The 72089-nt window shown below is 35.9% G+C and overlaps 2 protein-coding genes and 2 long non-coding RNA genes across 7 annotated transcripts; all 4 read right to left on the reverse strand.

Annotated features, from left to right (window-relative positions):
* Positions 1-16601: 16601 nt before the first annotated feature.
* On the reverse strand, positions 16602-34334 carry LOC133816124 (AAA-ATPase ASD, mitochondrial-like). The gene is made up of 4 exons (XM_062248785.1): positions 33764-34334; positions 33136-33420; positions 27912-28026; positions 16602-17597 (listed from the first exon to the last, which is right to left on the reverse strand). Exons 1-4 carry the CDS (start codon positions 34318-34320, stop codon positions 16845-16847), a joined length of 1710 nt encoding a protein of 569 aa, XP_062104769.1. The 5' UTR covers positions 34321-34334; the 3' UTR covers positions 16602-16844.
* On the reverse strand, positions 30218-31153 carry LOC133816125 (uncharacterized). Its single transcript, XR_009885027.1, has 3 exons — positions 30990-31153; positions 30427-30909; positions 30218-30336 (listed from the first exon to the last, which is right to left on the reverse strand). It is a non-coding gene; the product is annotated as an uncharacterized LOC133816125 (long non-coding RNA).
* Positions 34335-41137: 6803 nt separating the features above from the next.
* LOC133814421 (uncharacterized) lies at positions 41138-41863 on the reverse strand. Its single transcript, XM_062247383.1, has one exon. It carries the CDS (start codon positions 41861-41863, stop codon positions 41138-41140), a length of 726 nt encoding a protein of 241 aa, XP_062103367.1.
* A 1799-nt stretch (positions 41864-43662) lies between these two features.
* LOC133818060 (uncharacterized) lies at positions 43663-47287 on the reverse strand. 4 transcript variants are annotated; one of them, XR_009885785.1, is made up of 6 exons: positions 47065-47287; positions 46846-46916; positions 46333-46365; positions 45361-45406; positions 45210-45245; positions 43663-43934 (listed from the first exon to the last, which is right to left on the reverse strand). It is a non-coding gene; the product is annotated as an uncharacterized LOC133818060 (long non-coding RNA). The 4 variants fall into 4 exon arrangements; XR_009885787.1 differs by having other exon boundaries at positions 43663-45406; positions 46333-46360; XR_009885786.1 differs by having other exon boundaries at positions 43663-45406.
* Between the last annotated feature and the right edge of the window lie 24802 nt (positions 47288-72089).

Below are 72089 nucleotides of genomic sequence, written 5' to 3' on the forward strand. Positions count from 1 at the left end.
TCTCGTGACATTCGTGTTACATTTGAATTTATAGAACCATGTTTAAAATAACTTGAGTTCTTGTTCTCGTGACATTCGTGTTACGTTTGAATTTATAGAACCATGTTTAAAATGATTTGAGTTCTTATTCTCGTGACATTCATGTTACGTTGAATTTGTGGAACTAAGTGTTTAAAATGGTTTGCGTGCTTGTTCGCGTGCCAGATTAGGTTACGCTGAATTCAAAGAACCAAATCAAGTGAAAGAAAAGATATGTGGTTAAATATAAAAGATACAAGAGTGCTTGGGGGCTCGAGCATTAAAATTTATGTTTGTACCCCTAAAAGTTGTGGCACGTAGGCCTAATCATACTCGGGTTACTGGGGGCCTTCGCCTGATGGCACCTTTGTCACCAACTCGACCACGGGATTGTCTTCGGGAATCCGGCCAGATGCCGAGGCCTCTATCTCTTGAGCCTTGTGGGCAGTGTCCGCCTCGAGACGCAATTTGAGTTTTGTCCTCATATCGAGATCCTCTGTGAAGGACAGGTCCATGTCTTTGTTGTTTTGCCACGCGATATAGAGCAAGTCCTCAGCCATTACATCGAGGTCCTTGGATAGGATTCTGTTGGATCTTTCCAACTCGCCAACGCAGGCTTCAAGTGTCGTCTGGCTTATTTGAAACTCCTCGGGAATTCGGGCCAGCTCCTCTTCCACACTCTATGCCCGGGTCATGGCATCTTCTAGTAGCTTGGCGGATGTCTCCTCCAAGGTGGACAGTTTTGACCTTTCCACGACCAATTGATCCTCCACCTCGAGAACGCAGCCCCTGGTGTCCTCCACCTCTTTCTGGAGCTGTGAATGTTTCTCCAGAGGGACTTCTGTCTCTTTGACTTGAGCAAGTTCCGCCTGGATGCGAGCCAGCTCCTCCCGAGTCTTCTTCAGCTCAAGAGACCACATCAGCATCAGGTCTGCGAATTGCTGGTTTGAAGTAGCAACCTATGAATTCAGAGTGATTGATCAACGAAAGTATTAAAAACAAGACATTCATCAAGATAAAAAAGAAACCAAAGACTTACCCAAGTGGCGCCGTGTCGGCTAGTTGCCACCAGTACCACCTCATTGTCACCACCGCAACGGGCGAAGATGCCTGCAGTCATTTCGCACAGGGACGTTGCTAATCCCTGCACGAGCTCTGTATTGAGTGGTATGGATCTTTCTCCAATTCTCCCCGCGAGGAGAGGTTCAAGTTCTTTGCAACGGGGAGCGGAGACAGGTTCCTTCGGCTAGTCCTCCCGCAGATACTTGATCAGCAGTTGGATGCTTTCATTGCCCTTGTCGATGCGAGCATTATAATATTCGGTGACCTCCTTGTGCAGACCAGATCCGTCGTCATCGTAGTACTCCAGAAAGATAACCAGGCGAGGATCCTTGGCTTAAGAGGGGTTGGGGAGAATCTCTTTGCCTTTCCCCGAGAACCCCTCGTCTCGGGAGAGGAGCCCTCTAGGTCTATGACCTCTCCGGCGACTACTGCGCCCGAGGTAGGGGTCATCGGAGCAGTGGCGGAGGGTGCCGGAACAGACGAAGGAGGTGGTTGTGATAACTCTACAAAATAGAGTTATTTTACCACTTTTTATGTGCTAATTGTTGCTTAATTCTTGAGTTTTTAATTGATTTATTAAGTTTTTAAGTAATTTTGAATTTATTAGGTTTATTTTGATTTTATATATTTTTATATGTTTTTATAGATATTTTATTATATTATGTTATAATTTAATTATATTAAATTTGTTTTGTTAAGCTAGAAGTTAAAAGTGTAATTCTTTTGAACTTAAATGCTATATTAAATTAAGTTATAATCAATATTTTCAAATAATTAATATGATTTATTTATAATTGAAAATATTTGATGGTTATTTAATTTATTTTCATCTTGTAGGAATTATGTTGTATGCTTGAAAAAAGAAGAGAAAAGAAAATAAAAGTGGCATTTTTGAAGAGAAAATAAGCAAATTGTGGCAAAAAGCCATCTCCTTCATTCGGCCCAAGCCTGGCCCAAGGCCCAAGCCCACGCCGGCCCAACTAGCTGCCTTCAGCAGCTCCCACGTGTCCTGGCCAGCAGCCACAAGCTCCTTCCCTCCAGCAAGTTAATTCCTTCAGCACACACCACCAACGCCTGCCATCCTCCTTGCCAGCAGCATCTTCTCATGTGCACCAATCCCTCCAGCAAGCCACTTCCCTAGCCGAGACAACTTGGGCCTGTCCTTTTGCCCAGCCAAACCGGCCCAAGTCCCCAAATCTCCCAGCCGCCTGTTACAGCTATACATGCCACATTTTGAGCCTAAATTTTCCTAAATGTACTAATTGTCCCCTATGCTCAAAATGCCACTTTTTACCCTTTTGTCTACATACTTTTACCCCAAAATCATCATCACTCCTTCAATTTACCCCTATTTACCATATTATTATTAATTTAATCAATTTACTTAATTTAAATTGATTATTTTAATAATGTCATTTTGGCTATAAATAAGGGTTTTCAAGACCATTTGGGGTGCTTAATGTTTTGGTTACCATCTTTTTCTCTCATTTTCTCTCTTCCATTCTCTCTTCCTTTTGGGTTTTTCAAGAGCATTTTGCAAGTATGTATGTCTTTTATTTTGTAATTTCTATTCTAGTTATGTGCTTCTAATCTTTTTCATAAGATTATTAAGATCATGATGAAGCAACTTGTAACTAGGTAATATTTATGTTGTATGTTGATTTCCCTTGTAATACAACAAAGTTTATGGATTTTTCTTCTACATATATTTCTTTCATCTTAAATATCTTGTATTTTAGATTGTTAGAACATATTTACACTTTGTTCTTCATTAGTGCATAAACATAATATTATTTGTGTAAGATGTGTCATTAAATTGTACACATCCATGCTTAGAACAAAAATATTATGTTTTGCCTTATAAATAATGTTCATTGATTTATTTGTTATTTCATTAGATTGATTTACACTAAATGCTTTGAAATTATAATTTTGAAAAGTGAAGAAAAATCCTATCTTTTTATAAGAAAATTGTGCTTAAAATTATAAATATTTTTGGAAAATGATAGTTTAAATTATTTTAACTATCACTAAAACTTGGGAATCAATATACTAATAAATATTATTAAACTTACATTTTGTGGATTCTAGTATCTTAATAATCTTTTCTTTTAACACTTATTTTCAACTCATTATTGGTTTATTTTCATTATCTTAAATAGCTTTATTTTTCAATCTTTTATTTTATGTTCATAATATTAAAACTTATCAATCTTTGGAACTAGGTTAGAATTTATTACTTTTGATTTAAAATAGTTTCATTTTCGATTTTAGACAACTCCTTTGGGTTCGACATCCTTGCTTACGATCACTATTCTATATGGACGATTCGTGCGCTTGCGATATATAAATTTTTAAACATACCCGTTTTGGGTCAATCAGGTTGTGTCGTTGTCGGGACCATCTAGAGATCGATCTCAGAAGGGCTCGACACCCTTTGTCGCTTCGAGCGCACCAAGTCGAAAAGGCCCATACTATCTGCAAAAGGAACACCTTGGTCAGTCACGATAAATAAAGGGAAAATCATAACAGGATAATACATGCAAAAAAGAAAGCAAAGAAACTCCTCGGGATTCCCACCGCGATCAGGCTCCTCGGAGTGAAGGAGAGTACTGGCAAAATCATGTATGAGACAACCCATCTCTTGCATCAAGTTGGTCTCGTATTGGCAAAACCAAGACGCATGCTGTTAGGAACGGGTTTCCTAATACGCAGCGGAATGGTGGTGGGTTGGGCCAGTGTACAACAAAAAATTTTGTAACGTATTTAAACTACTTTTAAATATGCGGAGCCATTAATATACATACATTAATCATAAGAAAGTTAAGAATAGAAATCATACCTCTTGAAGTCTATCAAGTGTCATTGCTATCTTTTCGTAATAAGAACGATCTTCCTATCCAAGCTGCTCCCAAGTACTCACACCAAGATCTTCCACATCGTTCTTTACACCCTAAGAAGTGTGTGGGCACTTAGAGAATAAATGATAGTTTATTTGTGATCTACTTTATGTACTCAACACATGAGATCAAGATAATATGCCTAAGAATTGGTTATTTATCTTTTCAGAGATAGATTGAAAAGTATCGTTCTATTTTTCACAAAGCGAATGACTGAGATAAAATTTTGTTTCTTGTATATTTTCTTATAAGTCTTACTTAAATAGAAAATATTTAATTTAAAAAATAAATATGTAACCAACTTATAATTTATCTTTTAATTAATTAATTATCTTATTAATAAAAATATCTAAAAATTAATTTTTTGAATTATCCATTAATTAATTAAATAAAATTATCCCTGAAATATGCAGTATACACCACACACAGTCCATGGATTGTGTGCGGTCGTGTACCACCCTAATTTCTAGGGATATTTGATTTTTCTATTTTTCTTTAATTATTTATTCAAACTACTTTGTCACATAAAAATCTAACAACCTGATAACTAATTCAAATTTAAATTAAATATCTTTTTAACTAATTATCAAATATAATTAATTATTTGAATAAATATCAATCTTTTAAATTCAAATCCAATTTGAACTTATCAGATTATTATCTCACACTCAAATAAAGATATTTAATTAATTCTACCAATTAATTAAATTGTAATTTTTGAAATTATAATAAATTAAATATTTATTTTTGAAATTATTGGATTTAATTAATTGGTAGAATTAATTAAATCCAATAATTTCAAAAATAAATATTTAATTTATTATAATTTAGAAAATTACAATTAATTAATTATTTAATTAAATTTTGAAAATTAATTTAATTATTAATATAATTTCAAAAATTATATTATAATTACATATTAATTAATTTTTTTAATTACAACTAATTTATAATTAATTAATTAATCACTATTATCATATAATTACATATTTGGCCCGAAGAACAATATGCCTTTCAACTATTTTTCATTTTATATCAACTCTTACCTTGAATAGTGTTGATAGAACCGCTGTGGGGACCTATAGACCTATAATTCCAAGCTCCAATAAATTTAAGATTATTAATTAAACTCTTTAATTAAATTATCTTAATTTATTAATCTCATGATTATTCCACTATAAATATGAGACTGTACTCTTGTAATTATAGACATTTCATTTACTGAGTACTTTATAATGATAAAGTGTCCATTGATATAATCATTGCATACAAATTAACCCTCTAATAATGGTTCATAATTAATCGGGAATAAAATTATTGTTTTACCCTTTTAATTATCTCTTGTTTCCTTAAGTACCATTGACTTTACTAGTGAAGGTTAATTCATAACTAAATTATGAATTGAGTTCAATAACATTTCAGTCCCAAAAGTCAACCCTTAAGAGCACTATTATTCAATCTCTTGCGAGAAGGCATAGATTCCATATCTGTATACTATGTCCCCAGCCATTTACATTAATGAGTTCCCAAAACAAAAGTTTATAGCCTGATCATTCTGACAGACCCTAACGAGTGAATCAAATAACTCATATAACATAAACATGAGTTCATAGTAACTTCAAGATTAAGATCTATTTGTATATGATCATCAGTTGATATATTTAATTAATACTTCGAAACAATATTTAACTAAGAATTAATAAATATATCTGGTCCAGTTTTATATATTCTCTAATATATAAAGCACATCCACTAAAGTGTCCTACTACACTAGTGATCCGGATCTGGATCACATGTATTCATAATACTAGTGGACCGTACTTGCAGTAATTAATCTAAAGATTCCATAACTTTATTTTACTGCGAACTATTCAAGTTCATTTATCTCAAACACAATCCTTCCGTACCAATACGTGTTTAAGATCACATATATGAATGTAGGAATTTTTCTGATATTTACATAATATTATCACAAAATAATATAGTCCATAAAATATATGCATAACATATTCAATTTATTTATTTATTTCATAAAACAATGTCTACTACATATGCTTTTAGGGCACAATTCCCAACACATGCATGATCGTTGATTCATCGAGAGGTATAAAGTCGGGACGGTGTACTCTCCTCTTCAGGTTGTGAAGGAATACGTCAATAAGATCCTGGTAATCTTGATACTCCTCCGCAGACCAGCGACGCTTCGAAACTTGGCCACACTCGAGAAGGGAGGGAGAGACTAAGATATGGTAGGGACTAGTTCCCTCCCCTATGCGCCTAGCATAGTGGAGAAGGATCATAGATTTACCTTGGTGGGTGGAGGAAGATTCAATCCCCGCTTCCAACTCTGCATCCTCTCGTGCCTCCTCAGTAGCTTTGATGGCAAGAACACTCTCTTTGCGCTCCTCGCAAATGCGCTGTTGGTACCACTGGAGTGCATTGGCCGCCATGAAGTCTGTGTGCAGCTTTGCCTCTATCCAAGACCTCTTCGAGTCTCGAAAAGGGGTGAGGACCATGGGATTCACACTCTGCCCCACCTACAGCAGCCCACATTGTCGGAGACAGGCGTCAGTGACAAGACGGAGAAGCTCTAACTCCTTGTTGGAAAGAGAGCCCATCGCCCGAAGCCTCTGGTTGAAAGACTCCACAAATGGAGTACGACAATGCAGACCTGATTGAGAAAATCAAGACGGATGTCATCTAAAGGCTAATGGCTCGGATTAACTAACGAAGATTCAGTACTTACCGACGGTGGTGAAGTCCAAGAGTAGGGTGGGGTTAGTCCTCATCGGAAAGTCGTCCGCCCAAAATAATTGATCTTTGTAGGCCCGAGCATGATTTTCGTTGCCGAATGGGGCTTTATACCCCTTTTTCCCGGAGCTGGTGTATTTCATCAGGGTGTAGTACCCTCCCTTCTCCCTTCTCTTCGAGCATTGCTGAAAGCTGTACATATACAGTATTTCAGCAAGAGATGGAGTAGGCCAGCCTTTGATTTTGTAGAGGACGTAGAGTCCAGCCAACACCCGATAGTCGTTCGGCGAGAGCTAGAACAGGGCTATGCCAACGTACTTGAGGAAGTCGACATAGTACTGGTGCAGTGGCAGTGCTGCTCCCACCTGGAGGTGTGAGGCACTCCAAGGCCCAGTCTGTGGACGCTTTCGTGCGCCCTCTCATCCTCCCGAGCCAGGCGCACCAGCATCTCGCTGTGGTCCACCCCGTAGTTGGCGATTATTTTATTTAGGGCCCCCCGATGTCGAAGCTTGCTCGGAACATTAGCAACCTCGAATCCGATGTCAGGATAAAGGGCATCTGACAGCATCAGACTGATGTTGGCCTTTTCTTCTGAGAGGCCAGCTCTGCGGGGCCTCTCAGCCACCGGCTCCGAATTCTCCCGAACGATGAGGACCTGGCTACTACCAGTTGCATGTTTGTCCTTCTCAGAACGTTGTTCCTCCTCCCGGGCAATGGAGGATTTTGTCGTCGAATGCATATAATCCTTGTTTTTGGAGCTAGTGAGGCTCCTCGGACATCTAAAAACAACCACCAAGTAGTTAACGCCTTGACCCGAAAGAGATTGGGTCAAAACGAGAGCCCCTAAGACAACTACTCGGGGAAGAAGAAAGGGAGAAAATGTAATCTAGTGGTTCTGGGATGTCCTCGGAGCCAAGTACTTGGAACCAGAGGTACCACCGGAAAAGATGAACACCACCAAAATCTGGAAATTTTCCAGATTCCGGCCAAGGACGCAGAGTAAAGAAAGATGTCCCAAAATACTACAGATTGGTTAAATGGGCCAGTTAGGCCATTTATGGTCATAAATAAGGCAAAGACGACCTCAGAATGGTGTAAAAATAGTTTCTAAGCATGCATCCTAAACTCAAATACCCATGAAAACAGGAAGCCATAGTTAGAGGGTACTTACTCGAAATAACACGTCAGATTGTGTTGTAGTGAGTGCAAACTTTGAAGAACAATCGACCGTTCACCCGAAAGTATGCAGCCTCACGACAATCGTCTAGAATGGTAGAAGAAGATGGAAGGAAAGTAATGCCGGAGAAGGGTTTTGGATAGATTGAAGAGTTTGAAGGCACAAAAATTTGAAATGAACTAAAGTAACGTTGGGGAGTCTGATCCTCGATCTTTTATAGATCTAGTGCTTAGAGATGAAGTAAATTAACCCTAATCATTGGATCACCTAGGACTTGGATACTTGGAACGGTGCGGATTGTGACCATTGGCATTGGAAAAGAAAGCTCTATAGTGAAAACTGAAAGGGCGCCTAGGGTACAAAAAAGATGTTTCGAGCTGTGGAATTGACGTTGCATTAATTGCACAGATAGATGGGCCCAATAATGGGGTTAAGGCACGTGGCACGAAACCTCGTGGTGACATCAGCAGAATTTCAAGCGTTTCCTCCCGAGAACCTTTTTAAGCCCTCATCAGTTTTAAGTCTCCACTGTCCAAGGACAAGTAGAGACTTGGGGGGCAAATGTTGTCTGTGTTTCCACCCAACGACTCATGCCTCTTTTCCATGAGATGATACCCAAAAAGATATGTCCTCGGGTGATCGATCCAACAGTTGGAAGTCATCCTCCTCGGGTAGAAGGAAGGCGTCGACCTCTTTCTTGGGCCATGTCCCGAGAGACATGATTGTCTTCGTAAGGTTACCTCCCGAGGATACTTGATAGTCTACGTCTTTTCCTTGCCCACAGCTATGTTCCAAGCCGAGGACCTAGTCCTCGGAATCTTAGGATAAGCCAGATGGTAGCCAATGCAGACTAGCTACCTCAGAGGAAAACTTGACAACCTTTTTGGGCGATTTGCCTACAACGTTACTGATGGTACGACTTGACAACTCGCACTCCCACTACGCTGCCTGACACGGAAATACGTACAACATGCCATGACAGTACTAGGGGCATGTTCCCCATAAAGTGATTATCTTACTGCAGTGGGCCCCGCAAATCTCGCTTGGGCCGTGATCTCTATTCAATGCGACCCAATGCATTGAAAGGTATTAATCCCCTATTTATGTGAAGAATATGTATTAAAGATTGATGATTAACATTAATGGCCCCAGCCTCTATAAATAAGGCTGGGAATCTCATTGTTAATGGTTCAGATTTTTGGTTGAGAAAAATACTTGTACTTGGAGCAATCTAAACGCTGCCTGAGAAGATACTGTAGAAGCTTGCAACCACAAGCTTACAATCTCCCTAATACAAAAGACTCGTGAACTAGGTTCTTTTATAATCTGAACCACATAAAAACATGTGTTCATATAGCTATTTCTTTAACTTCTTTTATAAATATTGATTACGAAAAAAAGCAGTCAACATCTATATATATATATTTATATATATAGTCCTATTGAAATGTGGCTAATGGGAGTAGCTAAGGGACACAACACCAAGCCGATTTTGTAAATTTCTCCGCCGGTGATCTTTGTTATTGTATATACAATTTATTTAATGGCCACTTGTAATTGTTTATATAAGAACGTGAGGAAGACGTACTGTGGATTAATATTTGACTTAAGTCGTTAACTGAATTTTATATTTTTAATGGACAACTTCATGGCTGATCTATAAAAAAAACAAATAATACAATAAAACAGACCATATGCAATCAAACAATTAGAACATATATAATGTGGGAAATTAATGGTCTTTTAAGTCCAACTTGGATGGCTTTTCTTTCTTTCTTTCTTTTTTTTTTTTTTTGAGAAAGAGGATCTTCATTAAAAGGCTAAAAAGCTAAAGCAATACAAGAAATAAAGCTCGCCAATGCACACATGAATTGCCAGGCATCAAACCATTAGCTAGCTTTGTTCAATTTAAATATATATATATATTTATATATATATATATATCCACCAAACCATTGGCTTGTTCGTATATGATGTTGGAAATTAATGGTCTTTTAAGTCCAACTTAAAGTTTTACTTGAAAAAAAAAATCCAATCTAAATATATAAGAGCTCATCTTCAACTATTATTTTATAAATACATAGTAAGCAAAAAGTCATCTTACGCTGGGATTATGAACAATTTTTTTAATTGATTCTTTAGAGATTACTTGTATGTTTTAAATTTTAATCATTATGATCCATGAAAATTGAGTACAAACACTGGTTAAATTAAGGAAACGCAAATTTAGATCGTTTGGCCCAATAAAAGTTTGAAAAACGTTATATTATTAGTAATATTATGTCCATCGATCAAAAAGAACACAAAAAAAAAAACAAAAAAAAAAATCTTTGTGGTAACATTTTTGGATGTGTTTCATAAAATTTTTATTTTTGAATTTTTTAAACACAAAAATAAAAATATTATTTTTATTTTTGTTTCTTTATTTTTTAAAATAAAAATATGTTTGGTAATTTATTTTGTTTTATGTTTTTAAAAATAAAAAATAATAAATGTGTTTGATAATTTTTATTTTTATTCTTTGTTTAACAAAACAAAATGAGATGTTGATTTGAAGAAAAAAAACACGAAAAAAAATTGAAAACGGTTTAAAAAAATTTGAAAGTTGAAAAATTCTATTTTCAAATTTAATAAATTTTAATTAAAATTTTTAAAAATAATAAATAAATAAAAAATTAACAGATACAATTTTATGTTTGATTGTTAAATTTTTAATTAATTAAATAAAAAATTATTTTTTTAAGTGTTAAGAAATAGCACCATTATTTTTCACTTTTGCTAAAAGATTTATGAGTTTCTTAATTACCTTAGTGAAAAGTTTGAGATCACTACCATCAAGGATCGGCGGCCAGCCAGAGAAATTACATTTCTCAGCTTGTATTATATTCATTGTTTTCCGTTTTTAATTTATCATTGTTTAAAAGGGAACTAGCCATGCAATAGGCACTAATATGTTATTTAAAATTGAAGGAATCGTACTACCATATATTAGAGCAGTAGAAAACAAAAATAAAGATAATAAGAACTAGAGTACTGGCATTTTGTATTTTTTCTAATATTACTTATTAAATTAAAATATGTAGAAGCTCTTATTAAATTATACTAATTACATAATGATACCTTATATAGATTTAGTGTAGATAACACAATTGATGCCCCTTAAAATTTCTTTAGGAACAAAATAAGTATAATACTAAAAGTATCTCCACTATAAAAGTGATGTATAATTATTTTTGAGAAAATTACAGATTACACCATAGAAAGAAAAAAAATTTGAAATCTACGGTTCCATAATTTTACACGGTATTTTAAATCAAATTTATGGCAATCATGGCTTATTATTTTAAAGCTATTTTAAAACAAATTTATATTAAAATACTCATAGAAGTTTCTGGTATCTATTTTGTCTTTATTTCTTTTTTTACCTTTCTGAAGTTTTTCTCCTTTTATTTTTCTCTCTTTATATATATATATATTTGAATTTCTTTTCTATCTCAACTCCTCATCTTCCATTTTTACTTTATAGAGTCTTCATCAGAAAATCTAAACCTAAGTATTTGAGTTTCTAGAGTTCTTTGAGTAAACATTTTCCATTGTCTAAAGGAAAATCTATTTTGAAGGATTCATCATATTCTTCCCTTCCTTATGCGAATGATGGTGATGTTGCTGGTTCAGATGAGTTAAGGGAGGTCGACATGCATGAGAGTGCTAAGTTTAAGGGGAAGAAGTTGAAGAGAAAATCTGCTCCATTGTCTAAGAGCAAAGATTGTGCAAAGAAACTAATGATTGGAGGCTCCAGTCGAGTAAAGTGCAAGGCTAACAATTTTTTTTTTTTTTAAGAATGTTAGTTCACTCACTAAATCTAATGTATTTTTTGTTGTTTTATTTATTTTTTCATGTTATCAGTTTTGAATATGTTAATATGTGTTATGTTTATGTAACGATATGTTACAGGGTTGCTAATGTTGTTGCCGATGTTGTAAATATGTGTTTGTTTTATGTAAATATATGTTACATGTCCTAAGTTGGTAGTTTATGGTTTTGCAGAATATAGGTTCTATCTGCTTGAAATATGCTTTCAATTTTGTTAATGTTCTTATCTGAGTTATGTACATTATGATTGTATACAATTTAGGTTCAATATGTTTTTAGAGATTTTTACATGTTTTATTGCTCTTTTAATAGCTGTTACAATTTTTTTTTAATTTAAGTTGCAAGATAATGGTTTTGTTCTATACATACTAGGTTATATTTGTTTAGATGTTGTTAACTTGTGTTATGTTTTTGTAAAGATATGTTACATGGTTGTTAATGTCCTGGTCTGATTTTAAACTACTTATATATCAATAAATATTTACAATAAAATAGAGAAATTATGAGAAAGATGATTATAATAGTGTAACATTTTTTTTTATAAAAAGATTTTATGTTTTACAATTGATACCATGTTAAGATTTGTCTATGATTCTGTGTTGATCTGTGACAAAATATATGATTTTGATAGATTGTTTTCGTGAGTTTCGAAAGTTCTAAACTAATTATCTACTTTAGATGCAAGATATACCAAGAACAAAATAGAAGAATAAGGTAACTTACCACAAAATAGATGTTTTAATTTTGTCGTGAAGTTGTTTTTGTAGACACATCATTTTTGGAAATTTCGCAGTAGGTTGCAGTAGAAAAATTCAGATTTTGCCCAGACTTCACGAATTTGTAAGCTCTTGAATTAGTTTTTTATTTTTTATGGTTTTTCGAATGCTTTTGCAAATTTTTGTAACAAGGACGAAGACAACATGTTACAGGAATGGGTGGGGTTATAATAGGTTAGGTTTGTGGGTTAGGGGTTACCGTATACATGATATTGGGTTTTGGGCTTGTGGGCTTGTGGGCTTCAGGTTTACCGTATATTTGTAAGGAAATTGAAATACCGTAAATTTTAAATTTTTTTTGTTATTTAACGTATATCATTATTTTTTAGCTTATTTTCATCAAATTAAACTTCAATGGTGATCTAAAATATGTGTTAAATTTGATATATACTAAAAATTGTGCTAAATTTGGCACAAAATATAGCATGTGCCAAATTTGAGTCACAATAAATATTATATTTTTTAATTACTTCTTTACCACTCATTAATACAAATTATTAAATTTTAATTTTTAGTTTATCATTTAATAAAAAAAATAATTATTTTTGTATATTTTCAATAAACATTTATACTTATATTAATTTGGTAGTCAAATATATCATTCACACAACAAAACCCTCGTGTCCTACACCACGTTTTCTTATATTTTGTCTATTTATGCACATGCTTTGTAATACAAAGTAAACAGCACAATAACTTAATATAATTCAACCAATAATATGACCGTGCATACTAACAAATGTAAATATTAGCGTGATATGTCTTTTTAATATAGCACTTCACTCTTAAATCAAAATAATCAAAATGGTTGAGGACTACACCTCCTCCTATTGTAATGAACCTTTTTTTTTAAATAAAATAAAATAATAGTGCCAAAAGATCACATTTATAATTCGATTATTTTGAAAGGACAACATCTAATCAATTATTTATAAATAATATATTTTTTGCTACTTGACAAGAATTATGAGGCTCCATCTAAAAATTAATTGGTGATTAGTGGAGTTACAATGTTCTTATTAATGGTTCAATATTCTTATACTTATTCCATATGAGACACAATAGTCTAATATCATCCCTCAAGATTGTGACGATTTTTCGCTCACCAATCTTGAATCACCTGATCACAAGTGGCCCATTTTTTTTTGGGAAATTTACAAAAATACATTAACATTTAAAAAAATATATGAAAAATACGGTAGATTACAAAAATACGGAATTTTTATGAAAAACACGGAGTGTCAAAAGCATAAATACAGAGTAACAGTGAAATACAATTTTTTTTGTTAATAGCCGTTACAAATTCGTAAACATGTGTTACAGATACGTAAACCAGTTACATAAGAATATTTTTGTAAACAACATTTACTAATATATAACTAAGTTTTACATATTTGTAAACAAGTTTTACATTTTTGTAGACAATATTTACAAAATAATTCGTTGCTATTTTTTTTTTTTTTTTGTAACAATGGTTTACATAATTAATTTTATAACTAAAAATTTTTATATTTGTGACTAATATTTTTAAAAGTAAGTTGTGAATTTAGTTAACATATAACATACAAAAATATATAAAACTAAGTTAAAATGTTAAATTGCATTAAACAAGTAACATATATATATTTTGTTTTAAATTGTAACTAACATTTACGAAAATATTTTATAGTTAAGAAATCATAACCAAAATATACATAAAAATATTATACTTTTCCATATTGTTACAATATTGTACCAAAAAATTACAAGAACCTTCATATTTATGCTATATAACTTAAAAATATAAATTTAAGATATTCATTATTTCTAAAAACACTTTATTAAATATATATATATATAATGGTGAAATACAATATTTTTTTAAACAAGTTTTACATTTTTATAACAACAGTTTACAAAACTAATTTCACAACCAAAAGATTTATTTTTGTACCTATCATTTACATAAATATTTATAAATTGATTTAACATGATTGTTACAAAGATTTATAAATTTAAGTTTAATTTTAATTAATTCGATATTAACTTGTATAAATATTTATTTATTTTGAGTAATTGTATAAATATTTATTTTAATATTAGTAAATATATTCATTTTAAATAAAAATAAATCAATCTACTTTATTGAAGGTAGTATTATTATATTATTTGGTACACTTGAATTCTCATTAAGAATGGAGACAAAAAAGCAACAAAAAAAAAATTAAAAAGAGATCAGTGAGAGAGAATAATTTTTATATATATTATCTCTTATAGTCAAAGCGTATGGATATAAGTACATAATTATAATTTAGTTTGAAATTATGCATCAACCACACAGAGAAAAGAAGGGTCAACATATATACGGTTGGGAGAACCGTATTTTTGTAATTACAGTGGGACATGTAATTTTTCTTTTTTTTTTTCAGCTCGCTCATTTTTTTTGGATCTCAAGTGTCTTTTTGTACTATGCGGATCTCTTGCGGCTTGACTCACTCTTTTGGATCGGTGTGGATCGAATGCCTGCTAGGGAATTGACTCTTGATACCATGACAAGAATCATGAGGCTCCATCTAAAAACCAATTGGTGATTAGTGGAGTTACACATGTTCTTAACAATGGTTCAATATTCTTACACTTATTCCATGTGGGACACAATAGTCTAATATTACTCTTATTTTCTACTTATTATTGTATCTTTTCACACCATAATTATACATATATTGATGCATTATATTTTTAAATGAGAAATGTTAAATATATTTTATTGTCATTTCTTAAATCAATGAATGACATATAGATTCCACTAATTCTCTTAATGACATGTAGATTCCACTAATTCTCTTTTGTTATCTCTTAAATCAATAAATGACATGTAGATTCCACTAATGATTTAGAAAATAGTAAAATATAAAAAATTAAATAATATTTATATGCCATGCATGAATGAAGAAGAGTGTAAAAGAGAGTACAATAAAGAGTTTCCGTAGCACTTTTCATTTTTATATAGGTTAGACGCGGTATTGTATATATTAACTTATTTGCAGAAATAATTATTAACTTATTATGTATTTTTTACTTAGCCATCTCCAACCATGCTTTTAAAACCCATTTTCCTTCATTTTAAAATATATATAAAAAAATATCTCTAGTGATCTTCAACTCTATTTTTAAAATAAACAAATATGTTATAATTTGTCTTCAATAATAAAGACACTATTATTTATTTAAAGACAAAATTAAAATTTTAAAATGCCCTTTATAATTTTCTATAAATAAGTATATAACCTCTTATATAATATTATATGTTTCAATTATATATTTTTGTAATATAATTATAATTTTTAATTTATATTTTACTAATAATTTAAATAATAAGATATACAACACAAAAAGTAAAAATACAAATTAATAATATTATCAAATTTTAAAATACTAAATGAAATCAACAACAATTAAAAAATAAAAATTTTAAATTTATAATATTTTGTATTTTTTATTAATCGAGTTCCTATCGAGTACCATTGAGAAGTAAATGTAATACCTATAATCGAGCCACTATCGAGCTCACATCTTAACCGTCTTCTACACAGTATCAAGCCCCTATCGAGCTGTTATCGAACAAAATTGTTGCAGAAAATTCAAAAAAACGCAAATCGCGAAATCTCGTACAAACCCAAAAAAACATACCAATATAGGCTTAAAACTATTCAAAATAGCAAAAAAAAAAAAAGTAAACAAACAATACCCAACAAAAAAAAAAGAACAATCTTCTTATCTATGGTTTTTCTCACCCAAAATCCCTCAAAATGGATGTTGTCTTTGATATTGAGATCTTTACAGAGACAATGAAGATGTCTAACAATGATTTCAGCAAGATATTTGACACTCACCATAGGTTTTGGTGAGGGTTTGGTGAGAGAGAAAGAGAGAGTTTTTGTATTTTTGATATAATGAGATGAATATTTTGGGTAGATAGAAAAATGCTTAGCACCAAAATAAAAATAGATAATGATAGTATTATTTTTTTTTAATAGTAGAGACTATAAAGTGTAAATATTGAAATTTACTTTTGCAAATAACATGCAATTTTTATTAAAATATGTCACACGTGTACATCTGATGAATTAAAAACATACAACACAAGACATGAAGCTATGCTCACACACCACACCACACATACTAGACAGACACGCAACCTATTTTTTTTTTAAATTTTCTTGTTCATTTTTTGAATAGACAACTGACACACAGCACTACATTCCAATTACAATCCAGATGGCCACCAATTCTAACTACAAATAATAATTAAAAAGGCATACATACAGCCTTGTTCTTCCCCAAACTTCCTTCCGCAGTGGGGGTGACTGATCCATTGGCTTCCTTAATAACTAACGCTCCACTGTATTTCGCAACACCTTTGGTGCCAGAAATTCCTGCACTCTCTTTCTCCAACTTAGCTTCTTCCTCAGCCTCCTCCTTGGCCTTCTCAAGAGCTTCAACCAAATTCTTCAAACACTTGTCTGCGTCTTCGTCTTCAGAATATGCAATCAAATTCTCAGTTACATCAGCAGGAGTCATATCAGTTTCACCCAACAAACGCTCAATCGTCGGAAACAAATCATCATGTGATTCAACATCCAAGTAGATCTTTGCAAGCAACTTAAATGCTTCAAAACCACAGTAAGAGAGCTCTATGTGCTTGTCCATTCTTCCTTTCCGAATGAGAGCTGGATCAAGTTTGTCAAAATAATTAGTACTGAACACAAAAATTCTCTCATCCCCACATGCAGACGAAAGCCCATCAGTGAAGTTCAAAAGTCCAGAGAGAGTGACCTTACTACTCTCATTTTCTGAATTGAACGTTTCAGGAACAGAGTCTGCACTCTGTTCTCCATCTTCTTTTTTCTTCTTTCGTTGACCAGTGAGATGATGCGAACAGTCGATATCTTCAACCACAATGATGGACTTACTCGAAATGGCCGTCAACAGCTTCTTCAGCTCGTTGTTATTACTAACAGCCGTGAGCTCCAAATCATAGATGTAAAAAAAATTTTTTGGCTAAACTTTAATTTAGACAAAATATTTTAATTGTTTAAAGAAAAATCAGTAGCAAATCTCCTTGTTGATATTCGGTTTTATTAGCAATATTCTCAGCTGATTTTGTAATGTGAAAAGATCTCTTAATGTAAATATATTTGTTACCTTATTTATCTCAAATAATCAATTTTTGGTAAAAATATATTGTGCAAATATCTTGAGATTATTTTCAGGGATTATATAGGATTATGGTTATCCTGGAAATAAAGAATGAGTCGAAAATGAACTTGGTCAAGAAAAATGACCATGTTCGTTCTGCCAGATCAAACAGATCACGTTGCTCACTCATCAGTTTCCTTTTCTGTCAACACAGAATCCATCTGGCTGGCTGTTTTCCTAAATCAAAGGAATTCGCAAATTGATTTCAAAGATTCCAGAAAATCATGGCCTTGGACGTTTTCCCTTCCTATAAATACCTTGCCAAGGCCTTTGGATTTTTCATCTCTTCCATTTTGAATATTTGTAATCGTTATGCTATTTTGAAGAGTGTGTTTATTTGTAGAGATTAAGTTTGTTCACCTTAATCTTTGTGAGAGTGCTGAGTGTACTTGTGATATCTATCTAGTCCATTGTAAACAGATAGTGTCTATTGTGAACGTGTTCATAAGGATCTTCGGGAGAGGATTCGATCTAAGTCTCACCTCGGGAGGAAGTGAGCACTCGCTGTTCTTTGAAGGGAGTTCAAGAGAATCAGCGTTTCATCAAACCAGATTCGTAGAGAAGAGTACAACAAGATTGCGGCAATAGTTTAAGAGGGAGTCTTACATTGTTTAAGTCAATGCTTTTGTACACTTTGTTTCTTTACTAATTGGTTTATTCTCTGGGCGTGGCCCCAAGGAGTAGGATATCCGAAAGGGTTTCTGAACCTTGTAAAAATTCGCTGTGTTCTCTAATTTTTGGCACTGTTTAATTTTTTGTGTTCAGTTCTGTCGTGACAAGTTCGGATTCTGTCTCGACATAATCACTTTCTGTGTAAACATCTAATTACCATTCCGCATTTTAATTAATACATTGTTTAATTAATCTGGTAATTATTAAAAACGGAATTTCAATTGGTATCAGAGAGGGTCACTAAATTCTTAGTGCGATCTTGTATTTTTCCGTTTGTTTTGTGCTTTGTGAAATGTCTTTCTTTGCAGAAGGTGGATCTATAACTCATCCTCCTTTGTTGAATGATTCCAACTATCCTTATTGGAAGGTCAGGATGAGAGCCTTTATTAAATCACAAGAAGAAAAGCCATGGAGATCAATCTTAACAGGTTGGACACCCCCGTCTGAATCTGATGATATCACAAAGGTAAAATCTGAAATTAACTGGACTGATGCTGAAGATAAATTATCCAGTTATAACAACAAAGCTTTGCATGCTATCTTTAATGGGGTTGGTGAAGGTTACATAAAATTAATATCTTCGTGTGAATCTGCCAAAGAGGCTTGGGAAATCCTTCAAACTCAATTTGAAGGAACTGCTGATGTAAAACGTTCTAGGCTTGTTATGTTAACTACTAGATTTGAAAATTTTCGAATGATAGAGACTGAGTCTCTCACAGAATTCTATGAAAAATTGTCTGATATAGCTAATGAATATTTTTCTTTGGGAGAAAAATTGGAAAATAATGTGTTAGTTCGAAAAATTGTTAGAGTGCTTCCTGACAGGTTTCAAACAAAGCTCACAGCAATTGAAGAAGCCAAAGATCTCGACACAATGAAAGTAGAGGAATTGATGGGTTCATTGCGAACGTTTGAACTCAATCAATAAATTCGCCAAAAGGAAAATCCAAGTGCTCCCAAAGAAAAATCAGTTGCTCTCAAATCTTCAAAAATAAAAGATTCTGAAGAAAATGATGGTGAAGACGAAATGGCTTTGTTGACCAAAAATTTTCAAAAATACATGAAAAAGATTGGTAACAAAAAATCCTCGTTCAAATCTTCCAAAGGTAATCAATTTTCTAGACCTTTTGACAATAACAATAAAAGAGGCGTGCAATGCAGGGAATGTGAAGGATTTGGTCACATTCAATCTGAATGTGCTAACACACTGAAGAAAAACAAAAAGGTAATGGCAGCTACTTGGAGTGATCAGGACTCTGAAAGTAGTGATGAGGAAGATAACGTGAATCTTGCCTTAACCTCTGTTGTTTCTGCATTAACACTGAATTTGCAGGATAATAAAAGGGTTGTTTGTCTAAACAATGCTGTTCAGGAAGATAATTCTGATTGTGAATCTAGTGAGTCTGATCTAGACGAGGATTCTCTGAAAGAATCATACAAAGATATGTATGATCAATGGTTAAGGGTTTGTTCTGATAATCGCTTAATGGCAAGCAATAATAAATTCTTACAGGAAAAGAATGATGATCTTGTAAACACTGTGAAGAATCTTGAAGAAAATATTATTGCAAAAGATTGTGAAATTAAGCGATTGGCAAATGAAATTAATCACATGATTAAAGGTGTTAAAATGCTCAATCCAAATTCCAGGATTTTGGATGATGTTATTGATGCAGGCCAAAAAGCTGGTAATTTTTCTGGATTGGGATCTGATGGTTTTAAATCAAAAGGAAAAACCATTTTTGTGAAATATGGAATTCATTCTGTTGCATCCACTAACCTTTCTGCAGGTACATCTCACACAGTTGATTTGACAAAAAGCAAATCTGTTTCTACATCTGTTAAACAGATCAATCGGTTCATTCCAATATGTCATTTCTGTGGAGTGAAATGACACATCCGGCCCAGATGTTTTACTATGATGAATGTTTTCAAAAACAATTATTTAAATCATTATAGTAAAACAAAACATGTTGTGAGAAAACCTTCAAAATATGTTTGGGTTGAAAAAGCAAGAAAAACTTGTCTTGCTGCTTTTACTTGTCATAAATCTCGTGCTTCTAATTCTTGGTATTTTGATAGTGGATGCTCTAGACATATGACAGGTGATGCAAATATACTCACCAATTTCAAATCTTTGAAATGTGGTGGAGTAACATTTGGTGATGGTATGTCAGGTAATATTCTTGGAAAAGGTACTCTGAGTCTTGATGGTTTACCAAAATTGAAAAATGTTTTACTTGTTGAAGGACTTAAGGCTAATTTAATTAGTATAAGTCAGATTTGTGATCAAGGCTTCACAGTAAATTTTTCTCGTGATGATTGCAATGTTGTTGATCAAAATGGCGTGAGTATATTGAAAGGATATAGATCCATTGATAATTGCTATACTCTTTCGCCATCTCTCACATGTCACTCGGCCATAAGTAATACCACTGATTTATGGCACGAGAAACTGGGTCATATAAATTTCAAAAATTTGAAAAAAATTGCAAGTGCAGGATTAGTTCGTGGTTTACCCAAGTTGGGTAGAGAATCTGCAGGTAAGTGTGAACCATGTCAGTTGGGGAAACAATTAAAAAACTCCCACACAACTGTCACGGGAATCAATACTTCAAAAGTTCTTGAACTTTTGCACATGGATCTTATGGGTCCCATTCAAGTTGAAAGTATCAATGGAAAAAGGTATATCTTTGTGTGTGTTGATGATTTTTCTCGTTTTACTTGGGTTGACTTCTTAAGGGAAAAATCAGACACGTTTGATGCCTTCAAAAATCTGTGCATTAAATTGAGAGTTGAAAAAGATTGCAATATAGGCAAGATTGTGAGAATTAGAAGTGATCATGGTAAAGAATTTGAGAATACTGTTTATGATGATTTTTGTAAATCTCTAGGAATCTCTCATGAGTTCTCATCTCCCAAGACTCCAGAACAAAATGGGGTTGTTGAGAGAAAAAATAGAACCTTGCAGGAGATGGCTAGAGTAATGCTAAACAGTAAAAAACTCTCCAAACGATTGTGGGCAGAAGCAATATTCACTGCTTGCTACACAATCAATCAAGTTTTTCTTAGGCCAGGCACTTTCAAAACTCCCTACGAAATTCGGAAAGGTAAAAAGCCCAAAGTAAGTTATTTTCATGTTTTTGGATGCATATGCTATATCCTCAGAGATCGTGAGAATATTGGAAAATTTGATTCAAAAAGTGATATAGGAGTGTTTCTTGGATATTCTATGAATAGTAGAGCTTATCGTGTCTTTAACATGAGAACTCAAGCTGTAATGGAATCATCCAACGTTGTTTTTTATGATTTAAAAGATTTTTCTGAATATTCCAATGAATAAGAAATTGATAGGTTTATTGCAGAAAGCTCTCAGACAGAATCTCCCACGGTGAAAAAAGATGATGTTGTGCCCTCTCATACCGAATCTGTTACAACAGAAGCTGAATCTGTTCTAACATCGTCCGATCGATCAACAAAGGAAAGGCCAGAAATCATCACAGATTCAATACAGAGAGAACCCTCTGCCAGAATAAAAAAGAATCATCCTTCAGATCTCATTCTTGGTGATATTGAAGAAAGCATGGTAACAAGAAAAAGGTATGTGAATTTGGTTCAATTCGTTTGCTTTACATCCAGCTTTGAACCAAAAAATGTGAAAGAAGCCCTGAATGATGAGTCATGGATAAAAGCAATGCAAGAAGAATTGGAACAATTCACAAGAAATGAGGTATGGACTCTTGTTCCTAGACCAAATCATACAAATGTTATTGGCACAAAATGGATTTTCAAAAACAAAACTGATGAATTTGGTACAATAATAAGAAATAAAGCTAGGTTAGTTGCTCAGGGGTATACTCAAATTGAAGGAGTTGATTTTGATGAAACTTTTGTCCCTGTCGCAAGACTTGAGTCAATAAGATTGCTATTGGCTGTTGCCTGTGTTGTTGGATTCAAACTTTTTCAAATGGATGTTAAATCTGCTTTTTTAAATGGAAATTTGAATGAGGAAGCATTTGTTGAACAACCAAAAGGATTTGAAGATCCACATAATCCTAATCACGTTTTTCAACTTAAAAAAGCTCTCTATGGTCTGAAACAGGCTCCTAGAGCTTGGTATGAAAGATTGACTCAATTCCTTGTTTCAAATGGGTATAAAAGAGGAGGAGTTGATAAAACTCTTTTCATCAAAAATGTTGATTCTCATATTGTCATTGCTCAAATCTATATTGATGATATTGTTTTTGGCTCTACTTCTAACACTTTAGTGCAGGAATTTGTCAAACAAATGACGAATGAGTTTGAAATGAGTATGGTAGGTGAGTTAACCTATTTTCTAGGTTTGCAAGTCAAACAGTCAGAAGATGGAACTTTCATCTCTCAAAGTAAGTATGCAAAAAATCTGGTCAAGAAATTTGGGATGGAATCTGCCAAACACGCCAAAACACCAATGGGAACCACAGTCAAATTAACAAAGGATGAAAATGGTGTTAAGGTTGATCTAACCTTGTACAGAAGCATGATTGGAAGTCTTCTGTATCTCACAGCCAGTCGTCCTGATATAAGCTACAGTGTGGGGGTATGTGCTCGATATCAAGGAGATCCTATGGAATCACATGTGACAGTTGTAAAGCGGATCATCCGTTATGTAAATGGCACTCAGGAATATGGAATTTGGTACTCAAAGGAAACAAACTCTAATCTTGTTTGCTTTAGTGATGCTGATTGGGCAGGCAATGCAGATGACCGAAAAAGTACAAGTGGGGGATGCTTTTATCTAGGAAACAATCTGGTTTCTTGGCATAGCAAGAAACAAAATTCAATCTCACTGTCTACTGCTAAGGCCGAGTACATTGCTGCAGGAATCTGCTGTACGCAATTATTATGGATGAAACAAATGATGACAGATTATGGGTTTGATCTTAAAACTTTGACTATTTTTTGTGATAACACTAGTGCTATTAATATCTCAAAAAATCCTGTCCAACACTCTCGCACTAAACACATTGACATTCGTCATCATTTTATTAGGGAACTTGTTGAAAATAAAACTTTGATCTTAGAATATATTGAGACTGACAAACAGATTGCAGATATTTTTACAAAAGCCCTTGATACAATTAGGTTTGATTCCCTCAGGAAGTCCTTGGGGGTTTGTCCCAATTAATTTGTTTTGTGCTGTACCTTATCCCTGTATTTGTAAAAGTTGCGTGATGTCTCTTTGTCCTTGCTCTTCGAAAAAGTTCCAATCATTATGACAAAATATATTTTTACTTCAGGTTAGAAATTATAGTTAATATCATTCATGCTATTTTTCTTCAAAATAAAATTCAAAAACAAATAGTCCCTCCAATTAATATTTCTTCAAGTCAATCTGTGTTTTTTTGTGTGTGAGCTTTTGTTCCTCGAAAAGTATTTCAAAGCTCCATCTTAGAATAGAGCTACCTACACTGTTGTGTAAATTGCTTAAACTTTGAGTAAGTTGGAACTATGTAACTAACAATTATGTAGAAGATACTCTACCATTGTTAAAATCAAGCCTTCAGTGTAGTGTGAAAGCGTCTAATTTGGTTACTCATTGAGAAAAAGGCTAACCATTGCCACATAGGGCAATGTCCCTGAAAAAGGCTAAAAATTGCCATACAGGGCAATGATCTCTGCTTTCACAATCACACACAAATGCTTGAGATATACTGTTGGGCAACATGTGTAAGTCTCATACACACTGATTGATCTGAGTGAAATATTTTTTGTGATTGGAATAAATGTTTTGTGATATTTTATTTTGAAAAATAAAAGCATGATTTATATTAAATATATTTTCTAAACCTTATAGTAAAGATGTGTTTTGATATAATGATTGTTTCTTTTTCCACATGCAAGGGCACGAAGACATTGGGCACTAATCAAAATGGGATATTTTCATTTTTTTTGGTACATTCGGTTTGACTTCTTAAAATATTTAAAATATATATATATAAATAAATAGATAAATAAATAATATTTCTTTTTGAGGGAAATCAAATCTGCGTGTGTCAAAAAGGGTAAGTTGTATCTTAATTATTTTTGTCCTTATCTTTTTTTTTTTTAGAACAAAAGTTTCCATTTTTGGCTTGTTTCCTAATTTGTGTCGTGCACTATTGTTGGTAGTTATTATTGAGATATTTGGTGGTACTTTCCTAAAAGTGTTTATCCTTTTTAATTGTCAAATAATGGAATTAAAGATCAAATCCATATCTTTTTCTGTCTTTATATTCGGATTTCCTTGGGCCCATTTCTTCAACCGTCTCCTTTCTTCTCCTTTTGGATCTGTGTATTTTCCTTGGCATTTTTTCTCTCATTCTCGTGCAACAATGATGAGAACCAGAGGCAGTGGGTCTCGGTCTGTCAAGTCAGCGGCTGGTTCGTTGAGTGCATCTCCATCCCTCACTAAGAAGAAAGCTCGGAAGAGTACCTTGTCTCATCCCATCCACATTGATGATTCCATCACCACGAGCAAAGCCGTGGTCATTCCGGACCTTGAAGCCCCCAAAGTTCTGACTGAACCTCCTTCTTCGGCGGCTCCGCTCGCCTCTGTCCCAGGGTCTTCCAAAAGAGGCCGAGCTTCTCCATCAGAGGATGTCTCTGATCATGGTCGTGATTCTGCCAAAGCCCATTCTGATTCCTCAGAGTCACCTGACGTGCTTGCACCCAAGAAGAAAAGCAAGGGTTGGTTCCAGGTCTCTTCTTCTCAAAAATCTCCTCGTTCCAAAGGGACTGATCCTTCTGATTCTACGCCGAAGGCTTCATCTCCTGTTGGTACCACTCCTCGTTCCAAGTTTAGGTCAAAGGTAAAGAAAATTCCTCCACCTTGTTCTTCTTCTGAAACTGACCCTTCTTCAGATTGTGTACCCTCTGACGAAGATCCCCTTGAAGACGACCCCTCTCTTGAGGAAAATGTTGACTCAGAAGATGAATCTGACCCATCAGAGGACCCCCCTGTTTCACCAAAGGGCAAGAAACCAATGAAAATTCCTGAGATTCGCACCAAGTCTCCTTTGGGTCCCAAAGTCTCTCCAGGTTCTTCCTTTAAGGCTCATTCTCTGAATTTTTGTTTCAATGACAATGAGAAAAATATGAAGCATTATGTGCATCGTGATTTTATTTGTGAGAAACTTTTTTCATTCGCGGCCCATAGAGTGTTTGGGGTCATCAAAAATATTGAGGATCGAGGGTGGTTAGGTTCTTTAACCAGGCTGGATGGTTTTGTTCCTAGAGTTGTCCAAGAATTCTATGCCAATCTCAATGATGATCTGTTTGATAGGAAGTCTTTTATGTTTGGACAAGTTTATGTCCGAGGGAATTGGTATTTGTTCAATGCTGCTGAAATTACCAAGGTTCTTAATTTGCCTCTTTCTGTTGATAATGTTGCTGTTGAGTTTAACAAAGATAAGGTGCTTTTGGAGTTGGTCGGACAAAATATGGTGTGGGAACCTCACTCAGTCCTCAAAGTAACAAATCTTACTCATTACTATGCTGTGCTTCACAAATTTGCCACCTCCAACTGGATTCCCACTACTCATACCTCCACCATTACCTTTGACACGGCCTTCTTTCTGTACAAAGTTGGAACTGGTCTCGGTGTTGATCTTGCCTCTCTCATTTTTGACTAGATCACTGCCTTAGGGAATGCCAAAAAGAAAGGTCAATATTTGGTGTTTCCCCATTTGATTTACAAGTTGCTTGATTCTCAAAAGCCTCTTCGCTTGGAATATGAGATCTTGACTCCTCCTAGTGCCGGAGCAGACTACAAACTCAAAAAGAAACCATCATCTGTTAAAGCAACTAAAGGGATTGCTCTCAAGGCTGGCGATGCTGATTCTGTTGCTGCTGAACTCGCTGGTGTCAAGGCCACCCTGGAATCTGTTCAAACAGAAGTGATCAGCCTCAAGAGTTGTCTCTCAACCATGATGTCTCACTTTGCAGCCGGTCCTTCCCACTGAGTCCATTTAGTTTTATTTTGCTTTTTTCTTTGTTTTAATAAATTGTAAAAGAACGCTTTCTTAGTGTCTTTTTGTTTTTGGGTTACTCCTTTGGCTTCTTGCTAGACAACAAGGAGGAGTAATTGTGGTTTATTTTGATCAGTTTATACTGTTTTTAAGTTACATTTGAATTTCTTTTCGCAGGGGGAGTCATGCTATTATTTTTTTGATCTTTGTTACATTTGTGATAATTTTCGCAGGGGGAGCATTCCATTGCTATTTGCTATAACTTGTCTTGTCTTGCAGGATTCTTTTTTTCAAAATAAACTCTTAAAATAGTCTTTTCCATCAAGTTGCCAAAGGGGGAGATTGTAAAATCCTTTTTTGGCTAAACTTTAATTTAGACAAAATATTTTAATTGTTTAAAGAAAAATCAGTAGCAAATCTCCTTGTTGATATTCGGTTTTATTAGCAATATTCTCAACTGATTTTGTAATGTGAAAAGATCTCTGAATGTAAATATATTTGTTACCTTATTTATCTCAAATAATCAATTTTTGGTAAAAATATATTGTGCAAATATCTTGAGATTATTTTCAGGGATTATATAGGATTATGGTTATCCTGGAAATAAAGAAGGAGTCGAAAATGAACTTGGTCAAGAAAAATGACCATGTTCGTTTTGCCAGATCAAACGGATCACGTTGCTGACTCATCAGTTTCCTTTTCTGTCAACACAGAATCCATCTGGCTGGCTGTTTTCCTAAATCAAAGGAATTCGCAAATTGATTTCAAAGATTCTAGAAAATCATGGCCTTGGATGTTTTCCCTTCCTATAAATACCTTGCCAAGGCCTTTGGATTTTTCATCTCTTCCATTTTGAATATTTGTAATCGTTATGCTATTTTGAAGAGTGTGTTTATTTGTAGAGATTAAGTTTGTTCACCTTAATCTTTGTGAGAGTGATGAGTGTACTTGTGATATCTATCTAGTCCATTGTAAACAGATAGTGTCTATTGTGAACGTGTTTATAAGGATCTTCGGGAGAGGATTCGATCTAAGTCTCACCTCGGGAGGAAGTGAGCACTCGCTGTTCTTTGAAGGGAGTTCAAGAGAATCAACGTTTCATCGAACCAGATTCGTAGAGAAGAGTACAACAAGATTGCGGCAATAGTTTAAGAGGGAGTCTTACATTGTTTAAGTCAATGCTTTTGTACACTTTGTTTCTTTACTAATTGGTTTATTCTCTGGGCGTGGCCCCAAGGAGTAGGATATCCGAAAGGGTTTCTGAACCTTGTAAAAATTCGCTGTGTTCTCTAATTTTTGCACTGTTTAATTTTTTGTGTTCAGTTCTGTCGTGACAAGTTCGGATTCTGTCCTGACAGAATCACTTTCTGTGTAAACATCTAATTACCATTCCGCATTTTAATTAATACATTGTTTAATTAATCTGGTAATTATTAAAAACGGAATTTCAATAGACATCATAATCTAGATATTTAGCCATGGCAGCAATCAAGGTTGACTTTCCAGTCCCAGGAGGGCCATAAAGAAGATACCCTCGTTTCCAAGGCTTACCAATTTTTTTATAGTACCGCCACTACAACAAAATAGATGTTTTATGACTTTAATTGGGAGACATTGGAAGTCTACAATGTCTCCCACTTAGTGAGACGTTGTTGCTAGGGTCATTGTAGGTATATATCCCACGTCTCCCGTTGGGAGACGTGCCTCACTTCCCACGTCTCCCACTGGGAGAGGTGGAAAGTCAAACGTTGACTTTCCACCTCTCCCATTGGGAGACGTGGGAAGTGACTCACCTCTCCCAATGGGAGACGTGGGAAGTCCCTAGGAGACATCCCACATCTCCCAATGGGAGAGGTGGAAAGTCAAATGTTGACTTTCCACCTCTCCCATTGGGAGACGTGGGAAGTCTCCCACCTCTCCCATTGTGAGACATTGAAAGTCTCCCACCTTTCCTAATGGGAGACATTGAAAGTCTCCCACATTTAAAAAAAAAAATTAAATAAATTTATAATTAATATTATTAATTTAAATTGAATAATTAATATTAATTAATTTAATATTATTAAATTAATTTAATAATTAATTAATTATTATATTAATTATTAATTAATATTATTAATTTAATAATTAATTAAATTGAAATAATATTAATTTAAATTTAAATTATTTTAATCTAAATTTAAATTAATTTAATAATCAATTAAATTGGAAGAAAAAAATATATTTGTTAGATATATACAAGAAATACAATATTTGTTAGAAATATTCAAAATGAACAAATATTGCATTGTGTATGAAGAAAGAGTTAAAAAATTAAAAAAAAAAACCTATCAACGAGGTCGGTAACTTTGGATTATCGGCAACATATATGTCGCCCATTCTTGTCGCAACTCATCAATTTGTGCCTCTGTATATGATGTGCTTGTTAGCTGCAAGAAATATAAAGTAAAATATATTAATTAATTATTTGATTACATTTATAGTTTCAAAAATAATTTGTAAATTTTAATTAATAATACCGTTCTCAAGTAATGCCCAGGACTCGCATGCTCAATCAAATCCTTCAACATCCTCATTAAGTAGTATCCACATGCCACATTGTCCGGTTGGTGTGGAAACTAATTATTTAAAAATATGAGTAATTTATTATTAAATTGAAACTTTTTAAAAAATGCATACATATTATTCTACTTAATTATTATAAATGTTCAAAAATTTCTGCTAAAGTTACTTACCTGAGGTTGCTTAATGCGTAGAGTATCAGGGATCTCGACATCAGGAAGATTCATAGAGAAAAAAAGATTGAAAGCGCTGACGATCACTGATACAATCTCCTCACGGTTATTTAGCTCTGAATTCACCAGATCACAACAATAAACATGATATGCATATGGTGCCAAAATAAGCAACATCCAATGTTCACTGTATAAGAAAAACAAAAAAATTATAGCTCAAATGTTAAACAAAGAAATTATTGATATGGGTCGGAAAAATGACAAGTTTTTAAACTTACCCATGGTTCCAAGGGACAAGCATAACTTGTTCTTTTGATTTTACGTCATTGCAACGTCTGAACAGATTCTGAACACGATCGTCGAATGAACTCCCTTGAGTGGCGACGATATTAGGATTGACAAATAAAAACTTATTTTGGCGACCTTGTTGTACCACATATCTGTAAATGAACCTAATACAAAAATATGAAAAATTGTTATATGAATGAATAAATTAAATTAGAAAATTAAATGAACAAACTTATTTGTCAGATATATACCTCATGTAGCTGACGAGTACTGCTTGTCCAATCTTCTCCTTTCGAGCAAACTGAAGTATGTCATCCTTAAATATATAACAGTGAGACATATCCTGATCAAAAACTTCAGACTCTATGCCTAGATTGACATACTCGCCATCATCCCAATGAGATACGATATTCTGTAATCGTTCCAATGGAGTTTGGGCCAATTGTGTTGGAGGAGTTTGTTGTCGTCTTCTTTCTCGAGGTTGTTGTGTTGATGGAGCTCTTGGTCGTTGTGATCTGGTCCTACTTGTAGAGGGAGTCTGTATACAATTATATCAACAATTAAAAAAATTACAAACAAATATAGAATTGTAAAGATAATTATGTAAAAACATGGCATCACCTCATGAGTTACATCTTCAGATATAATGACAAAATCCTTAGGCCACGCTATTGGCGTCCCAATGGCCTGAGCAACTATGTACATGTCCAAATCAGGATATGCAAAAGGGAGAGGACAGGTTGGCTTAAGAACACTCGTAATCATAACTTGGAAGTTGTTGCCTGCCTCTCTTTCAATGAGTGTACCTGATGCAACAATGTTTGAAACCGAACCAATTGCTAATTGGCATGCTCGGCCCTGCATAAGAAACATATTATATACAAATAATCATGTTGAAGCAGTAAAGAAATTTATTTGGTTTCAGAATATTCAAGAAAGTTTAATTACCTCTTGCAAAAGCGGTTGTAGTGCAACAATGTGGTGTTCTGCTTGAGGCACTACTGGGTCCGGAGTATAGTAGGACGCCTGCGCTGGTGGCACTGGTGGGTCGGGCACATAGTATGATGATGGCGCTGGTGGGACTCCAACGTTAGATCCTGACCCGCTCTGTTGGTCCAATAATTTTCTCAAGAGCTCATCTTGTTGTTGAAGGCGCTCTTCTAGGCGTTGTGCTTGTTGACGATGCTCTTCTTCTTGTTTTCGAAATCTTTCTTCAAATTCCTTTCTGATGTCGTCATTCGAAGAAGAGGCTTTTGATTTATTTTTCGTTGAGGTAGGTGTTGGAGTATTCCTATATACTGAGCGGGACACACCGTGTCCTCCAGCCCTAACACGTCCTCGAGGCTCAGGAGTGCCCAACGCCCTCGTCAGCACATCATCAGGGCCATCAGGTGCCCATTTACCCTCAGCTTGGAGTTGCCGGTAATGATCCTGTGAAACAATATTCACAGAAAGTTATATATATAAGCTAATAATTTGACATATCAACATTATTAAATATGAGCACTTACAATATTTTTTGAATCTCAGAGGCCTCTCCAATTAGCTCTCCTTTTGCATTCCGACGACCCATGCTCCATAAATCTGCCCTATCAAGTTCAGTCAGACTTTTCCCACTTTGTTCCATTAACATCTCTTCAATACGCACATAGCCTCCTCTAGAGAGGTTGTGATTGTATTTATTCAGTGCTCGATAATTTTGCATCTCCTCACTCCTTTTGGTCTACTTGGCAGAGTTGGAGCAATCGGAGCTATCTCCCCATGGTAATACCAAATTGTGTAACTCTTGTCGATCCCATTGAAATATAAGTGTTCTTTAATCTTTTTAAGATCCATCTTTTTAACATTTCCACACTTAAGACATGGACAATAAGTAAAATTTGGGTCTTTCACATTTTCCGAACAAAACCTTAAGAACAAATCGACCCCGTTCCTAAATTTCGTAGATAACCTATTCGCTGACATCCACTGTTTATCCATATATTCTCCTATGTCTATGGAAAAGAAAAGAAACAACACTAAATAAGCACGTGATATATAAAACTAATTTTTTATTATCCTAGATAAAATCGGGCAGCATTTCCCCTATAATAGTGACTTAACCATCTGCATGTGAATATCAAAACAAACAATTCAAACAACATACAATAAGTTTCTTCCTTATAGAAAGTCTATATAAAACTAATTGTTTATTATCCTAGATAAAATCGGGCAGCATTTCCCCTATAATAGTGACCTAACCATCTGCATGTGAATAGCAAAACAAACAATTCAAACAACACACAATAAGTTTATTCCTTATAGCTCCGCAGCACACAGTAAAATTTATCAGAACCTACTTCACTAATACACACAAGTTCTCAACCTTCCGTTATCACCGCAGCACACAATTTTAATCTCAGAACCTACTTCACTATGGATGAATATTTAAGATATTCAAACTCCTCTAACATTTGTTTAATAATATTAAAAGTAGAAGTAAGAGAATATATATGTACCTCTTGCAATCTTTAATCCAAAAGCTAGCAAAGTTACTTCACTTAGTAATCAAATTCGCTATTAAATCCACAAACCAATAAAATTAAATTAATAAATAATAAATAAAACATCACTAAATATCTAGCAATATATAACGTATTATTGTAATTTTAGAAACTTAATTACCTCAAATGTGTGATTGATATTGGAATTTTGATGCAAAATACTCTCTAAAATCTCACCACAAAAATCACAACCTATGAAATTAAATTAATTAATATGTTAAACATTACTAAACAAATATCACTAAATATCTAATAATAGTAAATGATATTGGTAAACAAATAAAAAAAATCCCAATGTGCCGCTAATTATAACCTCAACAAAAAATCAATATAAAATTTCATAACCTAAAAACTTAATAATAAACAAAAACATAAAAATTTTAATATATTTCTATTTTATAAATTATTTAATAAATTTATTTTAACATAACTATATATATATAACAAAATAGTTACAATTTAAAAAAAAATTCAAATATACAAAAATATATCTAAATTTCGAAATAAAAATTGATAAAAATTTAAAAAAATCATGAACATATATACTCTAATGAAATATATACAATGTGATAGGTTAAATTAAAAAAAAAAACTAAAAAATCATAAATCCCTAAAAACTTCCATTGAAAAACCACAAAAACATACAATGTATATAAAAAAATGCATAAAAATGTAAAACTAACACAAAATCATGTATATTACTCATCCTAATGCAAAACCTATGATTTATTTACAAAATAATTAACTAAAAATCAATAAAATAAAATAAAACATACCTTTAGAACCCTAAAAAAACGCAGCCCCCAATTCCTCATCTGGTTTGCATCTCTCGGGTTGGTGATGATATGTGAGGAAGACAAAGGCTTTTGGTCATATATATGAGAGCACATCCAACGTCTCCCAACGGGAGACGTTGGATGTACCCATAAATCACTACCAGCCTATTTCCAACGTCTTTCACTATTTTTAATGTCTTCCAATTGTAACCATTAATATGCACTTTCAATGTCTTACACCATTAGCCATTTAAAATCCCTTCTAATTTTTAATGTCTTACACCAATGGTGTAAGACATTATAGGGAGTCATTGAAAGTAGAATTTGTTGTAGTGCGCTTTCCGTTTCTGAACTTAAGGAGGTCTTTTATAATCTCTTTCTTCTTCTCAGGGTCCAAAGCAAGTGTATCAAAACTTGCCGGATGCTCGAAGTCGACACTGGTCCACCCTCGACCAAACTGGGAAGAGCTATTGGTGTAAAGTTTTCGCTTCCGATTCTTCAGAGCTATTTCTTTTCCCTCCTTCATGACGTGATCGATATAAAAGGTGGTGATGAGTTGATAGTGGCGTTTATGGAAAGAGAGTGTGTAGTGCCTTTTCTCGTTGGAGTTGGAATAAGTCCCCCTGTACATAGCGAAACACACCATAACCAATTAATCAATATGATTTTCAAACACGAACATAAAAACATAATGTAGAGAAAGGACTGGGCAAAAAACAAGAAAATAGATAGCACAAACTATACTTGGAAATACTTTCGGAAAAGCAATCATCCACAGAGTAAATAAAACTTACTAAGTATCATACGAAAGTGTACGGCAGAACAATAAACAATAAACATAAAGAGAAATCTTAGAAGACAGTATGTCCATCTCAATATTTTATTAAGGCTAACTTTTCAAGTTGGATCAATTAGATTTCGACTCACAAACACAACACATGATTTAAAAGTGATCGAGTACTGTACCTGGATGAGGCTACAGAGACTGTTTTGTCAGAATTCCACTTGACTTTAACGCCTTGGAATTCGTCATGGACTTCGGCGATGTCGTCTAGTCCTAGAAACATAGTCCTGCTATCTTTAACATCAACAGCCTTGAGTTTTCGAGCTAGCCTGCCAACGGAGTTGACACTAACATAGTTTTGGATATTTTCATAGTATTGGCTTCGGGTGAAAGTGTCAGTACTACTGTACTCGTGGAAAGCAATTGTAACACAGGGAGAGATGAAGATCGTGATTTTGTTGATAAATAACATGGTTACGTAAGACTGAAGTTCATGGAGAAAGAATCGTGAAAATGGAGCCCAAACTAAGACCAAAAATGTGCTCGCTGCGGTAAGCATTTCTAGGGTGGTAAGAACCATTTTTTTTTTTTTTTGTATGGAAAAGTTACAGATATCTAGCATGCAAGAAAACGGAGGCAATGGGATACTTAGCAAAACATAAAATTCACTATTTATAGAGAAAAATGCATTTGCTTTCGTGATGTGGCTAAACATACAAGATGATATAAATTGACTCATTTTTTGCTTTGATTTTCTTTTTGAAAAAAACATTGCTACAAGGCACCCATGTGACACAACATTCATAAATGGACCTAATACTAAATTACATTAATAACGATATGATATGTAAGTCACCATTGGTTATTTTACAAATGTCATTTGTTGCATTGGGTAGCCATAAGGCAACTATCAAAAAGTTTGAGCCCCACAAATTTAGTATTCTCTTTATTCTTCTATTTCTTTTCTCAAATAATTAGTAGTTTTGCCCATTCATTTTTGCTAGTAATATATCTTTGCCCCTCATTTTTTACATTGTCTTCAAATGCTCCCTAAATAGGAAAATTATTCTTCTTTTACCCCTAAGTGCTTCTCTTAAAATAACTTTATTCCTTAAACTTTTAGTCTATCATTAATGTAACGCCCTGCTTTTTGGAATGATGACTGACCTTGCAAATCAACACTAGTATTTTCAGCGTGCTTTGTCCTCGCTCGCACGCTTCCTGGGAAAACTTCCCAGGAGGTCACCCATCATGAGACTACTCCAGGTTAAACACGCTTAACTTTGGAGTTCTCAAGTGATGAGCTACAGAAATAAAAGATGCATCTTGTTAGTATAGGTAGTACCCATAAATCCATTTAAGCTTTCTTCAACTGTGTAGTCTCATATGTACACAATCTTAGAATCATCACACTTAACATTCCCAAGCGATGTGGGATTGCACAGTTTTTACCCAGTCTTTCCTCCTGCAGATCACGGGATTTTGACTGTCACAATCACCCCCCTTAGGGGTCCGACGTCCTTGTCGGCCACACTTCCAACTGGGTCAATGCTCTGATACCATTTGTAACGCCCCACGTCACTATGACTGCTTCTTGGAATGACAATTGGCCTTGCAAACCAACACGAGTCTTTCCAACGTGCTTTGTCCTTACTCGCACACTTCCTGAGAAAACTTCACAAGAGATCACCCATCATGAGATTACTCCAGGTCAAGCACTCTTAACTTTGGAGTTCTCAAGTGATGAGCTACCGAAAACAAGATGCATCTTCTTTTCGATAGTCCATCACTTGAGAACTCCAAAGTTAAGCATGCTTGACTTGGAGTAGTCTCATGATGAGTGACATTTTCGGAAGTTTTCCCAGGAAGCATGCGAGTGAGGACAAAGCACGCTGGAAATACTCGTGTTGGTTTGCAAGGTCAGTCGTCATTCCAAGAAGCAGCCATAATGAAGTGGAGTGTTACAATTAAATATGACATAAATTGATAAAGTTATTTAATTTTTATCCTTAAATTGTACTTTTCTTATGATTTTAATTTTTTAGTCTTGATTTATTATATTCAATTATTATTTAAATATTAAGATTTTTTAAAAAAATTTCTACCCCTAAGAAATATGCTATGATAAAATATTTACGTGAATATGTATTGACTTATGTTACAATAGACTTGAGTAAAATTAATTAAAAAATAAAATGTTAAATTATAGTTTTATTAACTGTCATAAAAGTAAAAAATTTACCTTAAAAAATTAAATTAATAAATATTAAACTAACATTAGGGAGCATTTCAATATTGAGGATGCCCTGTCCATTCTTTATATCACAAGCTCGTTGATCGAAAGAGCTGACGACTTGAATTGGTTTTTTTTTATAAAATTGGGTTTTATTATGTCAAAAGTAGTTACTAGGTTGTGGTGCTTCATCAGCGATTGGGACAAGCAATATCTTCTTTCGGCCCATCCAAATGGCGGGCTTTGCTTTGATCTCTAAACTTGCCTCCTAAGATCAAGACTTTCTAGTGGAAGGCCTATTATAATTGGCTTCTAATTGTGGCTAATTTGGCTCAGCATGTGTTCCAAGTTGCTAAGGGTGCCTGTTTTAAGAATCCCTATAAGAGACAGCTTATTATACACCATACTCTTTAATATCATCGATATCAAGTGTAGAAAAAAAAATACGGGACTCATATTTATAATACTATATTCCCATATCAAATTCAAAAAACCAATACAAACCAAGTAAAAGACATCACAATCTCAAATGGATTATCCAAAATATAATTCTATTCCTCTCAAAATAAATTCAATATATGATTTTTGAATAACAAACATTAAATCTGCCTTATAATCACAGTCTCAGCTAAATAAAAAACATAAATCAATTTAAATAAATTACAAAATAATTGAAACCCATTTAATAACAAACACAATCCCATATATGAATTTTTGAAAGCATCATCACGTCCTCATTGTAGTGAAGACCACCGCCTCGCATTCCTAACTGCGCCTCGCGTCCTGATGGGAGTGAAGACGTCTCTTGAACACAAAATAATAATAATAATAATAATTAATAATACAAATAAAAGAAGAAGAAGGTAGTGATAGAGAACCTTCTCTCTGTCCACGAAGGCATCCTCAATAATATTTTTTTAGTCCCGACAAAATTTGTGACTAAAAAAATATTGTTATGCTTATATTGTTACTAAAAAGGTTTATGGCTAAGAGTATTTATCAAAACAAATTATAATTTGGTGTGATTAAATATATTTTTAGTCACAACAAATTTAATCATTATATATAATTAGTTGAGATTATAATTATATATTAGTGATAATTTGTATTTAAACATTATTTTTTAGTCATGAATAATTTTTTATTTAATTGTGATTAAGAGAGACATTTGATTATAAAAATATTTTGTTATGACCAAAAAATTATCACTAAACTATATTTTTTTATAGTGCATTGGTCTTACAGATCATGAGTTGTCAAAACAAAATAGGTTGAGATAGATATAAAGGTAAACCTATAAATATGGAGATAGATAAACATGAACCTAAACCTTTCGCATCCATTCTATAATCTATGCCATTGCTACTTAATTTCCTCGGTTTACAACAAAAAAGTGGCCAAAATGGGAACTGAGAATCAAATTGTCAGTACTTTGGCCGACGGCCTCAATTGTTTAATACAAATTCTATTTAAATGGTCCACTTAAATTTGTGCTTTTTATAAGGATGGGCGCATTTTATTTCCACTGAAACTTGGTTAAGAGATGACTTGAGCCCGCAATCTTGACTAGCTATGGCCAATCTCTTCTCTAAAACAATCCTATTTGCTATCTTAAGAAAGAAGAAACCAGGCTAATTATTATGTTTAACCCAATTAATACAGATTAGTTAGATCAAGATTGTGACATCTTCATTCAAATGTGCTTTCCAGTTGGCTCAAGAAAGAAAACAAAATACTTGGGTTGATATATATTGAAAGGATACTTTTGCAGATTTTATCTCTTTCAGATATATTTTTTCCTCTCAGCTTTTCGTTTTAGGGGAATTGGGTCAACTTTAGGTTCGTTCATTTTTTTTTCTTTATTAATTAAGATAATGTATCTCTAGTAATGACGAAATGTCTGTAAATTAATTCAGTATAACTAAAATAAAATTTGATGGACAACTCAATAAAAAAAATAAAGAGGAAAAAGTTTGGTTAGTAGACGTAAAGTTCCGTACCATGTTTTCAGAGAAAATATATTATATAAGTTTTTTTTTGACAAAAAATATTGGCACATCAAGGTTTTTGTTTTTTTGTTTTTTTGTAAATAAGAATCATTGTATTGCTCAAAATCAAATCATGTACACTTATAGATCTTCTTCTACCCTTATGTTTGACTTACAATCCATGTATCTAAATTTACAATTTTTGAATCCATTCTTTATCCCTATTTTGTTTTCCCTTGTACATAGATACAGTAACTCTCAATTTTAATTCTCTTTTAATGACCTCTATAATATGATTTACGTGCCAAATCTTAGATGACCACAAGACATCATTTCGAACCCTCCATATATGGTATACTAGTGCAGCAACAACAGCTATGTAAAATCCTTTCCTGAGTTTGCTGGGATGTTTTGCTTTGGAAATCCATTGCAATAGTGCTTGATAATGCTCTGTTTGTGCTCGGTGTGACGTGCTGCGTCATGGCACATCTCCAGGGGGCCATTTTGTATGTATGAGCATGCTTTGGTGCTTGATCATTAGTCAAGTCTTGCACCAAGTAACCTCAGGGGTAGGGAATGTCACTTTTGTAATTATGCATATGTCTCCCAGACAAAAATCATATATGTTCCTGGGAAGACTTTATTTGCTTAGAATGCTCCTTAGGCGGGGGGTGACCTGGTGACTTAAGGAAGCACCATGGCCACCAGCAAATATGGGCTTAAGCTGTGTACTCCCTTGCCCTATCAAGACCTTATATGAATAAAATGATGCTTTGCCATGTCCCTTTGTGTATGCATTCTTTATAGTCTATGTGTTGCTTGTTTGTTACTTTCGTTGGGCCATTGCGTGCCGCTTGACTGTGTTGTTGGCTCTGATTGTTGTGTGGGATGTTGCCTCTGGATAGCTTGCCTCGTGTTTGCTCCCGCTTCATAATTGCCCTTACTTGTGTGAGACTCGTAATGTGGCTAACCATTGAGTTTGCTTGCCGCAGGTGTGAATTCTAGGCTGACTTGCTAGTTAAAAGTGCTAACAAGTGCCGCACGTTTCGCCCATTTGAGTATCGAAGTTGGCGGCCCGTGACACTCGGCAACCAATCCACTCCTTCATCTTCACAAGACAGATTTTGCTGTAAGTACATTGAAAGAATAGATGAGTAATATCTTCCTTGTGATCTCCACACAACAAGCATACTGTGTCCATCACCTGAAAGTATTTGCTGAGATGCTCTTTGGTTCTCAACTTCTGATGCAGAGCTAGCCAGAGAATAAAACTATGTTTCGGAATGCTGCATCTCTCCCACACAAATTTACTCCATTGTACCTTGATATGTTGATCATATAGTATTGCATACCCAGATTGAATACTATATTGCATTGCCGTGAATGCTGATTTATCCAGTTTAGCTCTAAGGAGATCCTTAATTTCAACAATTTTCTTCCAATACCAGCTGCAATTTTGCTGCACTGTGTAAGCTCACCAGTCCACCTTTTTCAAATAGATGCTATGTATCCATTTAACCCATAGATTATCCTTTTTAGAAGCTATTGCCCATACGTATTTCCCTAGTGCAACAACATTCCATTCCAAGATTTTCCTGAAGCCTAACCCTCCTGCAGCTTTTGGAGTGCAAACAGAGGACCAAGCAACTAAGCCTGGACCTTGAGACTCTGCCACTCCCTTCCAAAGAAAAGCTCTGCAAATGGCTTCTATATCCTTCAATAGCTGTTTTAGCATCACCATTATTTGCGCCCAATAAGAATGTATTGACAGTAAAACAAAATTAATCAATGTGGCTCTAGCAATGTATGATAAATTCCTAGAACTCCACTGCTTAATCCTAGCTACCATTTTTTTCTAGAATGATCCCACATTCAGCATTAGATATGCGTTTGGAACATATAGGAATGCCCAGATACCTGAAAGGCAATGAACATCGAGTAAACCCAGAGACATTCACCACTCGGTCAATCTCAGATTCAACCATACCACTGCAATATATTGCAGATTTAGTCTTATTTGGAAAGAGTCCCGAGGTCTTGGAGAATAACTTGAGCCCCCTAAGCATCCAAAGGATAGAGATGAAGTCTCCATGACTGAATAGTAATATGTCATCAGCAAAACATAGGTGGTTCAGCTTCAAACTAGCACACCTATCATGGAATTTATAGACTGGAGAAGAGCTAACTTTAAGCATAATCCTGGATAGATATTCCATACCAAGTACAAATAACAAGGGGGACATAGGATCACCTTGTCTCAATCCTCTTTTAGCCTCAAAATAGCCATGCAGTGAGCCATTAATCATCAAAGAAAACCTTGGAGTTCGAACACAAACCATGATGAGCTGTATAAATTTATGAGGAAACTGAAAAGCAGTGAGCATCTCTTCAATAAAGTCCCATTCTATAGCATCGTATGCTTTCCTCAAATCCAATTTGATCATACAACTTGGTCTACAACTTTGCCTCCCATAATGCCGAACTAAATCTTGACATATCATAATGTTGTAAGTTATATATCTACCATGGAAAAATCCCCCTTGATTTTCTGCTATTAATTCAGGTAGAACTTGCCGGAGTCTTGAACATATCATCTTGGATGCTGCTTTGTATATAACATTACAACATGCAATGGGTCTTAAATCACAAACAGTATCAGGGCAAATATGCTTGGGAATGAGTGTAATGGTCGTGTTATTAATCTCCCTAAGCAATTTACCCGAATTGAGGAAAGATAGTACAGCTACAGTAACCTCCGAACCCACCAAATTCCAATTATCTTGATAGAAGTAGCTGATGTATCCATCTGGGCCTGAGGCTTTCAATCCTGGTATTGCAAACATTACATCCTTAACCTCCTGAGTTGAAAAATCTGTTGTGAGAGTCTGAATAAGAGCTGCATTTAGAACTGGTCCTACATTCATGATTGACCAAGACACCTGTTTCCTGTGCATCATAACTGTCCCCAACAAGCTCTGATAATAATCCAAAAAGGCCTTTTTTATATCTGTAGGAGAATCTACCCAAATCCCTGCCTCAGTCTTGATGGACATAATCCTATTCTGTATCCTCCTAGCCTTAAGAGAAGCATGAAAAACATGAGTATTTTCATCTCCATTGACCATCCAAACTGCTTTAGCTTTTTGAGCTAAGAACATCATGTAAGCTTTATGATAATGTAGATACTTTTCTCTAGCCATCTGTTCTTGGTTAATCAGCCAGTCATTGAGCGAGTCCTTCTGCAATTTTTCCTGAAGCTCCTTCAATAAAAGACTTGTCTTAAATTCTGTTTGTTGTATGTCAGAAAAACCCTCTCTATTTATACTCACTAGCACCTATTTCAGTCTTTTCAGCTTAGATATCACTTGGAACATTGCAGTACCAGCAACTGGCATGTTCCAACTGGTTTGGACTTTGTCTTCATAACAAGCTGCTTCTTTCCACATCCTGAAGTATCTAAATGGCTTATTCTCCAATTGCATCTCCAAGGTAAAATGAACAAGAATTGGACTATGATCGAAGATCCCTTCCGGTAAGAACATAGCCTCTGAGTTAGGAAAATAGTCTGTCCATTGTGGATTAACTAAAGCCCTATCAATCTTTGAATAGATCTTCTCCTCTGCTCTCTGCTTGTTATTCCACGTATAGAAGCAGCCTGAAAATTTCAAATCTTCCAAATGGAAAGATGTCAAGCAATCCAGAAATTTGCTTGAAATCTTAGTAGTAACCTTTTTGCCTATTCTTTCATGCAGTGAAAGAATCTCATTGAAGTCTCCTATCACCATCCAAGGATCGGTTATATCTACAGCCAATTCTTGTAAATCATTCCATAGTTGATCCCTAGATAATTCATCGTTGAAACCATACACAAAAGTAATCAAAAACCTTCCTGCTCGATTTGGAAATTGCACTAAACAGTGAATTAATTGTGTAGTACATGACTTGATATCCAGAGAGAATACTCTCGCGTTCCAAACAATTATTATCCTACCCTTATCAATCCAATGATTGTTATTAGTGAAACACCACCCAGAGAACAAACTTGTGTACAGAGAACCCATATTTTTATTTTTCACTTTTGTTTCGAGGAGACTAACCAAGCCAACCTTCTTTGAAAGAATTAAATGCTTAATCTCCCTATGCTTATGTTTACTGTTAATCCCTCGTACATTCCAGGAAAGGATTCTATCAATTGAGTGTAGAGGGTCCTCCCCCCTCTCTTCCTGTATTGTTCCTCTGTGACAGCTCTATCTCAGAATCCTCTTCCAGCAAGCGAAATTGATTATTCACACTCGTTTGAATGGCTATAGGTTCCTGTATCTTAACTCCTTTTGTAACTGATTGGAAACCTTCTGCATCCACATTGACTTTACTTGCAGTTGGTGATGAAACCCTCTGTTTAGGAACCCATTCCTGTTTGACTGGCTTATTCTTCCTACATACATGAGCTTCATGTCCTAAGCCAGAGCAGTTCATACAAAGAGTGGGCTTCCATTCATATTCCACGAAAATGTCAACTTCCTGATCATATTCATTCAAGAAACTTATGTGAGATGGAAAATCCTGTGTCATGGTCACCTCAATAAGAATTCTTGGGTATGCTAATCGGTCTCTGTTTTTAGTAATGGAGTCAACTTGAATCGGCTTCCCAATCTGACCCACTATCTTGAAAAGTGATATATCACCCCAATATTTAATGTCGGAACTGAATCTATGTCTTCTTTAGAGAAATCATCAACAAGATTCCAAGGCTTCATTATCAGAGGTTTTTTTCCCAAAAAACAGATAGCCTCCATCCAATATTCTATCTCTCACTTCCATGGACAAAAATCAAATTATGAAAATACCTGATGAAAGAATCCCAACTTTATCTATTTGATCTTTTCATAATCTTCTCACGAAACCCTCCAGGATTCGAATTGGTGGATTCACACCAAGCACATAGTAGACGATTGAAGATTGCCAAAAATTCACCTCCTCAGCTATATCCTCAACATCAATTTCGACTCCTGAAGTCCTCTCCTGATTCATAACATCTTTTCCTGCAACACTCTTCTTTTTGGCCCCAGCATAAGTGACATCAAATGAGTTAGAAAGTTTTTTTCCCGCTCTTTTTTCTCTCGGTGATTCTCATCGGCGCCATGGCAAAGGGATCAAAGATTGGGGGGAAGGGCAAATCGAAGAGCAAGAGCAAGAGAACAGGACCATCATCTGCTGATAGGGTCATCAAAACTAGATCTATGGATGCCATTTTAGGGATTCAAGAGTTGGAGGTGTCAGAGGATGAACAAGGAGCAGGTGAGGAGCGAGTGCGTGATGAAACCACTCCAGCGCCTCGAAAGGGAATCTCTATTACACTACTACAAAAATGGGATTTCCCGACAGTTTTTAACTGTCGCTATTGAGCAATGACGACAGTCGACTAACTGTCGTATTTGCCTATGCCGGCGTAGGGTAGCTACGCCGACAGTTAGTAAGTGTCGTCGTTGCTGGTTACGCCGACAGTTAATATGTGTCGTCATTGCTGGCTACGCCGACAGTTAATAGGTGTCGTCATTGCTGGCTATGCCGACAGTTAATACGTGTCGCCGTTGCTGGCAACGCCGACAGTTAATACGTGTCACCGTTGCTGGCAATGCCGACAGTTAATAGGTGTCGTCGTTGCTAGCAACGCCGACAATTAATAAGTGTCGCCTTAACATTGAATATATATAATAATTTTTCGATATATATTTTTTTAAACTTTTAATTATATTTTTAACAAGTGAAGTTTGATATAAATTTAAATAAAAAAATTACTCACATAATTAATTATTATTACCATAATTTTTTAAAAAAATTACATTTATCATAATAAAAATTCATATACATACAACATTTATTCATACAATTGAAATGTAAATAATACATCAAATCCCCATGAGACTAAATAAGTCTCAATGAAAATTCATTATAATTCTCAATAAAAATTCATTATTCTCGATATAAATAAAACATCAAATCCTCACTGTACATAATTCTTACAAGCAAGAAAGAAAATAATACCCAACAACTTGACGAAGAATTTCGTGTTGCCTTGGTTCTCTTATATAATTCTCTTGGTTCTCTTAGATATCCAAGTAGAGTTTTAGGCTACAATACAGAATAAAAACCATTAAAGTTAAACCAAAACTAAAATAAATAGAGAACTTAAGGTTGCAGAATAAATAAAAAGGATGATTGTGGTTTTCAGTCACAAAAATAATTTATATAAAAGTTGTATTTTTCTTATCAAATTGGATAGCCTCATGACTTAAGTAGTTAGTCTTAATTCTTTAAACTAATGAATGCATACCTGTCAGTCTCAATTTAAAAGTGCTCAAGCTAGTTAGTTTATGAAATCATAGACATTAATAAACCAAATTTTGAATCATTCATAGCACATTAGCAAATATACAATAAACATCGAGAAATTAATATACATATATACACATATAAAGACATGCACTGTGTAGGTAATATGCATAAGATTCTAAGTCCATAGTACTTAGCAAGAAAAGAAAAGATAATATAGTTATAAATAAGAGCACCAAGAACATAAATATAATAGATCATTAATATATAACACAAGCATACCAGGTGACATTTGTTAATGTTATTAAAGTAACACAACGAGCATACCAAACAAAGTTGTTAAAGTAACATGAGTTGTGAATAAGCCTAATCCAAATTTATAAATCTAATTCACATTTGAAAGTCTACGCTAAATAGAAAATCATAATTTCTATTGGTCAAGCATATATATTTCTTTTAATAAATAGTCATATAATTATGAATTCTATGCAAACGCAGGATTTTTAACAAAGTGATAATCAATCCATTTTAGAAAATTTTCAATTGTTTAAAGAATACATTGTTTCAACTAAGGCCATCGAACATGGTAAAAACAATCACAGTTTGGAAGAAAAAAATAACTTAGATATTATTTAAGTAAGAAAATGATCAAACTATTAGACTACAATGAAACACAAAGCTATGCTTCAATTAAAATAAACACAAATTGAGATAGTAGTTCTGGTGCAGAAAAGGAAATCATCGAGTAAATATATAAATATATATCCTACAAGTATATGTACATTCATACAAGTATATGTTATAATCAAGCCAATCAAACAAACACAATTCAATTATAGGATGATCATAGACAAGTCTACATCAATTCAAACAACACACAAGTTTTCTTTCTTATCTCCGCAGCACACAAATTTCTCAGATCCTACTTCACTAAAACACACAAGTTCTTAACTTTCCGTTATCACCGCAGCACGCAGTAACAATCTCAGGACCTATTTCACTATGGATGAATATTTAAGATATTCAAACTCCTCTAACATTTGCATAGTATTAAAATAAAAGTTAGAGGCATACCTCTTGCAAACTGTTGCAAAATAGTTTCTTTGAAGTCTGTCTCAGCACATACACACATTTACAATGTTATAATATAATGAAAGTGAGTCAAATCTGAATTAAATAATTAAATAATAATGCAAAAAAGAGAAAAACCAAATGCTCATCTTACTCTTTCTTCTCAGCCTTGGGTTGAGTCAAATGCTTAGCTTGTCCACCTAAAATACATAGAAAACTACATCATAACTTAGTTTATGCTATTTTCAAAATGCAAAGATGGATTACATTTTGACAAAAAACTAATATAAATATATATACATATATTTATACTTACAATCTTTATAATATTTATGTGCATGTAGAAGAGTCACCACCAACTATCTATGTATTATATATGTTGTAGCTAGAGTGATAATAAATATAAATAATATTCCATATTTCAATCACATGTCCAATAAGTGTCCTACCATATCTCAAATCAAGTTTTCTTCAACTATTCTTTGCGCTGCCCAAGAAATGAATAAATAAGAAAGCTTTAACAAAGTGATTGCAACTTTGAGGGTTATCCTTCATTTTTCAATTACAATATAATAACACACATAACTAATTCTTATATATAACTAATTATGATATTATATATGAATACCAAACTACATATATGACAAGCTTGAAGGCTGATTTGTTCTCTATATTTTTTTTGTTCTTTTGTTTTTATTTATTTAGGGATAATATAACAAAATGTGCAGCTAGGGAAAAGGATAAACGAGGATATCGACTATATATATAGATTGTATAATTGCCTAAGACCTAAAATCAGGTACAAAAACCCTTCAGTCTTCCTTCTCACACCAAAAAAAATCAGTCTCCAAAACATCATAGAAGACCATACATGCTCAAATGAGCTTGGTACAAGATAAATCCATAATTCAAGAGTAAAAGGAAAGAAGCATGAGCAACAATAAACATATATTTCATAGAAAAGAATAATGGATGCATTGAGAATTAAAGGATGTATTTGTCCACATTTCCACATCGCCTAGTAGATCATTATTCCTACAGCTAGTATATATAACAAAAGAACCAGTCAAAGAAAACAGAACAAACCATCAAACCATTGGATTAAAAAAGGTATGGCCATTATCACCTCTCATTAGAATATCCACAAATCCAACCTTTCCTGACATAAAAATGAACAAAGAAAAGAAAATTTAAAACCAAAAACAACATTTTGGATGCTTCAAAATCAATCACCCGAAACATAAGAACTATTGCTGAATAATTATTAAGGAAGTTAAAGCTGAGAGAAAATGAGCAATTCATTCATAATAGGAACATAACCATAGACACAACAATAAACTAAAGTATATCTTCCATTGACCCACCAATATGCATAACTTATTAATGCAACCAACAGTGAATCAAATAAGAACAACACAAATGCTTTTCTACATAACAATGCATATTTGGATCTAAATTTATATTAATCAAGAAATTTACTGCACCTAGGTATGAAATATCTATACCCTCAAAATCTGCGTAATCAGTAGACAAAAAACTATATTTTCATTTGCAATTATTACATTTTAAAAATACAATCTAGAAGAAAATCATATAATAAAAACCATAAAGTTGTTCCGTGAATAGGGTCATTACTTACTTAAGAGAGTGAAGAGATCAAGCTTGTGGAATGAAATATTTCACACCATCAAAACAAATTGGGTAACCCTGCTGCAAAAAAATAAAATAAAGGATAACCCATATGACCAAACGTATGTATGTTTATATATATATATATATAAACAAATATGAACAGAATCAAATCTAGATAGCACACAACACCTGGAATTTGAAGAGACAGTGCAGAGTGAGATTTTACCTGCAAGCTTTATCGAGTAGTCCCAGGCCGTTGCGTCGTCCAGCCCCAACGAGGCCGCGCTAGCCCCACGGAACCCCCACCAGCGACAGTAAACCTGCAGAGAGAAGAATGAAATGGAATGAGGGATAAGATTGAGATGAGATAGAGATGGTGAGCGAGAGGGTGCAGTTGTGAGTGAAATGGGAGTGAAGATAACTCAAGAGAGAGTGACAAAAAAACTCAATTTTTGTTTTTAATTCTGCCGCCCAACAGTTTCAGAGTCCCGCCTAATACACTACCTTCTTTTAATTTTCTAATTTCTTTTATAACATAACAAACATAAATCATATTTATTCTTTATAACTTTTCTAATTTCTTTTATAACTTACTAAACATAAATCATATTTATTCTTTATAACTTTTCTAATTTCTTTTCTAATTTCATATATATTTATGAAATATATATTTTAATATTTTTAGCAAAACAAATTTTTCACTTTTATTTTCTTTATATTAATAAAATTTGTTAAAAAAAATTATTAACCTATATAAATATAAAATAAATTGATTGATAAAACTAATATTAATATGAATAAAAAAAACTATTTTTTTATCATCACCCATGAAAGCCTCGTAAAAATATGAAAAATTCATTAAATCAAAATGTTGACAAAGAAAAAGTGTACAATGAAAATAATAAAATGTACTAAGTCATCCATAAGTGTAGTAATAAATAAAAATAATATAATGTACTAAGTCGTTCATAAATAAGTGATCGACATCAATTGACAGTTGCAGGTGGTGGTGGTGATGGCGGTGGCGGCGGTTGGAAGCCAAAAACAGGATGATTGCTAGGTATGTCCATAACGTTCTTTAATTGTTGCAAAAATTCATGTCGTTCATTTCTTACCTCTTCAAGAATCTCATTTCGTATTGTTTCTCGCATATTGGCAACATGATCTTCAACTATTTTCTCAACTTGGTAGTCTGATTTCTTTTTATTAGGGGCGGGTCCTTTAAATATTATACGTGTATTATTTAATATCCTTAAAAAGTTTGATAAATTATTCAAATAAACTTTTTTAACTAAAACTTTAGTATTATAATTTAGTAATTAATAATTTTTTTATAAAATTATATTATAGTATTTTTACTCTTAATATCATAATTAATTTAAATTTTGATATAAAAATTATTATAAATACAAAAGTTAATAATATGAAAAATTTATATATAAAAAACTAGTTTTAAAATATTTTAATAAATACATATTTACATAATTTAGTTTATTTTTAAAATTTTATTATACATTAATTATAATTTTTTATTTGAATTTAGGCGACATTTTAGTAATTATTATTTTTTATAAAATTAAATTATAGTATTGTTACTCTTTATATTATAATTAATTTAAAATTTGATATAAAAATTATTATAAATACAAAAGTTAATAATATGAAAAATTTAGAAACAAAAAAAAATCTAGTTTTAAAAGATTTTAATAAATACATATTTACATAATTTAGTTTATTTTTTAAATTTTATTATTCATTAATTATAATTTTTCATTAGAATTTTGGCGACATTTTATGACTGTCGGCATTGGACGTTTATTAACTGTCGGCGTTGAGGTCAATAGCGACACCGTTTAACTGTCGGCATTGGTCTTGAATTAACTGTCGGCGTTGGGGTCAACAACGACACATTTTAATTGTCGGCATTGGTCTCGAATTAACTGTCGGCATTGGGGTCAATAGCGACACATTTTAACTGTCGGCATTGGTCTCGAATTAACTGTCGGCGTTGGGGTCAATAGCGACAGTCAAAAGCAACAGTGACAGTTATTAGCTGTCGGCGTTGGTCTCTATGCCTACAGTTTTTAACTGTCGGCGTAGAGTCCTGCTAAGTAATTACGACAGTGAACAGAGTTGACTGTCGTTGTTGGGTGTCGGAAAAGCCCAGTTTTGTAGTAGTGCGAATGTAGAAGATTGGCTATCGGTCTCCAGGCACATCAAGTTTAGTAATGACATTAAATTAATATATTGGTTGAGGGATGACATCTTCCAGTATAGTTTATAACTGGAAGTTTTTTCATAAGAGTGATTGGCATTTGGCGGTAATTATCGATAAAGTTTCCTAATACTAAATAATATATATTATGGTAAGTAATTAAACAATTTGTATTTTACTTATATTGGAGTAAAATTGTAATAATATTGGCAATGTGGATGATATATATAGAAGAATGATATATATATATATATATAAACTTTCACTTTTGTGTAACACAATTTCATATCAAAAGAATTGTACAACTTGTATATTGGCCAACCCAGTTGCCAAGTTTCCATTTATTTTTTATGTAATCCGATCAACAAAGAGTGAGGGATTATATATTTTGCCATATATTATATTAATTAACAATGAACGAATAGAAAAAGTTGAAATTAATAAGAGTAAAGTATATAAGAGAAGAGACATTTATATATTAAAAAAAAGACTAAGATAGGCTCTTGTCCACGTATAACTTCATGAGAGAATAGACAATATTTTGTCTCATACTTAATGTCAGCAATAAAAAAATGCCTACCATGTGTTCAATGAGTGTACGTATATTGTCCACTTTCACATTTAAAAAACGCGTATAGATAATAAAAAAAGAAAGAAAAAAGAAAAAAGAATGGTCATACAAGAATCTTCATGAAAGCTACACATATGTTAAAATATGAGGGTGGCTTTAACAATTATCTCATAATAAACCACTTATTGCAAGAAAGCAGTATTCATTTTTTTTCACTATTTCATTATTTAATTAAACTAATATATATATATATGTAACGTGAAGGTCTGTGTGATTCGATCACGCTTACCCTAATAGTCAAAAGAATGAAATATCATGCATAAAATGTATGTTATATTTAGGTTGAAGCACTAATAGATTATAAGGTCCTTTTTTTAATGGGAATATACTCATTTGGTATCTTATGTTTTTGCAAAATATTATTTTGGTACTTTCTGTTTTTAATAATACTCATATGATACCCTGTATTTTAAAATCGTACATATTTGGTATCCTAAACTCAGATTTGATAGATAAAATTTTGTCAATATGATCAAACTGTCATCAGTTATATGTAATTAAATTTAAATTTGTAACTTACATAATTGACAGCAGTTTGATTAAATTGACAAAATTTTATCTATCAAATTTGAATTTAGGGTACTAAATATGTATGATTTTAAAATACAAAGTACCATATGAGCATTATTGAAAACAGAAAGTATCGAAATAATATTTTGCAAAAACATAAGTACCAAATGAGTATATTCACTTTTTTAATCAATGACAATGATGGCAGGTGAATTGAACTCTTTCCCATGCCCATTCTTATGGGCACTCAATCAAAAATAAACACATACTGCCGAAGTGAGGCGGCTGCCCACATGAATTTTTCATTTTCTTGTGTTGGTCTTTTTTTTTTATTTATTTTTTTTATGGAAATAACTCTTCATTGATAATCAAAACTGACAATCAACAATTACTAATATTTACTAGGATAGTCAAGCCACTACTACACTCTAGGCTCTAAAATCATCTGAGCCAAATATTGAGCAACTCCATCAGCTAACTTAGGACAGTGTTCTCTCACATCTTTTATTTTTTCTCTAAATTTATTGACCACATAGGCATGTCCTTTTGTTTCATCGCATTTATTTATATTGATGTTATAATAATATAACAAAAAATTAAATTTCATTTAACAGCTTTATAATCAATTATTTAGAGTTTTTAAACAATTATACAAACTCAACCTTTCAAATTCCTACATTTTGGGTCTCTTTTGTTCCTAGAGAATTAAATGACATTAGTGATGTTGTAGCAAAGTGGACTAGATGATGAAGCAATTTCTTAGAAAAAAAAACCCTATAAATTAGATAAACCTAATGATATAACCACCTAAATTCCTTGGACTTCACCATTTTCCTCTCCATATATTTCATGTTTTCTTATAGTAAATATTCTATTACTACGTTGTTGCCGTAGAAATTTCCCAAGCATTTGTCTTCAATCACTTGTGACATATAGTATATACTCTAATTTTTGTTTCTAACTAATTAAAATTAGGCTTTATATTTTGTCACATTATTTGTTTGAAGTTTGTGTTTTGACAAATTTCTTTTTAAATCTTATATTTTATAAAATAGTTTAAATAAAATTCTAAACACGATTTTGGTCATTTTTTTTTTTAAATAAAATCACAAATAATTCACCAAACTATTAATTTAGAAGAAAAACACAATTATTTATCCTAATTAGTGTGTTGTTACATTCAATTTTTGTTCATCAAAATTAAATTATTTTAAGAGCATATTTGAATAATTTTTTCTAACACATCAAAATACAAGTTCCCATATAAACCCTTAAAATTATTCACTTTATTATTATTTGATGTTTTTCCTATTCATATATTTATTTTCTATTTTTGTTAAATCAATTGCGTACTAGAATAAGAAATCAGTAGATGAATGGTTATTACTTAATATGTATCAGTTAAAAAATTTAACTTTTGATGAAATTGGATAGTCTTATGCAATAAAATAAAAAAAATAAAAAAAAAACTCTTCATATATAGGGGAATTCTTCCATCCATCAGTTTGTTTTGAAGGACTTAGTCCTGTGTTGATTTTGAGCCTTTAGATTTATTGTTTTAGAAAATGGATGGTCAGATTTAGTTGCTGAGTTTATTGGGTGTCAAAGTACCATTATGCCATTAGTCACCCCTTAGTAACCGGTCACCTTTTTTTTTTATTCGTGTTTTCGCTCGTTTAGGCCATTCTTCTCCTTTCAAAAGGAAAAGTCCTTCCAAACCCAAACAATAACTGTTTGGAAGGAAAATTCCCTCCCATTTAGTCCATTCTTCTCCTTGACGAATTCGAGGTAGATTTTTTTGTTTGGAGTAGTGGGGATTTTGATTGAGCTTGGTAATTTTTTCCAGCATGGTTTGGAGGTGTTTGATTCTACATGCGATGTTGTTTGCTGTGAGTTTGAAGGACCGAGTGCCCACTTTTCTGATGTAAAGCATAAATCCCTGCATCTTTGTGTCGAGTTCTTCGGGTAAGTTCTTATAGCACATTTACTCAATATGTTTTGGGCATTAGCTATTTAGGCAAGAAATTTTGTTTGGCTTCATTTTTTTTGTAATGGTGCACTCGAGTATTCAATGCCCGATCATATATAATGGTGACTACCTCATGTTTGAATTTTTGTTTGAGATAAATTATAATAGCAATTCCGTCAAAATGGAAGTCAAAATACATGAAAAAAAAATGTCAAAATGGAAGTCAATTCCGTCTCCATTCTAATTTTTCTCAGGTATTGTGCTCCCAAAGGTCCTCCCACGTAATACCACTCACAACTCACGTGACCATGACGTGCTGAAATGCAAATTCTAATTTTTCCCACGTAATACGTGACTGCTTCCTTATGTTTCTAATAATAGCATACTTTATGTAATTTTGACTGATGTGCAACCCTATTTTTAATAAGTGACAGTGCATTAACAACTCCACCATTTACAGGAAGACCTCACCTTACACTTACTTGATCCACTCATCCATGCTTGTGTTTTCTATATGTATATATGTGTGTAGGGATCGTGTTGACCTCAATTTAATCTCTAGCACCCTACATGTATACTTGTCTATCCTCTTTTTCTCTCTAAAATGGACTCCACACCTTTCCCAATGAATAACATCGTTAACTTCCCGTCGTTTGATGACTATCATCTTGAGCAAATGCAATACATTAACCGAATTGTGCATGACAACGTTAGGCTGACCACTGAGCAGAACGAATGGGAGAGGAGATACAATGCGTCCAACATCCAGAACACTCTCCTTAAGTCTGACCTACAGTCCATCAAGATGTTTCATTTATTCCTCAACAATCAATCAAGCAAGCAAGTACTGACTCTCTTAATTAATCAACCATCTAAATAATATTTTTCCATACCTAATTGAGTTAGTGATTCATTCATCCCAATATTGAATAAATGAAACTTCTCCAGGGAAAAAAGTTTAAAAAATATTATAAAACAACTACAAAATATATATCAGTTTTACTTACGTGGTTATTGTTGCGTCTCACTCAACATAAGATATAAATCACTTGGCGGAAGCACAATGCTTACGTTACCAAAATCGTAAATATCTCTCAAATTCATATTAAGTTTACGATCAAGTCCTCAACTGTACATATTTTTGGACAGGGAATTACTTTTTTGCCCCTACTTTTTATACCCACATCACCAACAACTTTCCAACCGGTTCACACAACCGGTTATTGCAAGTCAAAAATAAATGTGAAAAAAAGACTTACTCCTATAAAATTTGAACAATTGACAAAAAATAGGACCTCACACTGAAGGACTGAGTCCTGTGAGGGACTGAAGAATTCGCCTCATATATATTTATATCTATAGTAGAATATATAAAAGTGGCAAGGGGTAGCTCTATACTTTTCTTGGAAACAATTATTGTATTTTCTTTTGGGTCTAGCTTTTGTTTTGTCTTATTGTGCAGCTATTTTCCCTCATTCTTCTCAAATCTTGACATTATATATATATATATATATATTCTTTCTTTTCAATATTTTATTTATTCTACACATACTTTTATAATTACTAGGTAGAAGTAACGTGCAATGCACGTTTGCTTAGTTTTAAAGTTGTAAACATTGTCTATTTTTTTGATAAAAACTGATTTATTATTTTAAATATATATATATATAATTGAATGAATTATAGTTCTATAGTATATATAAATATTTATATCATATATGACATCTAAACATAACATTTACTTAGATATATATTTATATGGCTACATAACTGTTACACCCAGATTTCGAGACCAGAAATTATGGTCTCGAAATACTGGATTCTTCAGGTATGAGCTCGAAATATATGAAACACATGGCATGGTCCAGTTGTAAAACCTCTAAAGTAATATGGCAATCTCGAAAATGTAACCTCGGGATACTTTCTAGGCTCGAAATGGCATGACATCAGAATACATCCGTTATTGAGTGCCTTCGGATTGAACAGCCCGAGCTTAAGAAGTGCAAGCTCGAATGTGATAGCCTCGATAGTATTTATCTGCTCCGAGCAGGTCTTGGAGTAAGATGACAAGTTCGTGACAAGCCCGTAAGTCTTGACAGTCACGAGGCCGGTCGCTGATCTCGAAGATTCAATGAGTCACCTAAGATAGCCCATTGTGTATGTGTGAACATATTTATTGTTGTAAAATCATAACATTAGGGGGGATATTATTTAGTTTGTTATTCATTCCCGGGTCGTCAGGGGACGTTTCCTTGTATATAGAAGATATAACATTAAATGTCATTATTTTAAATTGATATACAGAATATCTTCCCGAAATATGTGGGAACGAACTCTGTAACCTTCCCTATAAATAGAGAAGGAAGGACCACTTGTAGAAGAAAAAGATCTGAAAATCTTGAGAGAAAACTCTGGGTAATTTATCCTTGAAGAATATCCAGAAAACTCTGAATCTTAATAATGCAGACTCGTGGACTAGGTAGATTTAGCTGCTGAACCACGTAAACATCTTCTAGTTCCTATTTACTATTCGTTCACACCGTAGTTTATATTCTTTAATTGCTCTGCGATTTAAGTTGACGAAAAATGGCGTCAACAGTTTGATGCTTTCATTGAGAGCACATTAAGCAATATGAATCTGAGTATAGTCAATCAAAAAAGCCTCCCTGAACCAACTATGGCCGCGAATGATCCTAATATTCCTGAAGAAGAAGTGAGCTATCCTCGGCGCCCTGGGAACCAGCTGATGATGAATCCAGACCCAGATGAGAGGAGTGGATCCTCTGACTCTCAAGGACAACCTACACCACCGGCCCCCAGGGACGACGAGGACATGTACTATAACCCTAAGTGATATGTCCCTATCGTGGAGCTTGAAAACTGTCAATTGCGAAAGCAGTTGGCGAAGGCCAAGAAACGCAATGAGGTGCTGGCCAGATTGGCTACTGAGGCGCAGGCGACTTAGCCCTCGCCTCCGCCTGAGGCCCAAGCTCCACCTCTGCGAGATGTTCATGTTCCTCCCCGTAGGCCCCGAGGTCGACCTCACAAAAACGCTGCCACACGAAGAACGGAGCAACCCCCGCTACCGGCTGAACAACCTTCTCCCTTGAGGCCCCGGAGAAACACTCGGGCCAGAGCTACTGTGAACTCAAATGTTGAGTTACTAGCCGAAACTGAGAATAATCGAGCCCCCGCAGCAGCTCGGACCCAGAATCCTGGTAACGCGCAGAGTGTTCCTGAACCAGCACAGGCGACCTCGGGACCTTCCAGGTCCCGAAATGGGTGGCAGCCACCATCACCCATACGACACCCACCGTCGCCGATAAGATATCCCTCACAACCTCGGAGAAACACACAACCAACTTAGGGTGATAGGGAAAGGCGAGCTGGACGGAAACATGGGAATGGGGAAATTGCTAGAGAACGTAGAGGCGCCCAGCCTACAAGAAGCCAAATGTCTCGGTCTAACACTATAGAGATGAGACAACCGGAAAGGAACCCATCTCGAAACAACTATGCGGCGAGCCTTGCCAGCGAAGGCTCAGAAGACACAAGATCGGTCAGTATGTATGACCGAGGATGCAGAAATACGAAGAATCAAAGGGACCACCCTGACTTACGGGAACACTTAAATCAGAATCGGGGTAATGGTAACCCCTCAAACCCAGACCTGAGGGATCGCCTAAATGGATGCAAGGATCCCATGCGAAGGCTCGAACCTGGAATTGTGATCAATGATAACCAATTTCAGGTTAGACCCCCCGTGGATCCAGTTCAGGAGAGGATTGATCAACTAGAAAAAGCATTCAGGCTCTTACAGAATGAACGAAGACAGGATCGGGACGAAGAGTTTGACGAGGAACTCGAACCCTTTGCCCCCCATATTTCCAACACTCCATTTCCTCAAGGGTTTCAGATTCCTCATGTCCCACCATTTGAGGGGAAGTCTGACCCGTACAGTCACTTAAGTACTTTACCACTATTATGAGAGCAAGTAATGTGGGCTACGAGCTCAGATGCATGCTATTTTCAGCTTCGCTTACAGGAGCAGCAAAAAACTGGTTCGAAAAATATAAGAGGCATTCAATTACTTCTTGGGATCAATTGTCTAGAGATTTCAAGAAGCAATTTAGAGCCATGATTGGAATAAGGCCCGAGGAGTCCGTCTTAACCAATGTCCGACAACAACCGAATGAAACATTGAAAAGTTACCTTACAAGGTTCAATCTGGAAGCCGCCCGAACTCATGATGTAGATGATAGCGACCATTTAATGGTTGTCCGAGCCGGGGTAATGCCGGGAAGTCCCCTCTGGGAAGATATGCAGAGGAAACCTGTGAGGTCCATAACCAAATTTAATCGACGAGCTCAGAGGTTTGTCAATGTAGAGGAAGCAAGGTCAACGCTGAATATGGCCTCTCAGCCCATAACTACAACGACAAACATGAACTCTGCCTCGACCTCGGTGGACCCATCAGCCTCCAAACCCCCTGCAGAAAACCCTTCCAAAAGAAAGAAGAATGAAGGAAGTAACCCCGAGGTGGAAGGGGGAAAGAAGAAGAAAGGAGAAAGATATTTCTCCGTGTACAAGGTGTACACCGAGCTCAACGAGTCTCGGGAGAATATTTACCTGGCTAATGAAAACCAAGTCCCTTTCAGATGTCCAGACCCCATGATAAACCAGAAATCCAAAAGAGATTTCAGCAAATACTGCAGATTTCATAGAGTACCGGACACACAACCGATGAATGCAGGCAGTTAAAGGACGAGATCGAAGGTTTGATCTCGAGAGGATACTTCAGGCAGTATGTAAGGAATCAGAACAATAACCAGGCTTCTACCAGCCAGAAGATAGATGCACCACCGCTTGCCCAAAATAGTAACTCCCGAGCAAGGGAAGACGATAGACCCCCTCCGATTGATGGAGAAGACGTCGTAACCATCTCGGGCGGGCCTCAGCCCAAAAGAGATATGTAAATGAGCTAAAAACTGGCGATGGGTCCCCTTATGAACCCGAACCTAGAGCTTTGAAATAACAAAAGGTTGAATCTCAACCTATAACCTTTACGGAGGACGACGCATCCCATGTCAAATTTCCTCACAACGACCCACTGGTCATCACCCTTCAGCTCGCGAACAAGAGGGTTCACCGAGTCCTGATTGATAATGGGATCTCGGTGAACATCCTCTATAAAGCCAACCTAGAAAAGATGGGACTCGCGCTTCGTGACCTAAAGGCTTGTGCAACGCGTTGTACGAATTTTCAAGAGAAGGGATTGCCTGTATGGGGTCCATCGAGCTCCCCATGACCTTGGGAGATTTCCCAGTCTCAACAACCAAGATGATGGAATTCATAGTAGTGGACCTACCATCAGCCTACAACGTGCTGCTCGGGAGACCTACCCTAGTAGGGCTGGGGGCAGTTTCGTCTGTGAAGCATTTGGCCATCAAGTTCCCGGCTTGTAGTAGCATTGGGACACTGAATGGAGACCATCTGGCAGGGAGGGAATTCTATAGCATTTTCATTAGAGGAAAGAAGTATACGAGTGCACAAATGCTCGTCATAATTCAGAATAAGGATGGGACAATCCTCGAAATAGACGAAGAAATCGATCCAAGAATAGAGGAAATAGCTGACCTCGAACCACTGGAAGAGCTCGAAGAGGTCAGACTCGAGGAAGCAGACCCCTCGAAGACAGTAAAGGTAGGGAAAAACCTTCCCGAAGAGACGAAATAACAATTAATTTTCTTTTTGAAAAAGAATCAGGATGTTTTCGCATGGTTGCATTCGGACATGGTAGGGATAAGTCCGAATGTAGCGAGCCACGCTTTAAATATTGACAAAAGCTTCCCTCTGAAGCAGCAAAAGCGAAGACTACTGGATGGCGACAGGAAGAAGGCCTTAAAAAAGGAAGTCGATAGGTTGAAAGCAAACCGATTCATTCGGGATGCTTTCTACCCCGATTGGGTGCCCAACCCGGTCCTAGTTCTAAAGCCTAACGGGACATGGCAGACCTGTATCGATTACTCAGATCTCAATAAGGCCTATCCTAAGGATTGCTTCCCCTTACCTCGGATCGACCAACTCATAGATGCCACGGCAGGACATGGACTTATGTCATTCATGGATGCCTATTTTGGATATAACCAGATTTCCATGCATGCCCCTGATCAAGAGCATACGAGTTTCGTGACGGACAAAGGATTGTATTGCTAAAATGTCATGCCGTTTGGACTCAAGAATGTTGGAGCCACTTACCAGCAACTCGTAAACATGATGTTCTTCGAACAAATAGGCAATAACATGGAAGTTTATGTTGACGATATGTTAGTTAAATCTCAGCATAACAATAACCATGTGGACAACCTCGAAGAATGCTTTGCCGTGTTACAGAGGTATAACATCAAGCTCAACCCTCAGAAGTGCTATTTCAGAGTATCTTCTGGAAAAATTCCTAGGCTTCATTGTAAATGCCCAGGGAATAGAAGCGAATCCAGATAAGATCCAGCCTCTTATTGATATGCCCTCACCTTGAAAGCATAAGGATGTCCAAAGTTTGATTGGAAGGATGGCGGCACTGACTAGGTTTATTTCAAAATCTACAGACTGTTGTCTTCCATTTTCAACCTTCTGAGGGGGGGCAAGAAGTTCGAGTGGACAGAAGAATGCGAGTTAGCTTTCCAGGAGCTCAAGAAGCACCTCGCGCAACCTCCTATTTTATCGAAACCCATCACGTGAGAAGTTCTGTACCTGTACCTTGCTACGACCGAGCACACCATCAGCGCCGTACTCGTCCGAGAAGAACAGAAAGTGCAAAGGCCTGTGTACTATGTCAGCAAAAGGTTGCTGGGAGTAGAATCGAGATACCCCTTGATGGAGAAGTTGGCTCTCAGCCTAATCCACTCATCTCAAAAGCTCCGACCTTACTTCCAGGCGCACCCCATCCATGTATTGACCGATCAACAACTAAGAAAAGACTTATCCAATGCCAGAAGCTTCGGGTCAGCTGCTAAAATGGGCCATTGAACTCAGACAATTCGAGATCACTTATCATACGAGGATGACCATAAGAGGACAGACCCTAGCAGACTTCATAGTGGAATGTACTGGAGTGACTAACAACGAAGTTATAACCCCGGCCCGCAAGCTGTGGAAACTTTATGTTGATGGGTCTTCCAATGAAAACGGATCGGGGGCAAGTGTAATTCTAATCACCCCAGTAGGAAGTCGATTTCACTCCGCTTTGATATTTGACTTCGAAGCGTCGAATAACGAAGCTAAATACGAAGCTCTACTGGCAGGACTTTGTATAGCCAAAGAACTCAAGGTCAAAGCGATACATTGCTATAGTGACTCCCAGTTGGTGGTTAATCAGATTTTAGGAGAGTATCAGGCTTGTGGGACGAGAATGGCTGCGTATTTGGAAAAGGCAAAAGCAACACTCGAGCATTTCGAGTTCTACGTGATAGAACAGGTCCCTCGAGAACAAAACTCGAGCGCAGATGCCTTAGCCAGGCTCGCTACATCCTCCGAGGTCGACGAGTTGAATGTCGTGCCGATCAAACATCTCACGACACCCAGCATAACCGAGCTTGAGCAGGAAGATGTTTGCATGATCAATTCCAAGCCAACCTGGATGACTTCGATAGTTGAATACCTTGAGGCCAGCATTCTCCAAAAAGAATGGACCAAGGCTCGAAAACTGATGTATCAAATCCCCAGGTACACCATTGTAGATGAAAGGCTATAAAGAAGAGGATACTCCATGCCATTACTCTGATGTGTAAATCCACTCGAGGCTAAGAAAATCATAGAAGAAAATCATGAAGAATTCTGTGGAGACCATACTGGGGGGCATAGCCTTTCCAAGAAAATCATACGCCAGGGGTACTTTTGGCCTACCATCAAGGCAGACTCGTTCGATTACATCAACAAATGCAACAAGTGCCAACGGTTTCGCAACAATCCCTCGAGCTCCACCCTCCGAGCTAACTATGATGACCTCCTCGTGGCCATTTGCGGTCTGGGGAATCAACCTCATTGGCTTATTGCCAACTGGTAAAGGCGGAGTGAAGTACACAGTAGTGGCCGTAGATTACTTCAAGAAGTGGACCGAAGCCGAACCCCTGGCAACAATCACCTCGAAGAAAGTCTTGGACTTCGTGGTAAAGAACATCATATGCTGATATGGGGTGCCAAGGAAGATTGTGTCCGATAACGGTACTCAATTCGACAATGATCTTTTTACTAACTTTTGCGAAAAAAATGGGATAATAAAGAGATTCTCCTTTATGGCCCATCCCCATGCGAATGGCTAGGTCGAAGCTGTGAATAAAACCCTAAAGAGTTCGCTAAAGAAAAAGTTGGAAGAAGCTAAAGGAAAATGGCCTGAAGAATTGCCTCAAGTTTTATGGGCATATCGAACCACGGCCCGTACTTTAACAGGACATACCCCATTTTCTCTGGCATATGGTTGCGAGGCTATGTTGCCAATCGAGGTCAAAATTCCCACAATTCGTGCCCTCGCTGATGACCAAGCCTCGGATCAATCCCAGCTCGAAGTAAGTCTGGACTTGATTGAAGAAAGAAGGAATGAAGCTCAGTTAAAAAATGCTGCATACCAACAGCGAGCTACCCGGTATTTCAATAAAAGAGTCAAGATAGAAAATTTGGCGTGGGAGATTTGGTGTTGGGGCGTGTATTCTTGGCGACACGAGATCCAGCAGCTGGCGTGCTCGGGCTAAATTGGGAAGGACCTTATCAGATCGAATCAGTCATCCGACCTGGCGTATACAAGTTGGCAAGATTGGATGGGAGTTTGGTACCACGAGCATGGAATGGCGAACATCTACGACCTTACTATCAATAGTGTAGGAATGATGTCATCTGTAACCATGCTTGTTTATCTATACTATTTTCTTGTTAATAAATTATTCGAATAATGTTTAATTTCATTTTAATATGCTGTATTTTTTGCAATCTCTCTTAATTAAATAACCTATGGTCACACTCATAGGATATTAAGGGGGCATTAGTGGTACATATACCATCAACTTGAAAAAATAAAATAGCATATACGAAAAACATATAAGTGTTCGGATGTAACCAAACGCGTGAGCTAGAATAGTTTGGATATAACCAAACTATCAAAAACATGTAAGTGTTTGGATATAACCAAATACGCGAGCTAAGAAAGTTTGGACATAACCAAATTATCAAAAGATAAAAGTGTTTAGATGTAACCAAATATGAAAACTAGATTAAAAAGATAAGTATATGGATTACAAACCAAACACGACCTTAATAGGTTTGGAACAAACCAGCTAAAACTATCGACAGTAAGTTGGAACATAAACCCACTTCGCGATAAGTCGAGATCGAGGCTGGAGTATCTTGCACAATGATAGTTTCAACCTCATAACCTCGGGGAGCTACCCAAGGACGAGAGAAAGTAACTAAAAAATTAAGATATAACTAAACCATTTACATTACACGCCATATAAGTACCTTCGGGTGCATGGTAAAAGTAATCTTCGACCTTGACAAAATAACGAGATCGGATGCAGATATTTCAAGCAAACTGTGCATGAATGCATTGAACCTCGGACTTAAATCCACCAAATGTTTGTATGAATAAACAGACATATAAGACACTATAATATAAAATGCGTAAAATATTTTGACATAATAAATGTAAGGAAAGTATAATAAAGTAAAGTAAAAAATGGTATCACAAATATCATTGATATGAGCTCGAAAATAGCTCATAAAAAGGCAGCACTTTCGCGAGCTATAAAATTGTCTTAGCCCCAGGGGCATAAAAAGCAAAAAATTAAACACAAAAACTATTACAAGGAGTTCATAGGGACACAACCCCGAAGTAAGATCTAGGAAGAAGGAGCATTCTCCTTGGCCTTCTCAGCATCTTCCTTGGCCTTCTCAGCATCAACATCCTCATTGGCTCTCTCTGCCTCGTCCCGAGCAGCCTCCTCCTCATCAAGACAAGCTTGCCATTTAGCCACAAATTCTGCCTCAAAAGAGCCTAAGAAGCTGGTATCGAGGTCGACATTATTGGCCCAGATTCTATACATGGCCAGGTTAACCGCCCGATCCTTCTTCTCCTTAAACTTTTCAAGGAGACGAGCTTTTTTTCCCTCCATGATTTCGAAAGTGGCGGCCTTCTCTTCCTCAAGCTTGGCATTGATCTTTTCAAGCTCCGCAACCCGGGCACTCATCTTCTCAAGCTTCGCAAGCCGGGCCTTCAGCTCCTCGAGCTCGGTTGTCTTGGCCTTTAGCTGTTTAGCTTCAGCCTCCATCTTTGCCTTTGTGTCCCTGAGCTCGTCACTGAGCTTGAGTTGGAGATCCTTCGACTCCTGAGCAAAATACATGCTCGAGTGGACCTCATTGTTCAACTTATAGTTAAGTTAAGCCGAGACAGCCAGTGTAATGCCCCAATTTTCCTAATAAGGGTTAGGACCTTGATTAGGAGGCCGGGAGGGCCATAATTGAGTTATGATGCTATTTAATGATCAAATGCATGTTTATGTGAATTATATTATTATATGATGGTAAATGCATGCATATGGGTGTATTTATGATTATGAAGGTATTTTGGTAATTTGGCCGTTGTGGGCATACTTGTGTATTTTGGGTGCATGGTTGTGATTAATTAATATATCCACACTATAAGGTGGATTGGTTCGAGCTATTCGGCATGAGACGATCATGAAGTGTAAGTGCTCGGTCTAGTCATAACGGGTTTAAGTTCGGGGCTCGGGGTGAGTCTCGGGGTCATTTCGATGATTAGAACATTACCGAGAATTAAAGGGTAATGGGATATGATTTATTGGCATTTGAGAATATTGAGAATAGCGGGAATTTGAGGGTGTTAATTATAATGAACGAGATAGGCGGGAAATGACGGTTTTACCCTTGGGAGACTTTAGAAGCCTTTATTTGACCTAGGGGCAAAATGGTCCTTTCACCCCTAAGATATATATCAGCCTTTGTGGTTAGAATGTTGTAGAAAATGTTAGAGAAAACAGAGCATCCTCATCTTCATTGCTTCTCTCCTTCCCGTACACCATTTCTCCTTCATCTTCCTTTCAATTTTTGAGAGCCATATTGAGGTATCAAGCTAGGAGATCAAAGGTGGGGGCTTAGGACTTTGGTTCAATCATTGAAGGGGATTTAAATCAAGCTTGAGGTAAGGAAATTCAGTCATGAAAATCTTATATACCCTGTTTTTCTATTAAGTTTTCAATTGAAGATTTTGATGTGCTAGTTGAGAATTAATGGAAGTTCTTGAGTTTGGTTACTTGGGTTTTGATGAGGGTTTGATATAGATGGTGTTTAGGGGTTGGATTGAGTGTTTGGATGAGGTTTAGGACTGGTTTGAAGGATTGGTTTCAAGGGAAAACGCAGGGGAAGCAAGCTGGTGGCTTGCTAGTTTGCGTAAAGGGTCGCGGCCTGGCTATGGTGAGCCGCAGCCTGTGTGTGTTTCTGGGGAGGATTTTGCCTCTGTCTGAAGGTGAGCCGCGACATGGCTGTGATGAGCCGTGGCCCATAGAGGCATATTTGGCCAGAAATGGGTTTTTGACTTGGGGATGCTAGCCTTAGGCCTCGGGGTCGATCCTACTACTTGGTTTGGTTTGGATTAATGTCCCGGAGGCTAGATATTGGTTTGGGAACCTATGTTGATCATTTTTATTAATGATGTCCCATATTTGGTTATGACTAGGTGACCGCTAAAGGACTAAAAGTTGATCGTTCTCAAGGGTCGTTCTTTTAATCATTCTAGCTCGAATCTGAGGTAAAAAAACTACACCCTGTGTATATGTGACATGCATGGCTATTCTTGATGCATGTTGGTTGATTATTAAACGTGACATGAATGGCTATTATTGGTGCATGTTGGATTGTTAAATATAATGCATGTGATGCACGAGAAACATGTGATTAGGACATGCTTTGTGTACTGAGTATGATATCGTTCAGAGCTTGAGCCTCTGGGTTTGTGCATGGTCCTAATTGTATTAATACTTCTTAAGTAAGCATGCTGAATACCTTGTTTATGGATATTGGATATGTGATATATGTTTGGTGGCATGGCTTACTTGTGTATGGCACTGACTTATTAGTCAGATTCGGCAATGGTGTTAGATCCATCTGTGAAGCTGTGATTTACTAGTCAAGTTCACAATGGGTTGAACACTGGTCGTGTTTTACTGACCTAAGAGTCAGAGATGGCATAGCGTCATGAACGCCGAGCCAAATGAAGATTAGATCTAATTGATATCAGCAAGAAGGACTCATATGGGGTATTAACGTTGGACCGAACCTAAGGTCGATGAACTTATAAGCGCTTATCTGGTCTAAGACCAGTTACTCAGAGCCAGGGCATATGGCCCCGGTGACTGTTTGTCACATGGCTAGGGAACGCTGTTCCAGGGTTATGACTCTATGGTCATGAGGAAGGTTATGTTGGTGACTATTCACCATACACCTGTAATGTCCCAAATTTCCTAATAAGGTTTAGGACCTTGATTAGGAGGCCGGGAGGGCCATAATTGACTTATTATGGTATTTAATGGTTATATGCATGTTTACGTTAATTATATTATTATATTATGGTGAATGCATGCATATGGGAGAATTTATTATTGTGAGGGTATTTTGGTAATTTGGCTACTGTGGGCATAATTGTGTATTTTGGGTGCATGATTGTGATTAATTAATATATCCACATTATAAGGTGGATTGGTTCGAGCTTTCCGACATGAGACGATCATGAGATGTAAGTGTTCGGTCTAGTCATAATGGGTTTAAGTTCGGGGCTCGGGGTGAGTCTCGGGGTGATATTAATGATTATAGCGTTGCCAGGGATTTTAGGGTAACGGGATATGAATTATTGGTGTTTGAGGATATTGAGATTAGCGGGAATTGGGAAGCGGTAATTGTGATTAACGGGATAAGCGGAAAGTACAAATTTTACCCTTGAAATGGTTTTAGAGGCTTTTGATGGCTTAAGGGTATTTTGGTCATTTAGGGCTGGATTTGTATGACTTAAATTGGCTGCTGGCTGTAGAAACATGTGGAATTAAAACAGAACCAAAACAGAGCATCATCATCCTCATCCTTCTCTCTTTGCCATACACCATTTCCCTTCTTTCTTCCTTTGGAATTTTGAGAACCAATTTGAAGGAACAAGCTAGGAAATCAAGGTTTGGGCTTAGGGACTTAATTCAGCCATTGAAGGGGATTGAAAACCAAGCTTGAGGTAAGGAAACTCAGCCATGAAAGTCTGATTATACTCTGTTTTCTTTTAAGTTTCAGCTTGTGATTTTGATGTGTTAGTTGGGAATTAATGGAAGTTTGGATGGTGTCTATCTTGGGTTTTGATGAGGGTGAGTTGTGGATAATGTTTAGTGGTTAAATTGGATGTTGGGTTGAGGTTTGGGATTGGTTTGAATGGTTGGTTTCGAGGAAAATGCAGGGGAGAAAAATCTGTCTGTTGCTGGTTTGCGTAATGTGCCGCGGCCTGGCTATGGCGTGCCGCGGCCTGAGTGTGCTTCTGGGCAAGATTTTTCCTCTGTCTGAGGGTGATCCGCGGCATGGCTATGGTGAGCCGCGGCCCATCAGGGCAGATTTGGCCAGAATAGGGTTTTTGACTTAGGGATGCTTGCCATAGGCCTCGGGGTTGAACCTAGTACCCGGTTAAGTGGGGATTGATGTCCCGGAGACTAGGTATTGGTTTGGGAACTTATGTTGATCATTTTTATTGATAGTATCTTATATTTGGTTATGACTAGGTGACCGTTAAAGGACCAAAGGACTGATGGTTCTCAAAGGTCGTTTCTTTTATTAATTCTCGCTCGAACCCAAGGTAAGAAAACTGGACCCCATATGTGACATGCATGGCTATGATTGATGCATGTTGGATGGTTAAATGTAAACATTGATAGCATAATGAATTCCTGGCAATCTTGCCCATTTGCATATGATTATTATTGAGGCATGCTGGGTGATTAAGTGTGATGCATGTGATGCACGAGAAACGTATGATTAGGGCATGCCATGAATGATGAATATGAGATTGGTCAGAGCTTGAGTCTCTGGGTTTGTGCATGATCATGATTATGCTAGAAATTGTTTAGTAAGCATGCTGAATGCCCTATTCTTGGATAACTGGCATATGATACATATTGATAGCATTGCTTACTTGTGCATGGTACTGACTAATTAGTCAGACTTGGCAAAGGTGCTAGTATCAACTGTGAAGCTGTGACTCATTAGTCAGGTTCGGCAGTGGTACTGGGCACTGGTCATGCTGCACTGACTCGTCAGTCAGAATTGGCAAAGGTGTTGGTATCAGCTGTGAAGCTGTGACTTATTAGTCAAGTTCGGCAGTGATACTGGACACTGGTCACATAGCGCTGACTCATTAGTCAGAACGGCCATAGCGTGGATCACGTAAGCCAACAGAGATTAGATTTAATCGACCATCAGCGTTGAATGACTCAAAGAGCATTAATGTCAGACCGACCTCGAGGGTCGATGAATGAAATAAGTGCTTGGAGGCTAGTGGCTTACCTAGCAGGCACTCTCCCTCTTGAATCATGTGATGCTCACTCATTCGTTTGAAAGTTTTACGCTCAGTGTGATTATAATGATGATCACTTGATAATATTTATGTATAGTGTTATGTTTTCTTGCTGGGCTTCGACTCACGGGTGCTATATGGTGCAGGTAAAGGCAAGAGGAAGCTAGACCATCCTTGAGTTGGAGAGCTTAAGTGATGACGTGTACATATGCAGCTGCTCGTCCGCCACGGCCGAGGTTTAAAGTAGAACTAGGGTTGAACCCTGCTTTGCCGCTTAGAACGGCCTGTTGTAAATATTTTCTGTAATAAACTCTGAAATTATATTTTCGGGATCCCAATGTATATATTAAACGTTCTAGTGAAACGTTACACCCTAACCAAAATGTTTAATCCCTAAACCTCTAATCATACTTAGCTCACGATTTTGGCCAAATGACTCGATTAGGGAGTTTAGCACTGTTTACAAGGCACACCGTAACGGTCCCTGGAGTTGGGGCGTTACAACTTGGTATCAGAGCGAGCCAAGGTTTATGGTTCCTGAAGACAAGCTAGGCATGTACACTCATCACTAAAGATAGCTTCACTCAGGGAATGGTGACTATTTCTGTAGCTATGTGCATAGATGTTTAAATAAAATGTGAATGCTTTACCTGTACATTGTATTAGGGAGCATGAGATTCTGATAGAGCCTGGCTCTTGACTATATGATTATATGCTCAGTGAATATAAATATATGACTGTGATCATATGATTTCCTGCTCCATGAATATATATATATATAATTGTGTTATTGCATGCTGGGATTAGAAGCATGGTTTGAGTATTGGAGGAGCAGGGATTATGAGTAATGTATGAATGCCATGGGCATGTTTGCAGCACTGCAAGTGGTTTATGATTGTGGTGTGGTAAGATTTATCCCGTGGGGGGAAGCCCTCGATATGCTTATTATGATTAATGGGTCAAGTTATTGACTGCAGATTGAATCAGCAGGTTTATATTCAAGATAGATTATGACGCCTGGTGATAGTTATACAGGGGCTGGGAGTTACAGCCAGGGTATCACTTCTTCGTCTGCATCTCTGAATGTTCAGCAGACGCTTACAGATTTGCAATTAAGATTGCAGAGGCAGGAGGAAGAGATCAGGTATTTGAAGCAACAGCGGGGTCTGTTGGGGAGTACCTCTTCCTTTGCTGTGCCTGGGGTGGCATCAGTTTCAGCTCAGCCTAGGGTTGAGAACAGATGGGAATTTCTCTGTGGAAGATTCCTGAAGTTTTATCCTCCAATATTTGAGGGAGGCCTAGATCCATTCAGAGCTGAGCAATGGATGGGCATGATCGGCTCCATTCTTGATAGTATGGGACTGGTGGGTCACGATAGGGTGATCTGTGCTACATGTGTACTGCGGGATGATGCCCGGACATGGTGGGAGGTAGTATCCCAGACACGAGATACAGCTGCGATGGACTGGAAAGAATTTAGGCAATTGTTTAATGAGAAGTATTATTGTGACGTGGCTAAGACTGCCAAGATGAATGAGTTTCTGAATCTCGTTCAGGGTAAGGCATCAGTGACCGAGTATGTTACTGAATTTGATGGGTTGGTCAAGTTTTCCTTAGACATGGTACCCACAGAAGTGGCTCGGAAGGAAAGATTTATTCAGGGGTTGAATCCTGGAATAGCTCAGGGCATTAGAGTTGCCCCAGTGAATGAAGTCTCTACCTATGCTCGGGTGGTAGAGAAGGCTCTTGCTGTTGAGAGTATAGTAGTTGGGCAGCAGAGTGCTGGAGAGCATGGAGCCCAGATAGTGGTACCTCCACTTATTGGAGTAAGTAAGAATGAAAGCTGGAAAACTCGTCCAATATGCGCACGGTGTAGGAGGCGTCATGTGGGAGAATGCCGAGCGAGGTCATTCTTTGCTTGTGGAATGGTTGGACATTTCAAGAAGGATTGCCCAAGTCGAGGGGCAAAGCGTGAGCTAAGGGGGATAGACAGCTCGATTCCAACTCGAGTGTTTATTCCAGGGCAATCAGAGTCTGAGACCGAGACTAGCTCCTTGGGGATGACAGGTCAGTCTTCTAGTTCTGAGTTGTGAATTATGTTGTTTGGCTTTGGCGCCATGTTATTCTTTTGTTGGTATGTATATAGAGAAAGGTATGTGGATGGTATATGTGGATCACATGGTTACGTTGTGATGGGAAAAGTAATACGGTATTGGCAACCTAAGAGATAAGTTGAGTTATGGCAAGGACTCATCGTTGGTTTAATGAGTTAGTTATGACTGACTATGGTTGATCCAAGGTATGGATCGGTTAAATAATTGTGGGACAATTTTAAATGGCAAGGAAAGTATAGTAATTCTTGGGCTTGAGAGAGTGGAGAGCCTTGTGTCAATTAGTTGGTGTATGGTTCTGTGTGCTTATGAAATTTGTAAGGAGAGCTAGAGTTGTGCAGGGAGGTGCATGGAACTCTTAGCTAGCGTGGTGGATATCACCTGGATTGTACCGGTGAGATCAGGACAGACTGGATTAGTCTGTGGGTTTTTAAATGTGTTTCCAGGCGGTCTGCCAGGCCTTCTTTTTATTAAAAGAAGATTGGAATGGTAATTGGTTTAGTACCAGAGATGGAATCGGATGTAAACACTGTTTCGAGTGGCTTAGTGGGGTTATAAGAATTAAAGAGTTAGTTGCTGAGTAAGATGGAATCCTTTAAGGTGGATTTTGGATTTAATTAAGACCACTGGAGATCAGAGAGAAGGAAAAATTATGTAAAGGATTGAGCTAGTATCAGATTAGAGCACTGCGAGTGCTGAGTATATCTTGAGAATTGGGTTGATGCTAAGTGTTTGTGAACCAGATTAATAGTGCATTCAAGGGTAGACTTGAATGGGATTTATGATCGTCTTGGACGATGGAATAGTGGCGTTTTCTCTGCGGAGAATTGCCAAGAGTGAAGGGTGCTTTGGGGACAGGAGTGTCCATGGATAGTAAAGATATTTCAGGTGCCTTGGGGAGAAAGTGCTGGGTCTTTACAGACCAGGATCAGTTAATGGGTTGTTATGACACCCTAGTGATAGAGAAAAGTGATTGCCTATGCAACATGTTGATTAAAGAGTCTGACCAGAACTGGGGTAGAGTTTCTGGTGGGCCAGGTGGCCAGGTTATTGTTTGAGATTATTATCTCAAGAAAGATAAAAGGAAATATGGTTAAGTGAGCCACAGACGGGCAAGGTTGAATGGAAAGCTTTAGCAGGATTAGCTAAAGATTGTATAGTGATAGACATGAATCTATGGTGATATAGAGATCGGACTTGGGATCCGATGGACATTGAGATTAACTGAGAGATTCCGGATGAATCTCATGCTATTCTTTTATTCGTTTCATTCAGGCATCGTGAAAGGATAACATAATATGGAAATTTTATAGTGATGGCCTGAGATGAAGAGGCATATATCGAGGCATGTGTAAATCTCTTACCTGTTAGCAGGTCGAGAAAGCGTATCAGGAAACAGCAAGGCCATTACAACCTTTGGGTATTTCATAGAGGGAATAAGTGAGCATCGCGATGGGTTTTGCGGTGGGATCCCCAGGTTGATGGATCGGTATGAAATTGGCATTAAGTCATTGTGGACTGGTAGTCCAAGTGAGTTTATTATATCAGTAAGGATAGGTGAATAGTATAGTTGATTAGTAATTGAGTCTCCTTGTGAGAAAAATAGAGAGCCTTCGTGAACTCAAGGTCTATCTTATCAGATGAAGACGTTATTGTGACTTCCAGGTTCTGGAAGGAGTAGAAGGCGATGACTATATAAATGGAACTCAGTACAGATTATTACTCTCAGACTGATGGTAAATTAGAGAGAGAAGTTTATCCAATTATTATTGGAGGAACATCTTATAAGATGAGTGAGGAAATATATATATTTGTCTGAATCCTGAGGTGGTTCGGGGGATTTATGAGGTTGCTGGAGCTTGGATTTTTGGTTGCTCATGTCTCAGAATAGATTGAAAAGTGTTATTTAACTGGGAAGTAGGAATGTGGAATGCCAGGTAGGAGAATGTATTTTCTCTAAGGTATCACTATGGGGAAAGAAGTGAGGAAACCCCAGTTCAAGTTAAGCCCTAGTTTGCTTCAGCAGTTGGATCCTGAATGGGTCTAAACAGGGTCACTCTGAATCAGTTTTACTTTTGGCACTGGCAGTTGTATACAGTGAGTTATGTGCTTCCATGCAGTGGACATGGGCCGAAGGAACCTATGAGTTGAGTTATGAGGATCTGAAGGTTAGGTTAAGTATTCCGGTAAGGAATAGCCAGTTCAGATTGTGACATAAGTAATGAGGTTCTGTTGAGCAGAATGTACCTTGGGTTAAGGTAAGGCTATTGAAATAGTGGGGTCAAGGAAATGACCTAAGGAATTTGTGTCAATTGTGTGGAACTCCGGTTCCGAGTTGTTGAGTAAATTTCGAGGACGAAATTTCTGTAAGGAGGGGATACTTGTAATGCCCCAAATTTCCTAATAAGGTTTAGGACCTTGATTAGGAGGCCGGGAGGGTCATAATTGATTTATTATGGTATTTAATGGTTATATGCATGTTTACGTTAATTATATTATTATATGATGGTGAATGCATGCATATGGGAGAATTTATTATTGTGAGGGTATTATGGTAATTTGGCCACTGTGGGCATAATTGTGTATTTTGGGTGCAAGATTGTGATTAATTAATATAGCCACATTATAAGGTGGATTGGTTCGAGCTTTTCGACATGAGACGATCATGAGATGTAAGTGTTAGGTCTAGTCATAACGGGTTTAAGTTCGGGGCTCGGGGTGAGTCTCGGGGTGATATTAATGATTATAGCGTTACCAGGGATTTTAGGGTAACAGGATATGAATTATTGGTGTTTGAGGATATTGAGATTAGCAAGAATTGGGAAGCGGTAATTATGATTAACGGGATAAGCGGAAAGTACCAATTTTACCCTTGAAATGGTTTTAGAGGCTTTTGATGGCTTAAGGGTATTTTGGTCATTTAGGGCTGGTTTGTATGACTTAAATTGGCTCCTGGCTATAGAAGCATGTGGAATTAAAACAGAACCAAAACAGAGCATCATCATCCTCATCCTTCTCTCTTTGCCGTACACCATTTCCCTTCTTTCTTCCTTTGTAATTTTGAGAACCAATTTGAAGGAACAAGCTAGGAAATCAAGGTTTGGGCTTAGGGACTTAATTCAGCCATTGAAGGGGATTGAAAACCGAGCTTGAGGTAAGGAAACTCAGCCATGAAAGTCTGATTATACTCTGTTTTCTTTTAAGTTTCAGCTT

This window comes from Humulus lupulus, chromosome 2 (genome assembly GCF_963169125.1).
Source record: "Humulus lupulus chromosome 2, drHumLupu1.1, whole genome shotgun sequence".
NCBI classification, from domain to species: domain Eukaryota; kingdom Viridiplantae; phylum Streptophyta; class Magnoliopsida; order Rosales; family Cannabaceae; genus Humulus; species Humulus lupulus.

What these genes read in the sequence shown, in the direction of transcription:
- LOC133816124 (XM_062248785.1), bottom strand. Translation starts at nt 34,320, where the DNA reads ATGAGTCAATTTATATCATCTTGTATGTTTAGCCACATCACGAAAGCA. An exon ending in GTCTCTGTAGCCTCATCCAG is followed by an intron (nt 33,421 to 33,763) that starts GTACAGTACTCG and finishes CGCTATGTACAG; the next exon opens with GGGGACTTATTCCAACTCCA. An exon ending in CTTAAGTTCAGAAACGGAAA is followed by an intron (nt 28,027 to 33,135) that starts GCGCACTACAAC and finishes TTTGTTGTAGTG; the next exon opens with GCGGTACTATAAAAAAATTG.
- LOC133814421 (XM_062247383.1), bottom strand. Translation starts at nt 41,863, where the DNA reads ATGGGTTCTCTGTACACAAGTTTGTTCTCTGGGTGGTGTTTCACTAAT.